The sequence below is a fragment of the Sander vitreus genome, chromosome 2, assembly GCF_031162955.1.
Source record: "Sander vitreus isolate 19-12246 chromosome 2, sanVit1, whole genome shotgun sequence".
NCBI classification, from domain to species: Eukaryota; Metazoa; Chordata; class Actinopteri; order Perciformes; family Percidae; genus Sander; species Sander vitreus.
The window spans coordinates 22847604-22919692 of NC_135856.1; the positions used below are offsets into that span (position 1 = coordinate 22847604).

Consider the following 72089-nt stretch of genomic DNA (forward strand, 5'->3'; position numbering starts at 1 on the left):
CCCGGGCTGTCAGCCGTTCTCTCGGAGTCTCCCTACAATGGGAGCAGAGCGACTCATCTGACGATAGCAATGTGCTTTCCTACGATGTGAAAAGAGCGTGTTAATTCAACATTAAGTTGTTACATTTAAGGTGTTTTATTGTGCAACCTCTCAGTTGAAGGTTAAGAGGAAGTTACAGTAAACATAGAGCTTTTATTGTGACAGGAAAAACGGAAGTGAATAAAGTGTTGTATTTTCTGACGGTTGACTGTGTTGGGGTGGAATAAAGTGAGACGTGCAGTGCCGTCTTGGTTCCCGCATTGGAAGCCTGTGTCTTTATTTTAAAGCCAAACCTGAGTCTAGACATTATAAGAAACCCTTGGTTACTCATTTAACTATTTTAAAGGCTGTGGCGTGTGACGTTGTTTACTTCATTAATGTGTTTACTGTGTTAATGGACTGAGGATGGGAGTAGGGTCCAAAAATCTGGATTCGTTGCATCCCTAATAATTAATATTAAGACCCCATTTACACCTGGCATTAACATGCAATCAGTATCTGGGTAGGTTATCTAGATAATGACTTATCTGATCGCAAGCCAGTGCATTTATGCCTAGTATTAATAAGCATTCTCGTTATCGCGATTCATCAGAGCATATCACAACTTGATATGCAAATGAACTAAGCAGAGACTTATCAACAACCATGTCCCAAGTCAAGGAACGTGATGCTGCTGCATGGCCTCTACTTTTCCTTTGCTGAGCTTGGTTGTCTGTATAATTTGCCAATGGATGTATTTTATGGATGTATTTCTTGAATACATGCTTTCCTGAGATAGCAGCAAGAGGCTGAGTTGGGTGACGCTTCACCTTGTTAGGCAGGTTGTGGCCAACTTGTACATTTTGATTTTACACTAGCTAAGATTCCATTGCATCCAACGCTCATTTAATAATAATAATAATAATAATAATAATACATTTTATTTAAAGCGCCTTTCATGAGACCCAAGATCACTTCACAAAGAATAGGTCGTCAAAATTATAGTAAATAAAAATAAAAATAAAAAATAAAAGTCAGTTAGTCAGTCCATAAGCCATCTTGACTTAAAGTCAGTAACTGATGTGGTCTGGCAGTGAATTCCACAGCTGTCTTTAAGATGCATTTCCCCTTATCCACATATGGTATTCAGATATAGATCACATGTTAACACTAGGTGTAAATTGGATAACTTATTTGTGTTAAATATTGTTTTGTTGTCTGCTGTATGAAAATATTACAATTTACATATTGTAGTTCAAAACTACAAAAACATAAATGTTTACCCTTAGAGTACAAAACCTTTTACCTACTGTTTTGTTAATTTTATACTTAGTAGTGCAGTGCCTATTCTCTTTCTTAATCTCTGAAAGTAGCGAGCGAAGGAGAGCGAGCTGTACCCAGCATGCTATTTGGCGGTGTAACAGTTAATAGGAGTCTCCTCTCAATACACTACACAGTGTGTACATTAACACACTACTAATGAATATTTCCTGAAGATTTCAAGAGCTCGCACTCAACGCTGCACTTCCTTGGATCCTTGGCAATTCACCTGCCGTAAAGTGTAAAGTTGTTTTTTGTGAAAAGACAGATAGACAGAGACACCTTCCATTTTAGTTAGCTAATAAAAACAGAAATGCTGAGACTTTCAGGTAGACCTCCCTTGGTTTTGGTCAAATTTAAGTCAGGCATAAAATGTAGAACCCCTTCTTCTCAGAAGGGGTAAATGCTGATCTGTGGAATTGTAATCCGACCTCTATTTTCCTTAGAGCAGTGGAAAGAAATTAAATAATAAACACTGTAAAAAATTGTAAAAGCAAATGTTCCACGGATTGGAATACTATTGATATGATTATAATAAAACAAGTTGTTGAAGAAATTGCTGAACCACTAACTCATATTTGTAACTTGTCTTTTCAATCTGGTAAATTTCCAAACAAAATGAAAATAGCAAAAGTAATACCAGTATATAAAACCGTTGATAGACACCTTTTCACAAATTACAGGCCTGTTTCTGATTCCGAACAGATAGATCAACAACTTTGGCACTAATGGAATTAGTTGAGGAAATCACAAATTGCTTAAACAAAAAGAAACATGTAGTGGGAATTTTTATAGATATAAAGAAAGCATTTGACACCATAAATCATGACATTTTATTACATAAATTAGAGAAATATGGTATCAGAGGGGTTGAATTGGAATGGGTGAGTAGCTACTTAAGAAAAAGGCAACAATTTGTAGAAATTGGGGAACATAAATCAACATACATGAACATAACATGTGGGGTACCACAGGGGTCGGTCTTAGGACCAAAGCTTTTCATAATTTACATCAATGATATATGCAGAGTGTCGGATATACTAAAATGTATTCTATTTGCGGATGATACAAATATTTTCTGTTCTGGTGATAATTTACAGCAGCTTTTGGAGATGATCACACCAGAAATTGTCAAATTAAAACAGTGGTTTGATGTAAATATAAGCAAAACAAAGATCATGTTATTTGGAAAACATAAAACTAACTGTCAAGTAGAATTAAAAATTGATAACATAAGTATTGAAAGAGTATATGAAAATAAATTTCTTGGTGTGATTTTAGACCACAAAATCTGCTGGAAACCTCACATAAACCATGTCAAAGCAAAACTAGCAACGACCATAGCAATAATAAATAAATCAAGACATATTTTAGACAATAAATCATTACATACACTGTATAATACACTCATATAGCCATATCTAAGTTACTGTGTGGAAATCTAGGGAAATACATACAAAACCAACCTACAGCCGTTATGCACATTACAAAAAAGAGTAATCAGAATCATAAATAATGTTGGATACAAATCATGGGCACAAATCATGTTCAAAGCAAGAAATAATTTCCTTCCAGGAAAATTACAAAAAATGTTTATGGAAAGACAGGGCGGGTATAACCTGAGAGAACAAATAAACTTTAAAAAACTTAAAATAAGAACAACTTTAAAAAGTATGTGCATCACGATTGGTGGGGTGAGTTTGTGGAATGGGCTAGACCAGGTGCTTAAACATTGTACAAACATAACAAAGTTTAAAAAGTTATATAAAAACACTTTATTAAAAGGATATGAAGAGGAAGAGAGATGATTGTGAAGGGGGGTTAGTGTACGGATTGTTAGGATGATGGATTTACGGAAATGGGTTGTTAAATTACTTAAAATGTAAATAAATAAACAAAAGGGTTTGGTACGTGAAAAATTAGAGATGTATTGTTGTGTATGTTGGTTATCCTGTTGTAAAAATATATGATATATAAAGAAATGAGTTAAAGTGAATGAGGGGTAGGAAACTTTACAAGCTTCGGCTTCATCCTGCTCCTTTTCGGACAAATTTTTTAAATCAGAAATGGTAATAGTATTTTTAATATTACTTGTAAACACTGTATGGATATTGTTCTTTTTCCTTTGGTGTGTTGCTACACACTTTTTATTTCATATATATATATATATGTGTATTTGGATATGTATGCATATGTATGTATGTATATGTATATATAGGTACATGCTGTATGTGTATATGTATAAAAGTCCACAATGGCAGATGCTGAATTTGTCTACTGCACAATAGCTATACAAAAACCAATGTGATAGAGCAAAAGAGTTTTGAACAACTATGACTGAAAGAACTCTGCGCCGCAGTAACACAAAGCATGACTCATGAAAGTATTCGTGACACAGTGTGCAGAAGTCAGGGTCTTTGATTGTGTTATTTAAAAGGGTCTGTATTCAAACAACTGACTATGTATTCTCAGGATGAGCTTTATTGTGACAGCAAGTATAGTGTGAATGGTTTCTGCCAGGTAGCATTGCATGCACTGATGTAAGATCCAGGATAACTGAGAACTTAAACAATTCATCTAAAGTATCAAACTGAGACATCTTCACTCCTAAACTGCCCAAATTTGGCATAATTTCTTGACTTTTGAGACATAAGTGCTTGACATTTCGATATGTCGAGTCTGTTTAATACATTCAGAAATGTGAAGAACTGTCTAATGGGTCTCAGTTTGCGTCAGATTTCTCAGTATACGTGGCTGGGTTAGCTCAGTTGGTAGAGCAGGTGCACATAGAGGTTTACTCCTCGACGCAGCGGGTTCGACTCCAACCTGTGGCCTTTTGCTGCATGTCATTTCCCTTTTCTCTCCCCTTTCATGTCTTCATCTGTCCTATGGAATTAAAGGCCTAAAATGCCCCAAAAAAATAATCTTCAGAAGCTGCATACACAATTTGTTCTCCTGTTTGCTTTATGGTGAGTTGTCCCAAACAAATACCAGTCTGCTACTTTGTTTTGTACTGAGTATGTACAGTATACTGTACTGTACAGTGTTTGCTTTTTCTATTGTATTTGCTTACTGTGTGTCTCCCAATGAGTGCAAACAGCTTCAAACTGCAGTAAAAGAATACATGTAGCCTTGGTCAGGAGGACACTGTCAGCTTGTATTTACGTTGAATTTTGTTACTCACAAAATAAGGTGATGTTTATAGTAAATATAATTATTAATCTTGGGTAGTAAAGTTGGGCTATGCTCTGATTGTGTTCAGGGTCTAATTTAATTGTTAATGATGACATGTTGCTTAAGCCTTTTTTGGCCACTTGAGGGCAACAGAAAACAAGTTGTGAACACATGGACATAGCAACACCTTTTTTTTCAAGTTGATATGGTGAACTTGGTAGCAAACAGTTGCTTATTTACACATCCAGCAATTACTGAGAAATATTATCATTAATTTGGAGTTGTGTTTCTGGCAACCTGGCAAATGTAAGCTAGTACCGGCCAGTCACTTAATGTGTCCATCTGCTGTTTGGTGCTGAGCAGGTAGTGTACAGTGGGTTTTCAGCGCTTGGATGTGCTATAAGCGACCCCTTCCACATTATCACATTGTTTTTACATTGTCATTTGATACATTGTTATTACAAAATATATTAGGGCTGTCAGCATTAATTGCATATGATTAAGGGCCGAGCATAACGCGTTAATTTTGAAAGCCATATGCACATTATGTAAAGCCGAATTAAAATATCACCGAAGCACGTCAAGCTTGAGCTACCTGCTACGGAGCTAAGCATAGTAAAGTTAACGTGACTCAGGTTGATGCTAGCAGGCTCAGGCAAAGCACTATTCTGGAGAGTGCTACTTGCCGACCTGTCAATGAAACCAAATCCCCAAAAAATACTACAGCTCTTGCGAAATGGGTGGCAACTAACTGCAGACCTGTCAGCATCGTAGAAGACTCGGGTCTTAAAGACGTACTACAGTTGGCATGTTTTGACCCATCTTATACATTGCCGTCGAGGGGGACAGTAGTTTCACGCATACATAGCCTGTATGACACGGAGAAAGCAGCCACACTGGAACAGCTGCAAAGTGATGCAAGGTGATCACTGGACAGTGAGTAATCAAAATTATTTAGGAGTTACTGCACACTATATTGACTCTAGATTCAAATGTGTGACTAGATTCACACATTTTTCTTTTGTTTACAGTAAATAAATAAACAAATACAAATCTTAAAGTCAAGTTCATAAAGTAACTTTATTTGCATTAATTTGATTCCCAATCAAGATACACTGGTAAGAATTGCTTTCCATTGTTAATATTTACTTAAAAACAGTTCTGAAATGCAAAATAATAAAATTTTAATCATGTGATAAAACATGCGATTAACTATAGAAATTCAGCGATTAGCCCTAAAAAATATATATCAGCTGTAGCCACTTTAAAGTTTTTATTTTGTTATTTATTTAAGAACTTTTTAAAAAAACAATTTGCACAGCCAAATATTCTTCTCAGGTGCGTTCCAAGTTGATGATATTTATTCAAGAACTAAAAGTTGCTGGCAGACACTTTCAGTATTTCACTGGTGAGATTATTGCCATGAGCACATCAAAAAGGTAGCTTGCATGTCAATAGCAAACATCCTCTACATTATATACAACATGGTGTCAAATATGGTTCTTTATCCCTTGTGTTGCTAGCCTTTCACGCTTACAACCTGAACAAATATGCAGGCTGACCAACTGTGCAAAGCAGACCATTGTAAGATGAAACTGTAAAATATCCTTGGTCAAGCTCAGAGTTGAAATCCAGGTCAGACTCTGCTCCACTTGGTTTAAAAGTTCAGAGCTTAACCTCAGTTGTCACCAGCCGTTCAAATGTCATCACCTGTTTCTGAAGGTATTTCAATGTGCATTGGACATTTCCATGAACTGTGTTTGTTATGAAAAGGCTCCTACACTAGCCAGATGGACCTGGAATAATGCTGAAAATATTCCCCTCCATGTCACCCATGTGAAGGGTGTATTCATGTGTTTCCTCAAGCCCTAATGGATAAAAACACAGACCAGGCTCACTTTTACACTCCGTGTCAGTCATTCTAGGAGGCAGGAAAGCAGAGCGAGGCATCTATAAAACAAACATGGTAGCAGCAGTGGAAGGGCAAAAGTGGCAGGATGGGAACTGCTGCCAGACACATTACAAGGCGCTCTAATGAGGGAGCCCACACTCTCACCCCCCCGCCAACACAGAGGAACGCGAGGTGGGAATTAATTGTGAGGGCGATGATGGCGAGCGAGCTGAGGAGCAGGTCATTACTGCACGCCTCCTCCTGGATCGCCGCGGGCAGAGCGTGGAACGCCACGCTACTTGCACAATTCCCATGATCCCATAGGGGGGGGGAGATAGCAGGAGGGGGAGCGAAGCGGACACAGAGAGAGAGGAATAGGAAAAGATTCTAGAAGGGAAGGCAGGCAGCTTCCTCTTTGTTGGAAACAAAACAATTAAAGAAAATATATTGATTATTTTTTCACTATATCAGATTTTCATTATTACCATTTGCTATATGCCTTATGCTGCAGACTTCATCTTCATATTCCCCTCTGCCAATAGACTTACTAATAATAAACAAGTAAAAATGTAACAATAATGACATTTTATTTGTCCCATAAGGTTCTTTTTCGTCTTTTGCATTTTGATTATTAATAACTCACCCACTGCAAGCTTGATCATTACTGGATTTAATTTGCAGTATGACATTGCAAGGTGGACAATGTAAAAAAAACACTACCGGAAAATTGCTCAATAATCAGGTGCAAGGAGCAATGTCAAAAAAATAATATGACACCTCGAAGGAGAAGTGAAAAAAACAGCTTCATATTAAGATAATAATCGGATTTTGATCATAACCTTAATATTCTGATCTGCACACGGTGTAATAACAGAGTCTTTGTCATTTCTCTTTGTGTGGTTGTCGCCCTTATGAAACCTGTGACATCAGACTGAATGCATTGGACACATTGCCCTCTAGTGGACATTTAATGTATGTACGTAATGTATGTCACAGCTTACTGCTATTATCCTGAAGCAGTTAAATTCAACGGCAGATGTTAAAGGCCTGAGATTAATATTAAATTATTTAGTGTGTCCTCTGTGGTTAGGAAGAAACACAGGAGCATATGTCTGCACAGAAATGCATTTATAGTAATAAAAAGAAAAACATGCCTAATCATTTGTCCCATATAAACTTGAGTTATCGTGGCTGTGACAAATAAATATATTCATGAATTACAATTAATAAGTGTATCCAGGTAAAAGCCATTATTTATTATACATTTCTCTCATTAAAATAGTATTGATCACAAAAGAAGAGGTTTAAATAAAGGGCAGCAGATGAGATAAAAACATTTTTTAAACTTTAATACATCCAATCTACGCAACTAGTGTTATTAGAATAGCAGAATAGCTGCTGCGTAATTAAAAATGTCTCCTTAGATATGGAAAATTCATTATGACTCAGTAATCCAATACAAAAACAGAAATACAAGCAAATGCTGACTTTTCCCCCTTTATATACCCCCCCCCCCTTTCCCATAAGCGAGGAGCTTTTTGCATTATCTTAAGTCATAACGAGAGAGCAGAGACACACCTCTTTGATGATGTATTTAATGACCCCATTCAGCGCTTTTCCGTTTTTCCTACTTTCATGACTAGAAACCCTAATGAGACCAGTGCTGTTGCCTTGGGGATGGCCAAGCCCATTGCATTAGCACATGAAATAATTTAGGCTATGTCTCCCGGAATAGAAATATCATTATGGTGAAGCTCTCTGTAACAGTGAGCTGAAAGCCAAGTGTTTTTATTTATTTGTCCTGATAAAGTATTCCAAGGGAAACACTGAGACTGGACTTAACTAAACTGTTCCCTAGCTTGCTTTGCTGTTGCATATACTGTACGACTATTAGAAAAAAACTAATTAAGCGTAGAGACTTATGTGAAGCAGAATTTAACCAAAAGTCAAAGATCTCACAGTAATGTTTTGGTACATTACTTTATCTATAGAAACAGACAGGTTTATTGGTCTCCCTGTAGAGAAAACTCGTTGTTAAGTCATGTAGGTGAGATTATATGATAATGTGCACCTTTCTGTTAAAAACAACCTTTTTATTTTTTATTTTCGCCTAATTGCCATATCTAAGTGGAAAAGCGTATAACAGAAGAATTGTAAGGCCAAAATTCATGTATGAGGCTTCATTTGAAACCTAAATTATTCTAGTTTCTGTGCCTGACTAAAACAACCTAAACTACATCAGTTCATACATGGCTCAAAAACGTTTTTTGTTGTTGTGTTATAATAAGTCATATAGACTAACTAAGATATGCTTTATGTAACACAATGCAAATCACCACAGATACCTTCTACATCTTGTCAACAACACCTGTATAAAGTTTCAGACCTCTTGGCTTACTAAATAGCCTTCATTTCCTCTGATTGGATAATTATAAAAAAAAAAGAGTTGTGTTTTAAGAAGTAAAGCTTTTTTTGTGACAGAAGTCAAGTTATTGTCTGACTTGTTGAAGAAGTCCTGCACACTGTCCATTACGCATGCAAATACTTTATTTCACCTGAGGAAGGTCTGTGTGACCGAAACGTTAACGTGAAATAAAGTATTTGCATGCGTAATGGACAGTGTGTGGGACTTCTTCAACAAGTGTTACTGGTAACCTTTACCTTTTCCAGCGCACCTCCCCCAGAAAAGAAGTGTGTAAAAGCGCTTTTGAATCAAGTTATTGTCTGACAAATGTTTCACTACTGCAATGGTATTTTTGGTATCTTATATGTCCATGTGCGCTGGATACTGGTATGTCACCCATTTTGATTTTGATTTTGTTATCACTACATTGAATGGCCGTTATCAGTGGTTATCAGCCTCATAGATATAGGTCAGAAGGGGCCTGCTACACCTGCTAGTAGGTTCAGAAGGCCGTTATCTGTTCATATGGTAACGGTCGATGTGAGCTAGGTCTGGGCCCGTAGGTGTCACTTTTTAACGCTCTGGGGGTCCCGCTGTGAATTCAGACAGAACAAACATTACTTGGTTAGATTTAGGCAACAAAAACTACTTGGTTAGGTTTAGTAAAATATTGTGGTTTGGGTTAAAATGTTTGTGTCGTAAGAATGTTAGAAAGACTTTTGTTGTGCACTTTCGAAATGTTATCAGTCCGAATGGATCAAATTCTGATTGTGAAACGAGTCATTTCGCGGACGTTGTAAAGCTAAAAAAAAATGTATCCACTGATTTACACACTTCTTTTGGTAGTTTATGGGAAAAAAGTCTTTTAAGGCCACATGGCATCAAGTGACGGAAACAGAAGTTGTAGTTCCACTGTTTGGCCTGGGCCCCAGGAAGTGTGCCAGGCTTTGAAGCAAATTGAACATAGCGGCCAAACGGTGGAATTGCAACTCCTGGGCCATCATGCAATGCCCACTGGACCAAAAATACTTTTCCCCATAGACTTACATGTCCAAAGACATGTCTGAAAATCAGACAAAAGTCCCCATTCAAGTTAGTGGAGCGCTAAACCGGAAGTAGCCGGCTCGGCCGGTGGAGGTCGCCAATGCGCCTGCTCTATGGGGCCGCAAAATGCGGAAGTAGTGCTGATCACCTGGGTATTTTTTAGGCTCCATGATGGCTTTATGCACCACTGAGCAACTCTCATAGGAATAAACGGGGCTCCGCCACGAACACTGTATCTAGTTCTTATAATACATTCATGGTTTGGCCACTAGGTCAAATTGGCTTCAAAGCCAGGCGCGCCTCCTGGGTCTCCCTGTTGCTATACCTTGTCATTTTACAGCTCCGCAAACAAGGATGGGCGATCCAGCTTACCAATAGATGATAACGGCCTACTGAGCCAACTAGGAGGTACTGTAAAATCCCACTATTGTATCTCAACCTCCCTTGAAACCAAGGGTTTGAGAACAGTCAGAATGACACTTGACTTAAATCAAATCTTGGCACCTACATCAAAGCTATTTTAATAAAAGTAGAATTTGGAGTCTTTATGAGAAATAACATGTTTCACATGAGTCAGGAATTCCCTTTTAACTGATAATCTTATACCATATTTGTTGACATTTTGTTCTCTGGTCACCAACACTTTGTATTGAAATTCCTTATTATGACACAACCCTGACCAGAATACAATTGATTGTGTTCACAGCTCAAATCCCCCGTTTGCTTGACCTCACTGGGAAGGCCGTGCTCACCCAGACTACGCTTTTATCGCAACCACATCAGAGAACTACAAAGCATCACGGCTCTACAGACATTCAGCACTCGATAATCTATGAGTCATCTTCAACCTCTGCTGCTGCAGGATTGTGACTGAAGGTAGGTCAGAGGTTGGAGCACATCACACAGATTTTAACATTCTCCCTGCGTGTTGCATCCTGCAGATTTGTCCTGACACTAGGGGTGGAACGGTACACAGAAGTCACAGTTCGGTTCATACCTTGGTTCAGACATCACGGTTCGGTTTGGTACAATGGAGGGAAAAGCAAAACAAAAATGCAGAAGGCAATTTTTTTTATTGTGCATGTCTCAGGCTGTACCTCCTAGTGTCATACAGTCTCTCCCCTGAGCTAGCTGCAACAACCTTAAGTATGTAAAGTAAGATGTAAACAGTAAACAATAAGTACCCCACATCATCTCCAGACTCCATCTGGAACTTGTAAACAAAATAAGACAATCAGCTATAAAACTGAAAATATAGCATCTCTTATTTATGAAAGTGCAAATTACATAGAATAATAACAAACAAAAGAATTCTACTTAGGTGAGATCTTCCCCCACAAAAAATAAAAGAAAGTATTCTTGCTATTAAGTGCGACAGGCATACCTTTGACCTCTCTAGTTTCCACTCTGCCACAACCTCCTGTAGCTTCTCAGCTAGGTGAGTGCTTGTGTGCTGCTCATACAGTCTGTAGAACTGACGCTTTCATTTCCCACTCAGTCAATAAAATGAGCAGTCACCGTGATATAGCTTTCCGTAGCATGAGAAGGGAGGAGAAGTAGGACAGTTTTTTTTGTCTTGTTCCAGTGATTGGCACATCTGGGTGATGGCGTCGGATATGCGTTAGCATGTTAGATGTATTTCCACTCACATACCCAACAACTACTGAACAACGCCGACACACAGTCCTCGTCTTATCCACCACTCTCTCGCCTGTACTACTGTAACTGACTGGGAAACCGAAGTTTTCCCAAACTTGTGATCTTAAGCACTTTGAATTGCCCTGTTGCTGAAATGTGCTATACAAATAAATAAAGCTGCTTTGCCTTGTCTTAAAGAGGCCGGCGGTTCTTCTAACTCTTGTGTGTCGCCACTACTCGTCGCCATACACTTCCTTAATGCTGCTGCTAATTCTATCTCTGACTCACTCACTGGACCGTCGAGCTGACAAAAAGCTGCATACATGCAGAGCTCGAGGCGGGGCTACAGATTAGGTGTCCGTAAAGAAACCGCGTATCTAACTGTAGTTCCGCATTACATACGTTTTATTTATTTTTATACCGTGTAAATTCATGTACCGAACCGAGACGCCCGTACCGTTTCGGTTCAATACAAATACATGTACCGTTCCACCCCTACCTGACACACCTGAAGGATGTATACACCTGACACAGTATCTGCTTAAGAAACAGAGAGATTTTAATAGATTTTTCACACTACCATACAAATTATTTTATTGAAAGAATGTATTAGGTGGAGGGCTGAAGGAGGGTTGGAGATAGAGGGGAAGAACCGAGGGTCAAATGGACATCATTGATCGTGATGAGGAACCTAGGGAGTGAGACTCAGTTTGGAAATGGAAAATGGAATGGAAATTTTCTCAGATTATCTGTCTAATGTGCCACTTTCTGGATATACTGACAGTTTAAGCAAATATAACAAAAAGTAATTTTTTATAAAAGTTACCTACTGAACCTTTAAGGAATCTGTTCCTAATGCTTTTCCAATGCAAGCCTCATATTCGCACCATATAAACTATACATTTTTACACCGAACGAGGACTGTAGATTTTGTCCCCCATGGCTTGCATTGGAATCATGTCAGGAAGAAATCTTTTGGCCAGCATGAACAGGAGGAATGATTACAGAATGCAAAAATTGTTTCAATCTACATATGGGCATGTGAATGTTGTTTTAAGGCAGACTTGAAAAAATGTGAACCTAACCTTTAATACCCTAAAAACTTTTAACAAGCCTGAAAAAACTGAAAACCTTTTAAAAGGCCTTTAAAAACAATTGCCTTTTTAAGAAAAAGAAGTTTATCCTATATTCTGGGCTTCAGGCTTTATATCCTCTCCTCCCTCTTGTCCTTTTTTTTGCAAAAACACAGAACTCAAACTGAAATTACCGATTCACCAGCAATACCTGCAGCAGCACAAAACATAATAATTTATGTAAGTGGTTGTTTGTGAGTGAAGGAGGTGGGTGGATGGGATATCAGGGAGCACTCGTGTTTGTGCGTAAATCATGTCTAACCATATGCTGCCTTTCTCAGCAGCGCACTAGCAGCGGAAATTGATCGTCAACTATCCCTGCTCAAAATAGCGTAGGCAGAGGGAGAGCAAGGTCACAGCCAAGGACTTGCCACAATCAGTGATGGGCTGCGGAGGGGGGCTTATGTGTCACGGCACAGCTGTTACGCTACATACTCTGAGTCACAAGCACACCTTTGCGGCTGCAGAACATCACCTTAATTACCTTAATGCCAGACTGTCTCTCCCCGTCTGGATAAATTCTGCTCTGGAAGCCTCAAGGCCGTTTCACATTGTACGCGGCATGCGCTGCGCTCGCCGCTAGGTTGTCCTATTCCCAACTATATTTGTTGTGCTTGCCGCCGGGCTCAGCGCAAATTTACGTCATACATGCGCCAATATTTGAATGCACGTCACGTCTGCGTCCGGTGTTTACATCAGACGTGCAGTACATGCGACATTGTGGATACACAGTAGTGATTTGGTGGAGACTTTGAAACAAAAGAAAGCCTTTGCACTTGCCCTGGTTGTGAGGAGAAGACGGAGGAAGGCAGCAGGAAGAAGGGTGTGGGTGCACGAGACCCTCAGGTACAGAGAGCAGTTGGGGGAATTCCGGCTGGTGAAGGAGCTCCGCATTCACTGTGACCGGTTCCAGGGGTACTTTTGGCTCAACAGGGAGCAGGTTGACAGTCTGCTGACGAGAGTCGGGCCTACGATTTCCCGGATGCGAAACAACATTCAGAAAGCCCATTTCTACAACGGAGCGTCTGGCTATTTGTCTCTCCCTGACGTGTGGCTCCAGACAAGACGGTATGGAAAAGTACTTCCGAGTCTGCCCCTGCACCACTTTTGTCACCTCTCCTTTATGTACCTGTCCGTTAGGTTCTTCCACCTTTTCTTCCACTCCTCTTCTAAATAGATGAAGACGTGTGGATTATTTTCATTTCTAAATAAAATGTTGCATTTCAACACTATTGCATGTTTATATACTTAAGTAAGAGGTCTGCAGTCATTGCAGTTGGGTATAATAAAGCTAAGATATGAGCCTACATTCATACATGCATCATTCATTCTCTGGAAAACACTGTGTTTAATGCATATGTGCAATTAATTCCTCCAAAATTGGAGCTTACACATTTGGAAATGGGTAGTTATTCTGTGTAAAGGCCATATACCTAACTATATACCTATATGTGAACTTCAATGAAAATGAACATGACTTGTGTCAATCAGTCCAAACATATTTGACATCATATAAACATACAAATACAATATTATTATTGTGTAATAACAACCGAGTGTAAATTGTAATTTCCCCATTGGGGATCAATAAAGAGTATACATTATAATTTTTTTCAACTTGGTATTTGGTTTTTGCAGCTCACAACAGTAGGCTACAGTTCTTCTCAGTTGCTTTGGTGCATTTCTCAGATCAGAGATGACAATAATGTGTAACTTTGTCACATAGGGAATAGTGCTCCCTTTCATGTGCATTGTTCATTAGACTATACTTCCAGAGTGAACTGTTAAATATGGACAACAACACAAAGCAGTTTCACTATCTTGGTATAAACAATGGCGTAAGGACTTGTCAGTTTGATTCATAAATACTTGCTTTGGACACAAACAAAAGATTTCCAGCAAGATACATGCTTTTTCAGGTCAGTCACTATGCGGTGCAGTTTACACCAATTGTTTTAAGAAATGCACTCACTGTTGTGCAAATGCAATTATGATTTGACCAATTCTTTCTTTGCTCAGCGCAGCGGCAGACCAGTTCTTGCGCGCACAAGCCATTGACAGTAATGGGTTTCATAGCGCAGAGCGCTAATGTGAATGGCCCTTCAATCTGAGCCTTATCTCCACCATCCCCACACACTGTTTTGGGAGTAAAATCCTAGCATTGCCTTTCTTATCTGTTTTTATTTCCTGTCAGGTTTAAGTGTGTTATGGTTCAGCAGTTCAGAGGAAGAGAGGTTTGTCTGGTGATAGACAACATGGCTGGGGGCAGTTGCGCTGTGTGCTCGTCATGCTGAACCGAGCCCGGAGCAGGTGAAGGGATGATTTCATGTCTTTGCTATCTGGAAGGACCGTCTCAGCTGCCAATGCAAAGATAAGCAAGGAGGATGCAGCAGAAGCCTGTTGAGCTGCCTTCAACTGGTTGTGCATCATTCTAGGCTGACAGACAACTTTAGGAACAATCTTGAGCAAGTGCATTGTTTACCATCATCTTCCCATATCTAGGGAAGCCATGTAGTCTCTGAGCTGGTGCAAAAGTTCATTATTTATTTTAAAAACAACAGTATTCCTGTGTGGGAATAACAATAAAACATCAGATTTTTACTGGTAGATGTGGGAAACATACACTATTAATAATATAAACATATAGAGGACAAATCGAAAGAAAAAAAAACATTAAGTGTCTTAGTAAAGCACTTCGAGCCGCCAGAAATTTATCATATATGAATAAATCATCTGTTTTGTATCTAAAAGCTTAATCTGATAAATGTAGTTTCCCACTGAAATATAATGAAGTGGAGATATACCGTAATGTAGTATAAAATGAAAATATGCTAGAAAATACAAGTAGAACTGGTGGTTGGTGTGACATTAAGTCACAAATGTCAAGTGCCAGCTGTCTGCATATGAAGTGGCTGCATCTCATTTTTTTACTTTGTCCCTTTGCAAAGCAATCCTCCAGTTTTCTCCCCCTTTAGTTCTATTACTTTTACATATAGGTAGACTGCAATAAATAGAATAGATAAAAAAGAAATGTTTCTAAATTAAATCAATGTGCAAAAGGGTCTATGACAGCACAAATGTTTAGGTAGGATTAGTGAAAAGCATGGATTTCTTTGTGTGTTCCAAAACTGCAATGCGGTTTTACTGTGATATGAGTGTCCAGGAAACTAACTGAAGGAAACTGCAAAGCCTGCTCATACTGCAACACACAATCTCTTTAAAAGGAGGTAGGTTTGCTACTAGATACTAATCCTGAACAGTGTGGGAATTGTTATAATTTCTATAAAAGATTGTGATAGATCATTTCTGCTTTACTTTCTGTTCATTAACAGGGCCAATTTATGACAAGTTGTTGATATAATATTAGATAAGATAAACCGTTGTTGATCCCCAGCGAGGAAATTTGGTTGTCGCAGCAGTACTAGGATATAAATAAATAAAAAAGTATAGAAAATAACAGAAATAAATAATAAGAGGTAAACAAAAATAAGAATATAATAAAAATAGGTAAGGGACCGTTCGGTATTTATGGAATGGACCACTGGAGGAAAATAGGGGAGGGTCATGTCTTTTTATTCTTTGTTGAGGGGAGGGATTTTTTAGTCTAGGGGGAGGGTCACCCAACTTTTGTATTCATGAAAACAGCAACATTTCAAGTGGCTTGTTTGGTGCATACTTTTACAGATGGGTCTGACCAAACAAAAATCACAACATGACAGCAACACGAGTTTGGAGTTGTTTTCTTTGAGAATGCAACCCTATAGCTAACTGCGCCATCTGTTGCCAAAGTGTCGTCACTGACATGAAAATGGAATATAATGAAGCTGACTAGCTGAAAGGTTTCACGTTGCCTTGAGCTGGAGCACCCACGGAAAATACTGAGCATCCACGTCTGCCAGACTGCCAGTAGGCTACATTCATTCAAAATTAAACATTGCAGTTGGGGCTAAGTGGAGCATGTGAGTGCTGATCGCGGTTACGTGTCAGTTACTTCTCATTTCCAATCCTATCTGTATTTGTGAGAAGTGGCGCTGTCCTGAGTTGAAAGATAGCCTACTTTACGGCTTTATTATTGAGTTAATAGGCGTGTGTTTGTGTCGGCCGCTGTCATTTCCTAAGGTTCTGAAATGCAAACAATTTTTGACTACTTGTTTTTTTTAAAGGGTGTGCGCCCGTGAGCACCCACGGAGGAAAACGTAAATCGGAAGTGAATTTAGTAATGAAATAGCAGACGAACGATGTATAAAGTTTGCAGTTGTAGTTCCAATGAGACAACCTGTAGGGGACTGAAGCGGGAAAAGTTCTCTAGTGTTTTAACTTAGAATTTCTGATTGGGCGGGCCAGCAGTCAATATGGGTTATTTCCCAGTGTGCTTTGTTGAATGGTCTCAATGTTTTGTTGTTTTATTTCATGTGAATACTAGTTTACTAGAGGAGTAACTTAGTATTTGAAGTAATGCAGTAATGCAGGAAGTGTACATTTAGTTTCCATGCTTATTGTGTTTCCACAACAATGTTAGTGAGTAAATCTACTGAAATGGCCACCATACTAGTGGAGTGTGGTGTATAAAATGAGAAAGCAGAGGTTAAGTCATGTATGTCATGGTTTTAAAAAAAAAAGTGGTTGTCTGTACATCTTTGCCAAGCGCAAACCAGTACAGAATGCATCAATATATTGATGGGAAGGGTCATGCCTTTTTCCCCGATCATTTTGGAGGGTCAAAATGCCCCCCCCCCCCCCCCTCCCCAACAACATAAGTGAAAGAGAAAGTTATATTTCTCAATTGCACAAATCCTTCATTAGAGCATTTGAAAAACACACTTAAGATAATCCAGTTATTTAACTATTGCAATTACAACAGGAAACACACTTTTTAAGGTGAAGAATCTCCACAATGAACACAATTCTGCACAAAATATGACAGTATAGGTTATCAGAACTTAAAATAAATATACACTATATACATAAATGTGCCAACAATATATACAATAAAAAATTTAACAAGATTAATAAATTAATAAAACGGTATACAACAAGCTCTCTCTCTCGCTCGCTCTCTCTCTCTCTCTCTCTCTCTCTCTCTCTCTCTATATATATATATATATATATATATATATTTATTTATTTATTTATTTATATTTTTATCATTTCAAGAGGTTCTGTGCTTTAATTTGAAGAGGTCTATCATGAGTTTTTGTCTGCCTAAGCAGATAGAAAAGCTACAATTCTCGTTAAGAAAGTTTGCATGATGTGCAACGTTTATATAGGCTACTAATGCAATCATACAGTAAAGCATGCCTATGTCTTTTATTGTTGTAGTGTTTTGTCCACCACTTGTTTTTGGCTCAGTTTTATCAAGGGCCAAAGTGTTTTAAGGGGAGTTGTGCTTACCGCAGGTTCTACCCTCACTCCCTCATCTCTGTCTCTCCCCTCCTGAGTCTCCTCCTCACTGTGCATGCCACTGTCACTGCCGCCGACACCACCACCACTATCATCAGCCACGGGAGCTGATGAAGGTCCTGCTACTGCCGAAAACATGTCTTTTCGCTTTTTTCTTTTATTTGAGCCGCTTGGGTAGCATTGTTTCATTTTCGCGTTTAGACCATTGCCATAAAAGAAAGGTTTAGACTCGTCTTGCTCCGTCTCTGTGTACTCCCAGTTCTCCTGTCACCGTGTGTTTATCTTTCGCCCCCGCACCGTTACGGATTAGTCCATTTCATTGTGAAAGTAGGGGGTGCAAGCAGGGCGCCTGCAGCTGCAGGGAGCGCCAATCTGCCAATTCACCACACAGTGAAATGATAGATAATAGAAAACTGCTTCGCGGAGCAGAGGATTTTTTGAGGATGCTCGTGGCGCCCCCCCATGACTCATGATAAAATGCCGCCCGGGCAGCTGCCCAGGTCGCCCGTGCCAAAAACCGCCCCTGGTAAACAGTGTACACCAGACTAATGTGATATGATTAAGTAATGGTACTCAGTGTTTGTCTGATATAATATAATTAGGGCTGTCAGCATTAACGCGTTAATCGCGATGCGATTAAGGGCCGACGCAATGCGTTTAATTTTTTTTAATCGCATTAATCGCATGCCGGCATTTATTAATTTATGTTACACTTCACTCGGCTTTGCATCGTGCCTAACTATTTTGACCCTTTGCAGCACCATTACTTATCATCAAGCTGCCACTTCCTCGTAACACATCCTGCTGCTGCAGGCTGCAGGCATGATGGAGAAAGACAGCAGCAATGAAATCCAGAATGGTGCTTTTTATTTTCCAAAACTCCCAGACGGCTCGTAGACAAGTCGAAAGCCATATGCACGTTGTGTAAAGCCGAATTAAAATATCACCGAAGCACGTCAAGCTTGAGCTACCACCTACGGAGCTAAGCATAGTAGTACGGTTAACGTGATGCTACCCGCTAACATGCTACCCACTCAGGCAAAGCACTATTTTGGAGAGTGCTACTTGCCGACCTGTCGATGAAACCAAATCCCAAAAAATTACTACAGCTCTTGCGAAACGGGTGGCAACTAACTGCAGACCTGTCAGCATCGTAGAGGACTCGGGTCTTAAAGACGTACTACGGTTGGTATGTTCTGACCTGTCTTGTTGCCGTCGAGGGGGACAGTAGTTTTCACGGATACACAGCCTGTACGACACGGAGAAAGCAGCCACACTGGAACAGCTGCAAAGTGCAAACGCTGTCTCATTAACCGGTGATCACTGGACGTCAGTGAGTAATCATCATTATTCAGGAGTTACTAAACACTATATTGACTCTAGTAAGGATAGGGATTTTTAGTTTTTTAGTTAGGTACTTGGAGGAATTGTGCAATAATGACAGATTCACACATTTTTCTTTTGTTTACAGTAAATAAATAATTACAAATGTTAAAATCAAGTTCATAAAGTAACTTTCTTTGCATTCATTTGATTCCCAATCAAGATACACTGGTAAAAATTGCTTTCGATTGTTAATATATACTTAAAAATTGTTCTGAAATGCAAAATAATAGAATTTTAATCATGTGATAAAATATGCGATTAATCGCAATTAACTATAGAAATTCAGGGATTAATCGCGATTAAAAAAAAATTATCGTTTGACAGCCCTAAATATAATACACAAGTTAATGTAATATATTAACATAATATAGTATAATATGGGACATTATGATATAGTATGGGATATGAGACATAATATAAGGTTTAATAATATAGTATAGTATAACATAAGATATAGTATAGTGCAGCAGTATAACATAAATAAATGTGTACGGTTTTCATTCCACATGTCCATTTAGAAAGGGAAATCTTTGTTCAACCACAGACTTTGACTGTTTTTTCTCTTTTGGTTTAAGGTTTTAGCTTCAATCTGCACCAAAGACGGAAACCCGTCTGACAGCAGTAACCCAAATGAGTGGGGGCCAGGCGATGATTCCCCTCTGGAGAAGTGGGTAAGAGGCGTATATCCCACAGCTGGTAAAAAGGGCTTCCCGGCCGTGCCTACAGAGGCTTCAGGGTGTGTAAGGGGAGGATGGAAGCACCTGCAGCCTGAATGCGGGAACAGCAGCAGGCCATGATTGGCCTTGTCCAACCCTGCTGTGCCCGGGGAGGAACTCTGTGAATCGTTAGATGGCATACACACCGCAGACAGAGAGGCATTGTGAAGCAGGACAAAAGTCTTGCAATTACAAATATGTGCAGGAAATGTGAAATAGTGTGAAACAGCACAAACATTTTCAAATGGGGTACCTTTTGGAGCTCAATAATATCAAATAACCATTTTCCAGTTACTCTCCCTCTCTTTAAACCCCCTCCCCCACCACCCTGCCCCAGACCCCCTGCTGCGGCTTAAACAATTAGGCTATGTGAGACCCACACTAACGACTCTCTCTTGTCTTTTAAAATAACTATAGGAGGAGGGGCAGCAGTGAGTGACATATTGTTGGGGGGGTTTGTAATCCTGTGGTCATCTGCTTGTGTATTAGCCCAGGCAGAGGATACCTAGTTATTACCCTACATAAAGAGTTTGTATGTTTAGATTGCCCCAGGTGAGATGTGTGCTAATACCACTGGCGCTTGTGAGAAGTGCTGGTTTTCTCAGCTTTTCGACGAGCACCAGTAGCTCTGTCACACCTCAGATGTCACCCTTTTGTCCCACCTTCAGACTGGTGTAAAGAAAGCTGTAAATCAATGCTTTAATTCCAAATCAGCCTGTGCTTATATGAGTCTCCACCTTATTTAGGACCAAATGATTCTCACCAAATATAAAGACTTTTCCAGGAAGCAAAGTGAGGTCATGTCCACAGTAATATGGGTAAATTCAAAAGCAGTGTTTACATACAGAGTGTTTTCAATCCACATAGGAATGTTAAGGTTATTTTTATTTTTATTTTTTTAAGTCTCTTCATTTGGACATGTGGAAGCCACTTGACTGTTTAGGGTGGTTTCAAGCACTGGTATGGTGTGGATGGAAGACTAAAAATGAAAATTAAGAGGCATTTTCAAATGTAAATGTTAGTGTGAAAATAAACTGTCTCCATTTAAATTTGAGATGAAAAGGCAGGTGTTCCTTAAATACAGATTGTAGTATTGTGCTTAAGTATTCTAAAAATGTTTTTCACATTTCAGGTTTGCAGGACAGTTACTTGTGTTTTTTTAACAGAAGCTCAGCTCTCTAATCTCTTCTACATCAGTGTGCAGCCTTGTGCACCTATAATATTCTGGGAAATGTAGGAATTGAACATCAAACTGTAAGTTGGCTGTTCATTCAGTAGACGTTATGACTTTTGTCAGTTAAATTTTTTCACATGGCAAGTAAAACGTTGAAAAGCATGACTCATTTCACTCTGTTGTTTTACCACACAGCTTGATAATGTGAACTCATGCTTTACCACAGTTTTTCATGAGCCAACATTGCCTGTTCAGGGAGGAGGACTATAAACCACCACATGGCTTATAGTGACACACAAATCTTAGAGAGACCAGAGGCCCAGATCTTTGACCTGAGGAGCCAGTTCCTGTCTCTTTTTTTTTTTTACATAAATCAACAAGAACACTTGGCCCACAAGAAAAACAGTCTCTAATGCTCATTGTCATCCATAGGTGTGAAATCAGTCAAGTGGCAAGTGTGCCTAAATTCTGATGACCCTGGGTCAGCAAGAGGCCACAACTCTGTTTACAGATGAGGTGACGGCACACGCCTCCAGTCCTTTGAAATGTGACAAGGTGAGAGGAATGACGAGATAATCTCTGAATTTACGAGTTACAGTAGCTGTCAGGGGAAGCAGCCTGGCAAAGAGCTCTACTGGCTGACCACTGGCAATACACACACCCAGAGTCAATGTGGCCGTTTTAAGTTGCGTGCAAGATAAGCAATAATAAATCACTAACTGCACTTTTGGAGTGCAGTGGCTGCAAACAAGCCCTGTGAATTTAAATAGTAACAAATGAATACATTTTGAACAAAACAATTTCACAACATTGCCTGAGAATATCCAAACGCACCCATATTTTGAGCCTTAATGCAGCTAACGGAACATAAAGTAATCTAATATGGTTCTAATAACAGTTAGAAGAACTTGTGTGTATTTTAAAAATGTCGTCTAACCAGAAAAGTTGACAAAGTTCATTTTCTTGTTTACAGTAGCAGCCTGGGGGGGGGGGGGCAGGGCCAGGGAGAGGGAATGAAGCTGACCAGTCTAAACAACCACTGACAGCCCTGCAGTCTTGATCACTGGGACACGTCATTGGTGCACTGGTAAGTATACTGCTTCTCTCAGGGGCGCTTTGATGTCAATTGATGAGAGGGGAAAATATGGGCTTTTCATTCATTTACTACGATCTTCACAACTCATCTGGGGATTTACATTTCGTGGTCTCAAGCTCTCTACGAGCCAATGTGAACTGCAGCTAATGGTTAACCATTGGCTGCAGTTCACATTACCTTAGTCTATGCAAACAAGGATTAACAACAGACAAGCATAAACACGCCACTGTCAGCAGTCCCCAGCAGTCTTATCCCCCAGAAGTAGAGCTGTTTCTAAATCTGCTCAGTGGCTTTAAGAGCTGTTTTACAGTCGCTGCAGCCAAACTGGCGCGCACCATCGTGACATCAAAATGACGTAGATCTTGCCGGTGCGCCCGGCTTTATAGCGCGTGAGCAGAGGTCGCGCACCACTCTTTTTTTTTCAGCGGCGTGCGACAAAGCGTAAACAAGAAGCATGAACAAGCTCCTGGGCAACCGGATGCCAGGACTCTCAGAGTGACTGCAAGTCTCTCTTGTAAACTTACTGGGTTAAGATGAGTTCTTTTATGGCGAATGAAAGGCTTGATCCGACGAAGTAGGTCATCGAATCAAATCAAAGCATTGACAACAATGCTGCTGCCAGTTCTGCTGTTGTTTATCGTCTTCTTCTTCTTCTTCTTCTAGTCCGTAGAAAGAGCAAAGTTGCTAGCCTTTCCTCATTAGCGCCACCTCTGTTCAGGAGAAGACTGCAACTAGTGTCGCGACCACCAGCGCGGGTATAAATAATTACGCCGATTCCATGACGTCACATTTGCGCATGCCAGCTGGGCTGCGGCTACTGTAAAACAGCTTTAAGACTATACTAACTGTAATTTCTTGATTAAAATAATACTTTAATAATATGTTTTGCCTGACACAACAGTAGGATGCTTAATAAATGATGTATACTGTAGTGCTTGCACACTCAATATATCGGGAGCGTCTTTCTGATGTTTATGTGAGGTTTGTTTTTACAATAAACATCTTAAAGCTTAATTTAAAAAACAAAACCAATCTATATATCCTCATTTGTGATCATATTAAAAGAGGATACCAATGAGGACCTTTCCCTGTAGCTAGAATGACTCAATTTGACTTAATTGCAAGTGTAATAATGTGGTTTAAAGACATTTACAATTGTGCAGTTCAACATCCACCTGAGTAACAACTGAGTTATGCAAAGAAAGAAGACAGACCTGATGTAAAAGGCTCTGTTTTGTCTTTACAGGGTCTGAGTTGCAGCTAGTGACTCCTCCTTCCTCTCTTTGCCTTTTCCCCTCCCCCATTCTCTGTAAAAATCTCCTTTTCTGCTCTGAGCCTCAAACTATTGAGTCAACAAATGTCACTGCGGCTAGGCAGGGGCTACTGGGAAAGAGGTGGGGTGTCCCTTTAAGCCTGAACTGCAGCTAAAGGCAGATTTGTTCCCATACCCACCTGTTAGTAAAGTAAAAGAGGAATTAAATAGTAAAGTGAATGGGGGTGCATGGCGATTAAAGCTGTGACCATATGTTAAGAAATGACACCATTGTTTTCAACATATTACTGCTAAAGAATACAAACATACTTTTTTTTCTTCTAAAAACTTACATTCCCTAAATTGCATTGCTGACATCAATCGAACTGTTTGTGAGATTATGTTTATGACATTTAAAATCTAAGATGCAAAAATATTCTTGCAAACTAAACCTCAGCTCTGCAGCAAACCCCTGCAGCAGGCATAACACACTTCCCCCCATTTAAAATGAAGGGAAAGACCTGCGTTTTTGAATTTTTCTTTTAAATCACTCTTTTAAAAGCCCCTTTCTCTCACACTGCTCTCTCTATCTCTTTCAAGCCCACGTGGCTAGTGTCAACAGGAGGTGGGTCTTGGCAGACACATGAAGCTAAGTATGCAGCCTGTATCCAGGCTGGAGAGTACACTCGAAAAATGAGCCAGCCAGCCAGCTGAGGTGTGCCAAAATTAGACACAGCCGTTGGAAATGAGTGCATTGCTCAACTGGTTGGACTGCGAACTGGCCACCTCTGAATGTTGCTGTAATGCTCTCAAAAACAAGGGCTATTACGCAACAGGGGAACTTCTGTAACCAATGACGGAGAAAGAAAGAAAATGAAAGAAGGAAGTCAAGATAGACATCGTGAAAAGGGAGGGAAAAAACCCTGAGTCACTTGACTTCCTGTCTGAGGAAAGGAAGGGGGTGGAGGCATCTGCCACAGTCAGACAGTTGAGGCCAGTGCAATATTCAACATAAAGTGCACTGGGGGTAGAGTCCTGTCCTGCTCACTGAATCCACTCCAGTGCTTCTGGGCAACCATCATAGTTCACTATTGTGTGCGGCTGAGGGAAGAAGAAAAAAAGAGGAGGGAGCAGAGGAGGGAAAGAAAACCTGTCTCTTTGTGTAGGAAGGACTCAGCAGGAAAGTCATTTTGTAATTATTTGAGTTTGCCGGCAAAACAAGGTTCTCTCCCCCCTGACCTGCAACGACATTTTGTCTACTGTGCGCCTCTGCTGCCTTACACCAGAGCCACATATAAGTGTGCTTCTCAGGCCTGCAAAACAGCGACACCCGGGCTTCTCCTGATGATGAGAGCCGACGTCAGACTGGTTTCCATGAATATTGATGTGGAGGATAGTCTGTTTCATAGAAGAACAGAAGGAGGCAAGATGGCTGCCCTTTAGGATTTGTTAAAGAGGAGATCCAGACGGTTTGTTGGAATTTCTACAAAGTGGAGGGACATAAAAAGGTGAGAAACTGCTTAGTGTGTTTATACCATGCTTACTCTTTTACCCTTTACCCGCTGGATGTATTTTTGGTGGGTTTTTTTATCAGGCGAGGTATAGCAATTGTCCCCCACCGTAAAAGCAAGAGCCAACATAATAAGGAGGGGATATTAGATAAAGCTACTCCAACATGGCTGACGATTTTCTATCTTTTTTTTTTGGCCAGCTGAATCTGAAAAGACCCCTTCTGTGTTTTCCTGAGTGTTCTGTGTTCACTCCACATTCTTGCTGCCTTTGAATGCATCATATAAAATGGTGTACTTAGGCTGCTTGTTCAGGAGTTTTTCTTTAAGCATAATTTAATTGCTTGTATAATGCTCTCTTTCTTTCTTCAACATTTCAGCCCTGCTTTTTATTAGGCGCATGTTTTTAAAGGTGTGTTATATATATGTTTTTGTATAAGTGTATTAGTTTTAAGAGGGGAAACACATTTTTTCAAATTTATGTGTAATTATTAGCTATTACAAAATGATGAAATGCTTCATTACATGTTTAGATGCAGGCAGTGTTACTGTGTATGTGTTTGTTTGTGCTGTTCAGTAGGGAGACTGTATGTAGGTCCAACCTGGACTTATCCAGCACTAAGTGCATAGTGTATGCACAGCAGTAGAGCTGGAATAGCTTCTGGCTTTGTGAACCTCTATTAATCACCTTTCATTGCTTTAAACACTGAAGGACAAGCAGACACAAAGGCAAATCCCAAGAAGAAGCAAAAGAGAAGAGAAATGTGGTGGCTGAATTTAGTGAAGGCAGACAAGGTCAGAAAGCTCTGAAGGAAATGAAACTCAATCCTACTGCACCATTAACTGGGGGAACAAAAATGGTAATTCTGGAGCAGGTTTTTCTTTTCTTTTTTAAATAGAGACTAAACAAGGGATTGTTGCCAGAGAGCTGCAACAAACAACCTATTTCTCAAAAAAGTTGACTAAACATCTTTGAGAAACTGAACCCAACCAAGAGTTGTCAGGACTGTATATTTTTATTCCGGCACAAGCAGTTAAAGGTCACAACAATCGGATTGTTCTGTTATTTCGGAAACAGAGCTATTGACAGATAGATAATTGACAATACAAAGAAGAATGTGTGTCTATGTTTTTCTATGTGTGACTGTGTGATGTCTATAATCATTTAAAAAAGGAACTTGTGTAGAACCTGATATTTGCACAAATTAAACTACAATAATGGAGTGATAACAGTGAGGTACCCTGACAGTTTGGGGTTCTGTGTTAATATGCAATTTTTTTTAGAAATACACCAGTTAAATACATGATAACATGTAAATTCAGAAGTGTATCAGTACATCAGGTCTTATCTCAATTATCAACTAGCTAATTGGTTGTTAGTTGTTTTCTTTCCTGAATTCACTAAGTGCTATTAACATCTGAATGGCCCATTAGATTATCTCCCTCCGGTATGTGTATTGGCCTGTGTATTCTACTGACTACAGTCCTAATGTAACCACAGTATGGCCTCAGGTAAAGAGCAAAGTAAAGGCATGCCTGTAAGGTGGAGAATAATGATTGACCTCAAATCAGGCATTGTAACTTAACAAGCTGTTTGCAGAAGCAATGCAGGAATTCAGATCGCTAAAGTTTTCAGTTTCCTGAACTTAAAGCTTCAAATAAAGACTGTTAACGGTGACATTTTGTGAAATACATGGATAAAAGGGGCTATAGAGAAGGTGAAGAGGCAGTGAAGTCCAAATAAAGTCAGTTGCTAGTCAAATGACTAGAAGATGATCACCAAGCTTTCGTGTGAACAGCTGATGATGGGGAACATTATGCTATCACAGCCAAAGTTTCCTTTCCCCTTCTGAATTAAACATTTGTTTTAAAATGTTTGTGTTTATATGCTGCATTTCTGTGGTTGAGTATTCAGCCCCCACACTCACAGTACACACTCTCTTACTCTCTACTGAAAATGATCTTCTGCGGAAGAGAATCCCATCTTTAGTTCTACCTTGCTGTCAGGAAACTTTGGAGCCATCAATAGTGCTGTACCCCTCTGACGTAATGGCATGGCTGTGTTTTGATATGGCAAGCATGGTCATTGACTGTGTAGTGTCAACACGAGTGCTTAAGCAGGGGTGTTCTCCATAGTACTCATAACATTTTTTGTGACTATGAGATCAGATGATCTATGCTTTTGTGTGTGTGTGTGTGTGTGTGTGTGTGTGTGTGTGTGTGTGTGTGTGTGTGTGTGTGTGTGTGTGTGTGTGTGAGAGTGCGTGTGCATGTGTGTGACTTCATTGCCCAATTCATGATGTGAAGACATTGTGGATAATGTCTCATGTGAAAGACCAGATTAGGTAATACCATTAGGATTTTTCTGTTTTTATTATCTAACCAGAGGAAGAAGAAAAATGAACAGCTAAAACTAGCCAACAACTAGGCAGTTATGGATCTTTTCGTCTATGTTTGATTTCTTGATTTCTTTAACTGTTTCCTAAGCACATTAAATATCACATCCCACACTGCATAGTTTGGATGGATTGCATCCAACCCAGTTAGTCTCTTGCTACAGAAAGCACATTATCAATGGTTGTCACGGTGAGGTTGTACAATTTATGTTCCCCTTTGTGTTCAGTTGCACTGTACACAGGATTTACAAATGCTAATCTTGACCTGCATGATAAAGCCACATTCTAAAATTAAGAAATAAAAGCCCACAATATCACTGAAGGGGTTTTCATGAGCCTCTGCATGGCTGCTGTTACATCAGCAGCTGAAAAGGCACCAGAGCATTACTGGGCCTATATGGGGCTGAGTGGGGGAAGGGCCAGATAGATCAATCACATGCACATAGCTTCTCTCATCTATCCACACCTACAGATAAAGCTGTGCGGTTGGATTGCTCCTTCGTCATGGCCCTAAGTCCCCTTTATGTCACTCACAGGGCAAAGACAATATCACCTTTGGGAAGAATGTCCAGTTGCCATAGCGTTCCACAACAATGCTGTCCACTTACAATACCCAAGCCTTTACCCAAGCCCTCACCTCTGACCCTGCTCTGTCCAGCCCACGCATCATATTTCCATCCAGGGGCTGTTGCACAAATGACACAGAAAAGCAGACCCAGTGGCAGGTTAGACATTTTATATTACACTACCTGCTGGCTGGTCATAGCTTGGACTGCTTTCCTGAGACAAAATGGCGAGATACTGAGTGTTGTATTGAGTTCTGCAATATTGATTTCTCTCTTGTCTGCTGTTGGGGGTTGTTTTTCTATTGAGAGCAAGAGAGAAGCAGCAAACCACAACCAAGTGTTTCTGAAATAGAATCTGTGTGCCATAATGTAGTGGCTAATGTACACATATTTTAACACCAATAGTGCTGTGAGAATTTTCTTGTTGATAAAAGCAACGCTGGGCTTGCAGGATAAGCTCAGACATCCCTGTGGACTTTTTTTTAGCATGATATTTGTGTTGGTTTACCATTTACTGAATGTTTTACACCATGCTCTACTACTGACTTGTTCTCTATGTTTGGACTAACGGCAAAACACTGTGGGATTGAGAGAGCTATGTGCTTATCTTCTCTGAAAATGAAAAAAAAAAGAATTAACTAAAGCCAAATCATAAAAAGATATGCCAGTTAACAATAACTGTCCACTCCAGATCTACCCCAACAAGAAGCCTTCCGTCCCATGAGTGTCCTACCTTGTTAAAGAGACATGATGTGATAATGGCCTGTGAGTGGTTTATTGGTCATCACTGGAATTGTGTCATAGTAATAATGTTTTTATGAGTCTGAGATACAAAAATGTTAACCGTAATTGCCACACCACCATTATGAATCCCGAATATGACTCACGGCCTTCTTTTTCCACGAGGTTGGGCGTTGTTACGCTGAGGTGTAATTATGGAGTGAGAGTGATAACGCTCTGTTGGCGTGGCAAGGGGCCGGAGGGAGTGTTGCTGGCCCTGTGAGCTTGTATCGATGTCAGGTTTACCTCAGGGGTGAGACAGCGAGGGCAGTGACTCAAAAACTTCCTCCACGTGAGCACACGCACATGGCCGGAGTGTTTACAAACACTATCCTGGCATTCCGCACAGAGAGAGGCAAGTGAGATGTTACGTAACCTCCCCAAAGCGAATAGCATCCCTTCCCGCCTCTCGTCGGGCCGCCTCTCCTACGCTTGGACAATTTTCTTGAATGCTGCTTTCGCCAGTTCCACTACAGGAAGTTAAGAATAAAAAAAGGAAATTAAGAGCTACAGTCACAGTCAACAGCGCCTTTGCTAGAGAACGTTGCGAGACTGAGAGCAGGCCTTTTTTATGGTGATGCTGCTCTGACAGCACATAGCTCCGGCGCAGGAGTGTATGCCTTAATAGTGCCAGGTCAGGAGATTAAACTGGCTGTAAACTTTTCTGTGGAGCCAGATGATCTTACAAACTCTCTTTATGGTTGCAGCATTGGGTCATGAAAACAAATTTGCAAGGTTTTATATTTAAAAAACCATTACATGTACAAAGACACTGGTAAATGCACATTTGAGTCCACAGTGGTGCTTTTCCACTTGTTCACTGTTTTATATAAATGATTTATTATTTGAGAAAACTTGGTTTGACTGATTTTTGAAGTAAAAATCATCTTTTGTGAATATATAGATTAAGTTAAGCTAAAGCTAGAACTATTAAAAGTGAGGGTAAAAAAAGTTAGTTATTGTTATTTATCAGTCAACATGAAAATATGCAGACAAAAATGTTGGTGTTTCCAAGTTGGAGAGTGATGCCTCCTTACCAGCCAAGCGGTCACTTTTCAAACATAGGCGTGAAAATGTGTGGACATTGCACACAGACTGTCAATATGCCTTACAGATTTTGAAAAGTGACCCAACATCATGTTAGGATCCTTACCCTTAATAAGACTGATGTCAAAATGTATAGAGGTCAGTCCGTTCCAGTTAAATCAAATCTTTGACAAGGAGGAGGCTTTGTCACAGGTCTAATTCTGAAAGGTTCATTGGAAAAAAGGACCAAAAAAATATATAAAAAAACTATATATAGCTTGTCAGAATGCATTTTCTGTTCAAATTGGCTTAATTGGAACAATATATGAAAAGGCATTTCCATAGCTAATGCCCCTGTGTCATGATCAACAAAGCTCCGTCATGATAGTGCATGATCAATGGGATCCACAGTGATCTAAACACTGCTTCGGATGGCTGTTAACCCTCTTCTAAAATGGCTGTCAGATATGGATGGTTTTGCTGCTTGGAGCTGTCATTGAAAAGGTTAGGCCCCATGGCCCCCTGTTGTCTGCACAAGGAGTGCAAAGACAGACAGCTGGCCCTGAATGTCATTAAGAAGCATAACCTACCAAAGGCTCTGAATGACATCACTAACTACTTCTGAGTGCTTCAAGTGGCTCACGCTCAATATTAGGTTTCCTCAGTGGAATGTACGAGTACAACAGCTGGTGTCTTTCCAAGCCATATAGTGCTCAATGACAATCAGACAAGTTTGCTTCCATATATGTATTTATATTGGGAAAGTTTTAAAGACTGATTTTAGGGCACCTGGGTAGCTCACCTAGTAGAGCGTGCGCCCATATACAGAGGCTTAGTCCTCGACGCAGCGCCTGCGGGTTTGGTTCCGACCTACGGCCCTTTGCTGCATGTCATTCCCCCTCTCTCTCCACTTTCATGTCCAAGCTGTCCTGTCAAAAATAAAGGCCTAAAAATGCCACAAAAAAAGCTTTTTTTTAGCTCTGGGTCTGAATGGTTAAAAACTCCCTACCAAAATAAGAGTCTTACAGATGTGGTAGGTACAAATAAAGTTTCTGTGCAGTAAAACACTACACTTCATGGCAGAACAAGATTGATGATTTCTGAAGCTCATACATTTTTGTCTTTACAGTGGACCTATTATATAGCATTTTCAGGATCATACTTGTATTTTTTGATTCTACTAGAACATGTTTATTTTTTTCATACTGCCCATGGCTGCTGTATCCTTATTCACCCCTTTGTATGAGACGCTGATCTGTTGGAGCGCCTGTCTCTTTAAGCCCCCCCCTTTTGAAAAAGCCCAGTCTGCTCTGATTGGCCAGTGGGTTTCCTGGACGCTCCGTTCCGCGCCGATTTTGTTTAAATAGTTACAGCTGGAGCTACTGCAACGGCGTATATAGTGGGACTTTGTACCGTGAAAAATCACAAATAAAGGCTTCAAAACCAAATACTACACGACCGAACATTGGGGGAAATGACCAATGACCAACATTGGCCGCCAAGATTACAGCTATCTGGCGTTAGCATGCAGCTACTTAATATTTAGCAGTAGTCTAACGTTAGATTGTAGTGGAACAAAGCAGCACTTTCTACCGTCAGAAATCGCAGATAACGGCTTCTGAACCAAATACTACCCAATCGGACATGTTTCAGCAGTAATGTGACCCAAAATTGGGGAGAAATTACCAACATTGGCTGCCAAGATAACAGCTATCTGGCATTAACACCACAGTAGCTTAGTCCTGCCTGGCTGGAGCAGATGACCAATCATTGAAGACCGGCTTAGAGTTGCGTAACACTTAGTAGAAAAAACTGTTGAAACCAGAGCATTTACAACAGTTGGAAATCTGAACATTTTAGCTCATGGGGATATCTCTAAATTACGTTTCCTCATTATTTTAATTATTTGGCCACGTTTAACATGAAAATCCAACATTATGACATTATAGATATGACAGGAAATACGAAAAAAACATAATAGTTCCACTTTCCACAAGTAAACAGTAAAACAATACACAGACCATGTTTAAGAACTCTCTCTCTCTCTCTCTCTCTCTCTCTCTGTACTTCCTTATGAATCACTGAGGTTTCAGAAATGCAGTGAAGACTAAGAATTCTTAGACTGAAGACCTGAATCACAGAAAATATCCCTCTCTCAGGAGGATTTGTGATTTCTATTCAATGAGAGTCACGTGCCTCACCCTCAGTGGAGGGAAAGAGGGAGCTTAGCAACAGTAGTTTAGGTCAGGCTGCTCAGAAACCAATGAGGGAAAGAATATAACTACATTTGCTTTCCATATGACAAAAGCGACAGAGCAAATATATTCAAAGTTACTCTGGGCACCACTACAATATATATTTGGCTTCACGTTTGATGAATAGAAGAAGAAAGAAAGTAGAGATTGCCAAACTTGCTTTGCTTTTTGTTCACAATAAACCATTATCTGAAGCTCAGTCCTCCATAAATCTGACTTCAGCCCTGGTATTGAGTCCATTTAGAATTCCTCCACTGCCATGTTGTGTGCCATGTTTTAATTTCCCTCTTACAATAATGTTTCCCTTTGCTCTGTTTACTCTTCACCTCCGCTTCCTGTTTATTTGGAAGCCGGTTTGGATTTGGATCATGCAAACAGAAAGAAAATATCTGCTAAATAAATGTGCCCTGTGAACTAATCACATGCCAAGACTAACAGGCTCGAGGGTTAACTGAAGAAACATGGGAATCAGCGTTTGTTCATCACTTGGCTTTGTGGCTTTGTGTATGAGTCTTCCATTTCATGGCATATTGTAGCAGATGGGAGAATGAATGAGGAGGAAAAGGTCAATATAAAGTATTCCTTGTCCTACCATATCAACTAAGAGCAACTACAGCATCTTTCTAGACAAGGCTCTAAAAATAAATGCTGTAGCTCAAGATAAGACAGAGTGGAATAGCTTAGATTTTAAATAGTGCAACCCTAATTCAGTAAGAAATGTGAGATAGATATGTTTCAGGTTCTAAAGCTCTAAAACATTTCTAAAATGCAATTGTAAAGGTGTTGCTCCACACAAGTGCAAATGTAAGCTTGTGACTATGTGGCACTATTGATTTACTGGCAGGATCAATGCATAAAGCACATGTGCACACCACGGCAAAGCAGCCTATTCTGCAGTCAGCCGTACTGGGGTAATGTTTAGACCAGATGGGCTTTGGAGCGCTCATAAGATGGTAACCATGGCTACCATGCACTCTGAGAGAAATTAACTTTGCTCTGTGCACAGTTCATCAAGTTAGTCCGATATATTGACCGCTGCATACAAAGGGTTAGAGGGGCAAAAGAGATAGGCTGGTTGGAAGGAGCAGCATTGTGAGGGGTTGGGGGACAGGTTAGTGGGGTTGTACGCGCAGAAGCCCATTTCTTAATTAGAGTCTCTATCTGATGCAGCTTGACGGAACAAAAAAAAAGGTTTAGACTGTGTGTGTTAACTACTTAGGCAGGCTTACTTTTCAGATTGTGCAAGAAAAATGAGGACTAACAGGTTTATAAAGGCATATATGGGCTAATGTTTAACTGCTGTTCACTATCAGGATTTACCTCTTCTGTCACACTGTCTACATTACACTACACTACACTTGCACAACGTGCGTGTGAATGGCTCTGAGCAGCGATACTGTTTCACTGAAAAGGTTTTGGAGGGAAGGCTGATGGTTTATAGATTTGATCTATGACACTGTGGCCTGTTATCAGCAGTTTCAGTATTAGCCAAATTATAACATTCTTGTTTTATAATTTAAAAATACTATAATTTAAATAATATGTTATTATCAAGCAACCGTAAGCAGGATTTTCAGAAAAATGCTAAATTTCTGAACAGTTCAGACTTATTTAAGTAGATAAAGTGTAAGATTAGCATATACCAGCATGATGTTTTGCATGTGAGTGCATTTTCCCCAGAATACCTGCTAAACAAGTTGTATCAGAAACGTACAGAGGCGGGGTTTATCTCCAACACCAAAGGCTGTTGAGTTATTCATACCAATGTCATCCTCAAGAACTTTTCTGTCACCTTTACCATTAACCTGAGGCTTAAACCTCCTTCATATTCACAGACTCATCAGGTATTGCTCAGACATTAAACACTACAAACATTACAGCATTGCAATATCCTCAAATTCAATCATATTTACGACATACTAAAATCTATGTATCAATTTGTTTCAACAACTTGAACTGTCTTATCCATTTAAAAAAAAAAATCTCAAGAGAAAGATTCAGAAGGATTTGTCCCTTAGCGTAAGGGCTTTGGATCCACAACATGAACTGTGTGAAGTTTAAACAGTTCAACCAGTGCAGCCTTGCCCCTGAAAAGTCTACTCGACAAAACCGGTCATGTCCTCGGGTCCCTAATAGGTTTCCACAAATCACTGACTCCTATATTCCTCAGACCTTGTGTGTCTTTACGAGTAAATATATTATGTATCTTGTCCACTGCTTCCTGAGCCCACTGAACCCTGTACAACACTATCAAACAATCTTGGATTAGTGTTGACATTCATCTTAATTATGGCTATGAGCACTATTTTTAGTTTATTATAATGGTGCCAGTTAATCTTTCCCCTCTGTCAATTTATCTTTTTACCTTGAGGGAGCTGGACCAGTTAACCAAATAGGAACTGCACTTATTATTATTGTCCTGATACACAATGCATTATTCCAGTTTTGTCTTTCAGCTTCACTCTCCAGCTGCATCATTGTAGGTTGTTTTCAGCTAAACTCTGTCCAGGTTGAGTATTGAAAGTATAGTCTTTACAGAAAAAGGTGCACAGCCCACCTGAAACCCTCAGGTCCAGCACTCCGCTATCCATGAATTAGCAATCACCAATTTATCTTCTCATAATCAAAAGTAAGTATTCTCGAAACAGATTGTATGTAGATTCGGCTGCCCTTAGCGGAAAGATGAATCTAAAAATGTATCTATATTCCCTTTAAGATTGTGTGTAGGCTCACATAACATGATGGAAATTGTACTCTAGAATTGAGGCTTTAGATTTCCTCAACAGCCTGATTACACTGAGTACACTTTATAACCATAGAAATGATTATATATATTATAATTTCACGAGTAACATATTTAATCCGGATTCCCAAAACATTTAAACTGATACTTGTAAATTTCTACTTTCTTGGGTCCTTTACTGCTGTTGAAATTAATAAAATAAAAATGAATTCAATAACATAATAAGTAGTGCCAATTAACTTAATTAAATAATGCTGTAGTTAGATCAAATATGGCACAATACAGTAAGAGAAGGCAATGAGACAAAAAGCTATGGAAGCACAGAGACTGCAGTGGGACTCTCCACAAGTCGGCCACATCTGTCTTGCATTAGACATAAAGAACAATGTAGTTTGTACAGATCCCTTCTTTAGGAGGGGGAGGAGGCTCTCTAGGGAAGAAATTACAAACAGAAGTGTATGTCCTCAGTTCTTCTGCTGTAATCCATTAATCTTGTCTCCAGATTCAAAGAAGATACTGAATAGCATGCTCTTGCATTTGCCAACATACATACATCACTAAAAATCAAACACTTTGGAAAAGGTGGACTAGATAATGTTAATGTAACTGCTACATTGCAACCCACTGACATGTAAGGAGATTTTCATATATTTAATTGAAAGAGTGAGTTATTTGTTCATCTGCATTCAATTTCTGATTGTACCTGCAGAGCTGCACTGTTTTTGGTCAGCCATGAAGGGAGAGGAAAGCATGGAGGAAAGAAAAAATAGATCTGTTGCTCTAGGCTGTCATGTGATGCAACCATATTTACGTCACAATGTAGTGATTAGGCCACAGTGAACATCAACAGGAAACAGCACTGCTCTACCTGACAGAAAAACTAGACCTGAGGTTGTACAATGCCAAGTCAGTTTCCCTCCTCATGCAGCGGCCTTTGTTGTTATTAATGGAAGCAGCATGAGGCACATCAGAACCTCAAGCCTTTGCATTTCTGCATAACCTTCACATGTATCTGCGTCCCTTCAGTGACCAATACAAAAGATCGCCACATCTTAATTTAAAACAGAAGCTGTCGATTCCCCAAATATGAGACAGATGTATCAACCTTTAGGGAAAGCTTTATATCAATAAAAGTTGGTGCACAACCATGATCTAAAACAATGCTACACTTTAATGTTTCAGGTTATCTTGCAGTCTTAAAGGAATAGTTAGACATTCTGGGAAATATGCCTATTCGATTAGTTGTTGAGATTTAGATGAGAAGAATGATACCACTCTTATGTCTGTACGGTAAATATGAAGCTATAACCAGCCGTCTGTTAGCTTAGCATAAAGAGTAGAAACAACTAGCCCGGCTCTGCCCAAAGGTATGTGTGTGATCTTTTATCTAGGTTTTGGTGCGGGATTTCACTTTCATGTTGAATTTGTTAAGACATTTTCTTTCTTCTCTCTCTGTGCAGGTCAGAGTGTAGATCTCACATGTTGCTAAGGTTGATCATGTGAAAGAAAAGCAACAAGATCTAACTTCGCGGAAGCTAGCTATCCAAACAGATAGATAGATACTTTATTGTACCCATGGGGCAATCTGAATTGGACTCTACAAAGCCAGACCCTTCAACATACAGTATATGGGCACCCAACACAACAAACAGAAGACAGATTCAAGAGTACACAAAAATATAGAAATAAAAATACACACAGAGAGACATCAATCAATTTGTGGAAAATTAAATGGTACAATGATCTGGTTAGCATGTACATTTGGAGGATTATAAAAATGACTGCAGACACACACAGGGGTCTTTTGTTTCTTAGCCAGGGTGGAGATGTGTGATGAAATGTTAAGACTGAAGTATTGACGGCACGAGCAACCATGTGAGGTGCATTGTAAGCACTGTATGAGCGTGACATGTGACCTAAATCCCAAGAGGTGCCTGACTGAGAGACTCAGTGAGATGCATGAATTAACATATTTCCTATTAGTAACAGCAGTCAGGAATAACACATACTACTCGCACTTCACTTTGTGCTTTATGACTTGGTGTGTTCTGACCTTTAAGACTTTCCAGTCCACCCCCTTCACTTTTCCCCCATACTGCCAGTCACTACACTCAGTTCATGTGCTTGCCATATGTCATGAACTGTCATTATTCAAAATGTCTACCCGGATGTCTAAAGGAATAATTAAACACTGCCTTAAATGAGGCAAATTTGTGTGCATGAAGAGTCGTCTTGTTGTTGTCGACAGAGCTGTTGCAGGCTGTCCATTGATATGCAATCAGAAACCGGACCCTTAGCTTGAAGGTGCAGGATGTATGATTAAGTGCCAAGACTCCAAAGACCATAGTAGCAATTGAGTCTTAGATTTAATAATGATCTTTAGGAGATTCTGAACTGTTTTTTGAGCCTACATCTTTGTTGTTTACGTAGCCAGCTGGAATGCAGAGTTGTGAAAATGTTGTCAGAGGTCATGAGGTGTGCGGAGCAGCGGGTCCGGCTCTATATTTACGGAAGGGATTTAAAACACTAGAATGCAAGTCATTTGACCTAATTACACTGGTAGGGGTTGCTAAGGATGAGGTTTCACTCGCTGCTTTACTGGGTGCAGTCTGAACCGTCTAACTCCAGTCTGTCAGCATATACAGGCATTACAGTATTTCTACATTTTTACATTGAATATCCATTACCAAAAACTATGTTATAAACAAAGACTTAGTTTTATCACTATTTCCCTTTTCCATATCATGATTTGTCTTTATGTTTGGTTGAGTGAGAGGTCAGTTCATCTCCTCTAACATTTCAATAAGGGACCTTACTGGATTTCATGGTGGCTCCAATGAGGCTCATACATTTCAACAACATACTCAGCACAAATGTAAGATGTCTGGTTAAGGTCCACATATCACTAGTATTCATTGCAATCCACTTTCAGTTATATGTACTTACACCATGTTTAAAGTGTTATTATTACGTATTACCTCCGCCAAGGAGGTTATGTTTTCGTTTCAGTTTGTCCATGTTTGTTTGTTTGTCTGTGAGCAGGATTACGGAAAAACTTCTGACCCGATTTCCATTAAACTTGTTGGAAGGGTGTATCATGGGCCAAGGAAGAACCCATTCAATTTTGGAGCAGTTCCAAATGACAGGGCAGATACACAAACTATTTGTTACTTTCGTTAACATTGTGAGATAGGGCATTTGTGCTACATTCATGCGGTGTAGGAAAAGTCGACTAGGAAGTCCTGACTAGGAAAAAGTACACTACATTAACATTGTGAGATAGGGGATGCCTTGGTGGAGGTCTAAGAAATTTCAAAAATATTACACAGATTCTTGGAATTCTTCCCAGTTAATGGCTTTTGATAATGTTTTGTTACTTTCGTATGCAATTAAATTAAAGTCATATGAAACAAATATCAAGACTCAATAATCAAAACTACCAGTTGTGTTTTGACATATGGTTAATAAAAGAGGTAGCAATGCTGTGGGTAGGGTGTCTAAATGACATGCAAAGTTGGTAAGAATAGCACGTGATAGTTCATATTGAGTATTGATATTGGACAAATTGATAGTAAAGTGTTAACACTGTTAACAAACAACTGACAAAGCCAGTTGGTTCAGTGTTGTTGTTGTTATAGCATTAGCATTGTGTTATAATAGTGAAGTTACTAGTTACAATTATAATATGTAGTCAGGTGACATTATGAATATTAGTAATAATAATATTAGTAACTAGTTATATATATATATATATATACACATACACTTTGATATAACTCAGTTCATGAGGCATGCAGGTTTTACCTTTTCAAAAGTACTCTGAATAATTTATAGTCTCTGGACTGGTTGCATGCTCCATGTTCTTATCTATCAAACAGGAAAATGCGAATGGGCCCAAATCAGCAAAGAAAAGGAAATATACACTTGAGATAATGGCTTATTCTTGGGAATATTCTGTAAAACAATGCTGTGGCTTGGCAAGTGTGTCTTTGATTTACTGTGCTGCTGCATGTCCCATTCAGCAGGACTCTTTTGCCTAGCTGACTTAGAGATCTCAACCTGCAAAGACCCGAGTTTCCCAGCAGCTGTCGTTAGTGGTGAATGTCACATACGGCTGCCAAGTCACGCCAAATAGATGCCATCTACTATGGCAGCTCTCATATTTCACTGACTCTCTCTGAGAATAACAAAAACACAGTGTAAGTCCGGTGAATTAAAGTTTGTTACATTAGTGACAAAGCAACAGGAAATAGGACTAAATATCCACAATACCTATGATCTGTAGCTTAATTTTTATATTCTAGTTTGCAGATATTTTTAGTAATTCGATGGACAAACAGAAACGAAAAAGTTGCATTAGGTAAAACAAAGCTATATTAAAAACAAGGCACTTAATTGTTAAAATAAGGCTCTACTGTCATGTGCATTAACTGCCGCCCTTAAATGACTCTTGTGCAAACTGTGTCCATTGTTTTAAAACACTGGTCACACTGTGTCCAAGAGTCCACTCTTAGCCCCAGGCTTCAAAGTACTAAAGCAACTGACCATCTATTATTGCCAGCATATACATAGCTACAGAGGCAATAGTCTCACTTTGCCAGACCATCCTCCACACGCTGCAGAGGAGGGTCTGGCTATTCCACATAGAATTCTGGGATGGGAGAAAAACTTGCTCAGGTTTATTGGCATTTCTTTAAACCAATCACAATCGTCATTGGCGACGCTAAGCGCCAGACGGAGCCGCTGCAAAATAGCCTCAGGAAGGAACTTGTTTTAGTGGAACACGTATATGTTCAAAAGTTGTTTTAGTCGTGCGAGAGAGAACTCAGATTGGACAGATAGTCTAGCTAGCTGTCTCAATTTACCCTGCAGAGATCTGAGGAGCAGGTAACCATAGTCCTCATAAATCCAACGGAGTTTAAAATTTCAACATAAAGAAAGCAGAAGGAAATGGATATTGGCGAAAAGACATGCATCTGGCTGAATTTCCTGCAGCACTGGAGCAATTCCGGAAGTGGAACGTCGTGGATATAGACTACAGAGGCAATAACTATGGGCAGTGACTACAACAGCACCTACTGGCCAAGTTCATGACTGCACAGGCTAGATGATAGACTGAACGGAGGGAAGTAGATGATATCAGATAGAAGTACAGAGGGACCAGTAAGTGTAATTACAGGGCAGAGGACTGGAGGTGAGGCTGTGGGAGAGGGAGGAAAGCCAAACAACAGTGTATACAGACAAAGAAATTGACTTCTGGAGGGAAAGAAAGCTTTGTTTGGAATGCAGTTCAAGCCAAGCAAGTTCAGTCACAGCATAAACTGAAACTGTGTTCTCATTTCCCTGGTGGACATTAGCTACTAGAAAGAAAAACTAAAATAGATCAAAGCATTATAACTTCCAACAGGCATCCACACCAAAGCCACTACAAGGCTGTGCCTCTGGTTTGGTTTAGCACTCTACTTCCGGAGCAAAAATAGATCTCCCTGTGAATCACGTCCGAGAGGATGCAGCCAAAACTCCAAATGTCTTAAAGCAAGCACTGTCAAAGTTGGACTTACATTGTGTAATTGGTGTGTGTGTTTATATGTTTGTACACGAACAGGCACACACACACTCAGCTGGGATCTCTGGCTTTGTTCTGGGCTTGCAAAGATTTTTTTTTTTTGTTGTCAGTGTGGGTGTATCCAACTGTGACAAGCTGCTTGGCTCCGTTCGATCCTTTGTAAACCCCGGTGTGTCCCGCAGGAATGGAGCTGCACTGAAAGCAGCTTATCGCCAGTTTTCACCTCTTGACTTAGTTACTGATTTGCAGATTGCACTAAGGGCCAGACAAAACAAAGGAATAGTCACATGGTGTAGGGAAATGGTATTCACCCACTGACCTCATTGTTACGTTTGCAGGGATCCAATGCTTCTTATGTGAAAGAGTTCAGAGAGGTGGGAGCATTAGGTTACTTCTTTAAGCTCCTTTTTCCCAGACCAAACTGACCTAAATTGATGTTCCTTTAATGAGTGTAGAGTGTACTGCAAAAAGAAAGAGGTTTTCATTTCCTAATTTGTGTATTAAACTATTTTCTGTATACATTAATGATAGATGGTACAGAACTCCGTGTAGATGTATTTTAATAAATATTTAAGCCTAAATTACAAACCCAGGGGGAAATAATCATTAAGTAAATTGTTGGCATGGAGACAGTGTTAATCATTGTCAGTCATTTTTATAGGTGAAGACTGATACATTACCTTGTAAAGTCTGCACTACTCTGCACATAATTCAGTCTATGACCAGTCATAATCACCTTGTGTCATTTCATCCTCTTCATTTCATGCTAAGAAGCAACACAGAAACCAAAGATGATCCAAACAGCATGTCATAAAATCAGCAGATCTGCCACAGACCAGAACATCTAAATGTTTGAATAAAGATGCCTCCGGGACGCAAAGACCATTTGCCATTCATCAAACGGAGCCGAGCACGTTTCACAACTCCCACAGGGTTTTCTCGCACTCATTTATCAAAATAACACATTTCAATTTTAATAACTTTGACATAATCATAAAGAGGCTCAGTGTCGCTTTTGATTACAATGCTGGTGATGGTGTCCCGCTGTGGCACTTTACATCTGTCTGTCTGACAGCAGCAAACGGGAGATTAGTTCTGCAACTTGTTGCCCGAGACTCTTCATCTTCAGGTTCCAGTGCTGTCTAAATATAACTAATGAGTTACCCACACAATTTGTGTATCCTTGCTTTTAATGGAATTAGTGTTACATTGTCTTGCGCTATTTTACATTTGAATTACATTGGCCCAGTTCTTAGACGACAGTCTGTAGTCTGACAACAAGAAAAGAAATCATTCCCTTAAAGCCATTAAAGAAGGGAACATTGTGAGCATTTTCAAATCTGACATTACTATATCATTCTATGTAATCCTTCTAACCATTCATCTGAACTAGATCTATTCAAGTGATATTGTGTGTAAAAAGCTAGTTTTTTCTTTGTTTTGTTTAAATGAGGGGTTGCATGCTCTTCTTGAGTTTTCTGAACTTCTCTATGTAATGTCAAACATATATTTTCATCAAACTCACAACAAGGCAGGACAGTTTTTAAGTTAACATTTGGGATGCAAGCTCTTCACTCGCTCTTTTCCTCAGCCATTGACCTGAGAGCTGTCTTTGTTTTCGGTGTGCTGCTTCCCTCTTCCACCTGCTAACAGGCAGCTGGCTTCTCTGTTGTGACAACGGTGGGAGCTTCCAGACACCCTTGTAACCGCTTGGCTCGTTAGTGGGAGATTTAGGATGCTAACTTTGGGGGTCTGCAGGGCTGCTAATGTCCTGGAGGGGTGATTGACAGAGTAGGTCATTATGTCGACCAGCTCGCCTGCCTGGGCAGAGCTTGGCCTGACAGTTTCCGGTTTAGGTTGTCTTGGTCCAGACGGTCGACTGGGCCACAATTGCAACAGAGTGACTTTTTTTTTGCCTCAATCATGGTCCACTCGACCAGTTTGGACATTGTGCTTAAGGAAATAGAGGAACCTGATTATAAATACTGTCTCTGTAAGTGCACAGTACCTTAGTATCCAAGTCTTGAATAACTTTATGAAATGGGCAACTTTTTGAAAAGCAATTGAAATAAGTTTTTGGTTGAAAGACCCAATCTGAAATAAAATACTACTCATATGTGTAGCTGAATATATTATCATAACACCCATCTGTACAGTAAAATCTAATTCACTTTCATTTTAGACCTTTCCATGAATTGCAAAGCGTCACTGAACCTGACATTTGTTTATAGTCATTCACTGACAATGTGAAACAATGTACATGATTAATAGATGGCTTTTCTTTAAAGGGCCATGCATGTTGTGGCTGAAATTAATACTATACATATAAAAACATTTTTCAAAAAAGGTTATCAGGCTTTGGATAAAACATGTCGTGTGAAGGCTGCCAGAATTATAAGCAGCAGTAACTACTTCCAGATGTGATAATCAGGCCCAATGATGGAGCATGATCATGCCAAATGAAACATGCCATAGTACCTCAAATATTTAGCTATTTCTTCTCCCTCCCCCCCTCCTCCCCAACATCATATGGTGCCTATAGTGAGTCTATAGTAGGGTTTTGTGGGAATCTAAAGCTGGATCCAATTATGTTTTCAAAGGTTGAAAAGCATATTTCTCTGAACTTTACCATAGCAGCCGGCAGTTGTGACCCTAGCTTCAATCAGAGCTCCAAGGACATTATTTACTTATTTTGTAGTACATATGGAGTGTTTCGCTGACCTAAGAGTCAGAGAACATAAAGCAGGAAGTCTTTTTAACTTACACAAATCTAAATTGTCTTGATGAACACATTTTACACTAGACACCATGCTGTGCCAAACCGTTCACAAAAACATATATTTTAAGCTGTCAATACATTTTTGAACAATAGTCATGTAGTGTGAAAATGATCTGAGTTACAACAGAATGCTTCTTTACATGTCTGTTGTATTTAAAAAATCTTCCAAATTTCTGTGAGTGTTCATGGCTATAGGATGCTTGTGCGCAGGCAGACAAAACCTCAGGATACCTATTAAAGTCAGGAAAATGCATCTTTTCTCGCCTTCGACCTATGTAGGAATATAATGTTCAGGGACAAGCATGGCTTGTTTAAACAGGTGGCTGCATATATTGTGGTAATGTGGTACATTGATTACCACAGGCTAAACAGAAACAAAAAAATAAGTGAAAGTGTGTCTCTCTTTTTTAAGCCAGTGAAAAGAGTCAAAATCAGGTAAATACAATGTATGCAAGATACATGTAACTATACTTTCTTTGATGCAAATGTAAAAGTGACATTGAGGACAAACTTAGGTTTTGTAATATACTGTATAAGGACATCTGAACTCCCTTCACCCCCTGCCAACCATGAATCTAATCAGTACAATCGGTTTCTCTCCAGCTTTAATGCTCAACACTCTTTAACACTGAATCTGGGCCCCTCTTGGTGCTCATCAGCTATCCATTCCTTTAGCATCTGCAGGAGAGTTGCTTATAATTATGATGGATTAGACTACGGCTCTTTGTGCCTGCGCACTGCAATTGTTTTGCAGATTCGGCGGATGTGACATGCATTAATAATTGAGGGAGGCAGACACAAAGCAATGTTCTACTGGAATCACTGGTATCTATATGCTTTAGGCAGAGAGAGAGTGTGCAGGGAAAGCAGCAATGAAACCATAAGCTCAGTTTGCTGCTTAACCTTCTGTAGAGATCTTATTTTCCATACATTACTTTTATTACTTTATTAATTGTTACTAGACCTACAGTGAACATCACAAGCTATACAAATTAAAAGCTAGCTCCTCTGCAACTGGCCAAAATACTAAATTTAATGATCAGCTCAAACCAGACAAAACATATTTAGATTACCACGTGAAATATTCACCAATATGTTGCTACCAAACTCTTATTTTGAGGTTTTTACATTTATCCTTGTAGCTCCAACAACAAATAACATTTACTTAAATCAGAGAGTTGAAAAACATTAAAGAACTTTATCAGGATGATTAATTTAGTGTGGGAAACATTTGTGGGGGTGAGTTTATAGTCTGTACTCATTATAGCTTCATGGCACAAAGCTCACTATGCTAGAGTTTAGCCCTGATAACAAAAGGCCTCAAACTTGAGAACTGAGTTGTATTTGCATATTTGACATTACAATGTGTTCAGGGTGAGGAATACAGCGACTGAACAGCTGATGAGCAGCCAACTCCTCCTCCCATCTACCATCTGGGACATTAATCTTGCATCCTACTACCTTTAATCAGTAGACTTATGTTTGGTTTAATATATTCTGTCCTTTGATATTATAACCAATAGACCCAATTCATAGGAAACAGTCCTACGAGTTTACCCTATATTGCAAGTTACTTAACAGAACACTTATGTTTGTGGCAGAGAACTGGAATAAGGTCAGGATCTAGACGCATGCTATTGTCTGATGCATTTGTCTGTATGTCTGAAAAGAAGCAAGAAGCTGCTGGTTGGCATGTTGACTACAGTTATATTTATTTTTTATTTTTCCTCTGTTAATTTAAAGCATGTTCCTAGTGTTTCTTCTTTCCACCCTATGTTTGTCAAAGAAATATTCCATTATGGAAGCAAACTGAACTCAAACAGGTTGATTGGCATTTTTGCAACCTAAAGGTTTGTTTCAAAACAATGTAGTCATCGCACTTTCCTAATATCGCCCCCTTTTTTTTTTAACCTGCAGAACAGTTGTATGGGTGACAATCATTTGGCCTATTGTGGGATTTTAAATTTACTATTCACATGTACAAGAAGTCACAGCTTTCAGTGTGAGATAAGGGTCTTCACGCGGCCTACATATGATCATTGTACCTTCTGAAATTGTGTTTAATGATATAATGACGACGTGTGAAATAAACGAACGAACGTGATAATTCAGAAGGAAACACTTAATGCCATGCACTCCTGATACTGGGCAAGGAAAATGTGACCAGAAAACATGGTGTACCTTCAGGATAACTTTTGTTAAGCTGTGTATGTTAAATTGAGGAATGAGGTCAGGGTGGATCTAATACCATGACAGAAATGTGTTGCCAGCTGACACACATCCGATGCCAAGTGCAAACACATTACACTGCTGACCTTCCCTTCACTAAGGCCATATTCAGACCTAATCCTCTAGTTCCCTGGTCTTTAACGTTTTTTTTTTAGGCCAAGGACCCCTTAGCTGAAAGAGAGACCGAGTAGGGACCCCCTGCTGCATATACTGTATAAAATTGAGTATAAGTATTAAACTGGGCCGAATGGATGAAAATAAATGATCATGTTTTAACATTAAACACACATGTGGAAGGCACAGTGAATCTTTAAGCTTAACTGTAAGGCTACCATAGTGGCTAGCTTATCTATAGTAAGCTTGTCTTCAATATGTAAATATATATTGTTTTCACAAATAGGCCAATTTATCTTTGCTATTGACATATTGGATTCATATTAATGTATATTTTCAGACATTTAAATAAAAAATAAAAAAAAATAAAAAAAAATAAAAAAAGATGTTTTAAATAATTTGGCGGCCCCCCTGCACTTACTCTGAGGACCCCCTAGGGGTCACGGACCCTCGTTGAAGATCTCTGCTCTAGTTGAAGAGTGCTGAAGTTAGATGTTTGTCAGCAGATCATAATTTGACCATGTTAAGTTCCTGTACACATCTGGGTTAAAATAAAATCCTGTGGGAAATGCCGGGTCCTGTATAATCTTTTGTTTCTTTTATATAGTACATATTATTGTATTTGAACACATACCTCTGCTTGAATAATGATATGACCAAATATTTCTCTCTCTTTCTGCCCTGCAGGACGGACAGAGGGCAGCCCTGTGGATGGACTCTGAGCAGGCCAGATGGAAACAGAACAGACCAGACATGAGACGGAAGAAAGTCTGATATTAGCACAATTTGGCACATCTCGCAACATCTCTCACAAACTCCAAAATGGAGGCCAGTCTTCAGAGGGAGATTCGCTGCAGATCACTGGGGATACAAACTGGAACCATTATAAGCCCAGTGCAGTTGTCAACTCCATGAAGAGGCACAGGGAGAACAGCAACAGTCCTGCTTCAGTACATGGGCTGTTTGATCAAGGATCCTACGTGATGAATGGAGAATTGATGAATGGAGAGTTGAAGCATGCACTCGTTGAGCAATCCTTACTGGTCCAACAGCCCAAGAAATTTAAAGTAGATTCTGAGATTAAAAGAAATGATGACATGAGTTCCAGTTTGGTGGATAGCTTTCCTGAGATGACAAAGGCAACAGAGTTTGAATGCAATACCCCACAGACAGAGATTAAGTTAGACAAGAGGAACTGTAATTATTCTAATGGAGATATTTTCTGTCTACCAAGAAATAAACAAGTTTTGATTCCAAACGGTGCTGTATCACCCCCCTCCACGATAGAAAGCACTCCAGGTGATCTTTTAGAGAAAACCTTGTCTCAGTATTATCCTGAGCAAGTGTTAATCACACCACAAACATCTGGGCCACAGCTAGATGCTGTTAATGGTTCACTGGCAGATAAGCTGTCCAGTGAAGGTGCTCAATCCCCCTCTTTAACCTCAGGATTGCCCAATTCAGCTCAGATGCCCGACTCACAGCAACAGCAGCCTGGGGCATTGGGCAATGTTGAAGGAGGCAACAATTATAACTCCGTCAACTATGTAGTGAATGGATACTCAAACAATTTTAAAGCAGACCACCAGCAGCAACAGCATCAGCAGCGGCCACCATCTTACTCTGGTCAGGAGCTGACTCTAGGTCAGCTGCCTGGCATGATCGCACCTACAAATACTGCCAATAGCTCACAACAACATCAAAATGGGCCACGGTGCTATCCAGAGGACAAAAATCCTCAAGATATATATGCGAAGGCCAACCAAGAGTTTAACCAGAACTCTTTTCTGGAGCGCAATGCTCCTCTACAGGCAGCAAAGACAGGTGGATATGGACCCTTTCCCAACTCTGGGATACAAAGTGAAGAAACCAGGTCTGGTCAGCATCAGCGCCATGGCACTGACAGGGGCCACCAGTATGGTCTTCAACCCCAGACCTTTAAACAAAATGCTGGGAACTCACATGGAGCTGACAGTACGAGACCCACGGGGCCCAGTCTCCAGCAGCCACGTCATGCGTTAGAAAACGGGATGGAGAACACATCTCAACAGAGAGCCAACTTGCCAGGTTCGACTTCCCACCAGAGAGGCTGGGTAGAGCTGAATTCTTCACATTCCCAGCAACAAACAGCGAGTGGCCCGTCATCCCAGGCACAAGAGCAGGACATGTGGAGGGGCTTCCCTGCTAAGCCGCAGTCAGAGCAGCAGGCAGCTAACTCCCAGGTTCACTGCCAGATGTTGGAGCCAAATCCAGCGCAAAGATTCCAGACACAGGCAGGTTTCACAGATAGCAGCCAGGGGTCTAACAGCTTCCAGCAGCAACAGCAGGACTGTCTCCCAGCCCAAACACACTGTGCTCCAGCCCAGCACAACACTGCCCCTGAGTGGCAATCAAATTTGAAAGCACCTCAAATGCGGCAGCCTCTACCCCAGAAAATGCCTGAGCAACGTAATTTCTGCCAAGATCAGCAGGCAGACATCCGCTACCACACCCACATGCAGTCAGAGCACTTATGTGAAGACCCTGACCTGCAGGATATACTGTCTCCTGGGTTTTTACCATCACAGCAACAGCAGCAACAAGAGCACTGTCATCTTCAACGTCCACTGTCCCACCCACCGCAATTTGAGGGGCAGCAACTCAAGTCTCCTGATTACAGACCTCGCAGTCAGCCAAGTCAGCAACAGCTTCAACCTAATCAGACTCTTACAAACAATTCTGCTCAGTCCAACAACCAACACACCCAGCACAGCGACCATGCAACATTCAGTTACAATAACAAAACAGAGATGCAACAGCTACAACAACTTCAAAGGCAGTTTCCACCAAACTCAGGCAGCAGTAACCTCAAGCAATTTCAACCACAGCGGCCTAACGACCACAGTCACCAGCCCAACCATGCAGACTTCTCCCAGACCTCTACGCACTCACAACCTCACTTACCACGAGGCGCGTTAAACCAACAGGTATCAACACAGATGTATCATGAGGCTGAACAGCAGCTGAAGATACCATGCACTCAGTTCCAAAGAGGACCTCGACTACCTCCGGCACCTGTGGGTCCCCATGCAGCCCTGCGTATGCACCTGTTACAAAGGAAGGAGCGCCAGGGCCCCCCTCATCCCCTTCAGAGCACTAGTGACCCCAAACATGGCCTGAGAGCTGTGAAAATGGAAAATGGACCCAGATTTGAGCTGCCTTGTTCACAGCAGCAGCAGGAGCAGCAGTTACAGATGCAAGAAGGAGGCATAGGTGGAGTGCAAGTCAAGCAGGAGAATCAACCATCCCTGTGCGAGCGAAGGCAGGGGCAGGGAAACATCTTGGCTTCCATGGAACAAAGCCTGAGGCAGTACCAGCTTTCACCTGTGTTTGAGAAGAAATCCCTTGTCGTCAATTCTTTAAATAAAGTCAAGGTGGAATCTTCTGGGCCTGTCACAATTCTGTCAACCAACACTGACCTATCCGGAGTGGAATCATCAGCAGCTGCCCCAGCCGCTGTAGCTAAAAAAAACCCACCTGATTCCACCCCTAAGAAGGAACACCTCCTACAAAACTTTATGGACTCTCCTATGAAGCTATTGGATACCCCTATAAAGAACCTACTAGACACACCCATGAAAACACAATATGACATTGCATCCTGCCACTGTGTTGGTGAGTCTCAAGTTGTTGGTTCTGAAACATGGTTGATCAGTTGGTGTGTAAATATTAATGTGTGTTCCTTTATGATATTTAGAACAAATCAGTGAGAAGGATGAAGGCCCATACTACACCCACTTGGGGTCAGCGCCGAGTGTTGCAGGTATACGGGAGAGGATGGAGAAAAGGTAACCACAAATTTGACCTTTTGAAAAATGACTGTAAACATACACTGTGTTTTAAATAACCACTGTGTACTATTTTACTTACTTTAATGCCTCTACTCTGCATTGAAGGTCTGGTCTGATTGGTCGCGCCATCAGGATTGAGAAAGTAATATACACCGGCAAAGAAGGAAAAAGTACACAAGGGTGCCCCATAGCTAAATGGGTAAGAACCATTTTTGTATATTTCATTTGAGAAGCAAGCAAATCAGCTGGCCTGGTATATGCCTCAAATATCTGCATGTCCACAAATTTGTATACCTGTCACTTTTAAGGTGATTCGTCGATCCAGTGTGGAAGAAAAGCTACTGGTGTTGGTGCGAGAACGCACTGGTCACAAATGTGAGACCGCCTGCATCATTGTAGTAATCCTGGTCTGGGAGGGCATCCTGCCCAGCTTGGCTGACCAACTCTACAGTGAGCTACGTGAAACTCTAACAAAGCATGGAGCCCTCACCCAGAGACGATGTGCTATCAATGAGGAGTAAGTGACAGCACTACAGAACTTAAGTCTGGCCCAGTGGGCTACAGTAGTTTTTTTTAACCAAACACACAAGAGGAATGTTTGGTTCTTGGTTAAAATATTTTTGGGAGGGAAAATGTAGTAAAAGCTTCTGTTGAGTTTTTTCTTTTCTTTTTTCTCTCTTTCAGTTCCCAATTTGATCCTCAGTTATCAATTTGGTCTTATACTGAATTGACCTGTATTAATTAATACTGAATCCTAGTTTATTTGTCCTCCTCCCTCTTTAGGAGGACCTGTGCATGCCAAGGGTTAAATCCTGACAACTGTGGAGCCTCTTTCTCCTTTGGCTGCTCCTGGAGCATGTACTACAATGGCTGCAAGTTTGCCCGGAGCAAAATCCCAAGAAAATTCAGACTACTAGGAGATGATATGAAAGAGGTATACATGCACCATGGTAACATTATTATAATATGCTAAGTAAGGTACTAAATATTTTCTGCTATTTTCTGTCTTTCAGGAAGAGAAACTGGAGCACAACTTTCAAAATCTAGCAACCTTATTGGGTCCCTTGTATAAAACAATGGCACCTGACGCTTATGGAAACCAGGTGTGTATATTTAGATACTTAATAAATTTAATAAAATTTAAATAAATAATCAAAAATGTATAATACAGATAAATAAATAAAAAAGTCCAGTTTCTCAAAGGTATAATTGATTTTCAGATCAAATCTAAGCCTAGCATGGTTTTAAGTCACATGTATACATGTGAGTGATGCAACTTGCACACATTAACAAAAATAGTACACTGTGCATGGGTTTTTCTCAAAATATCTACATGATAATATACCTCCTGCTGTTCCTGGACACAGGTGGAACATGAACACAGAGCAACAGATTGTCGCCTGGGGCTCAAGGAGGGGCGTCCCTTCTCTGGGGTCACTGCCTGTCTGGACTTCTGTGCCCACGCTCACAGAGACCTCCACAACATGCAGGGAGGCAGCACTGTGGTAAGCAAAAACTGGGAAACGTTTATCTTTCCAAGTATGTTGTATTTGTTTGAGAATGAAATAGATATAGAGACACTGCACATCGAGCTACGTCCCATCGAAGTGCGGCTTTAAAACAGATATGGGAATAACAAAAGTAGATTTCTTGTTTAATGTGACATCCCCAACAAAAAGTATTGAACTCACCCTGTTTTTCAGGTGTGTACATTAACAAGTGAGGATAACCGAGATATTGCAAAGATACCAGAGGATGAGCAGCTCCATGTACTGCCTCTTTATAAGGCTTCCGACACTGATGAATTTGGCAGTGAGGAGGGTCAGCAGGAGAAAATCAAGACAGGCGCCATTCAAGTCCTCAGTGCCTTCCGTCGTCAGGTGCGCATGCTTGCAGAGCCCGCCAAGTCTTGCCGGCAAAAAAAGCTAGATGCTAAGAAGGCAGCTGCCAACAAAAATGCCATGCTGGACAATGAAAGGGCAGAGAAGGCCCTCCTGGCCAAGTCAAAAGCTGGCACTTATGAGAATACCGCTCCGAGCACTCCTATGGCAGGTAGGGTAACATTTATTCTGACACATTTAATAAATTGTATCTTATAGTGAGTTTCCACCTGGTTTTAAAATCTGTCCTGGGTTATCTGATCACAAATGGACAGCTCTAAATACGTGTGTTCACACCTGGCAGCTACATGTGTATCCAAATGCATCTTGAGTGAAACGCACACATCATTTCTGTTTGCATATAGGCTGGTTGTGTTTGTGTTGATAAATTTCAGTTGGTACTGTCACATAAATCATACATTAGAAACTTGTGATGACTAATTAAAAAGTGCTGCCTATAGTCTGTCTGTGTTCTGAAATAGGTTATCTACTGACCATCGCCGGGACCTGTGCAGAAAAGAAAGATCTTTTTAAAAGTCTGTGTCCAGCTCTCAGTAGGCTTGCAGCTTTTATTGTGAAGAATTTGTAGGAATTTCACCGTTTTACATCCCCTGCTTTGACAACTCAGGCTCACCGGCTTCTAAATAGCAACAGCAGACATTGCGAAGTTAGAGCAGGAATGTGTGTAATAATATCCTACATATTAGTGAATTCGGGGACGTTTTATAAAACTAAAAATAAGGTAATTGTCTACAGGCGGCTGCCTGTTCCAGGCAACCAAGGGGCACAGAGCTTCAGACAGCCGGGGATATATAAGAGCAGGCTGCACCAGAACAGTATAATAATAACATCCAAAACACACGATTTATTCTCAGTGGTTTCTTTGACATGAGAAATACTTTCTAGTAGTAGTTCTGCTCACAGTTGAGTCGGGGGCGGTCCTTAATGTGGCCCAGGACCCATATGTGTACACACTGCTAAAAGAATGTGGTTAGATGTGACCCAGTCCCCCTGCGAATGTGGTCTGAGTGATTGGATCTCAATGTGTCCTCAATGCATCCTGGATGGATTCACACTTGTACTTAGAGCTATCCACTTGTGATCGGATCACTCAGGACGGATTTTAATACTAGTTGGAAATGGGGTTAAATATTTTATCTCTCCTTGTAAGGCTGTTTTGTCAACATACAAAGAGATTAGTGTAATTGTTTTGCTGCTGCTTAGGCCTTTATTCTTTGGGGGTTTTGTTTTCTAGGACCTATTCCAGGTGCTGTGGGAGCAATCCTACAGTCAGGTCAGCCAACACACCCCCTTGGGGCCCATCATCAGCAACTACAGCAACAACAGCACCAGAGCATTCTTTCTCCTTATCCTGGCTCAACTAATTTAGCCAGCTACCCCAGGTTCCCCAACCACCCTGGGTCTTTTCCAAGCACTTCCAAGCCAAGCACCATGTATCCCCCTCAGCCACTAACAACAGCCAGCCCTTACCCCTCTCCACTCCATGTACCGAACTCTTACATTAATGGATCAAATCGTCCATACCCAGGTTATCAATGTAACGGAGGAATGCCCCTTGACAGTTACCATGCATACTGTGCTTCAAACCAAAAGCACCTGGACATGTATCGACAACAGCGGCCTGCACTTTACTCAGAGCAGCAGTACGGTGTACATCAACGTTATGAGGTCAATTATCCGCCAAGGTATGGTGAGCCAGGTTTACAGGTCAATGGTTACAATGCCTGCAGCATGAGGCCAGTTCACCCCATGAGACCTTACTCCCCTTATAGTCCTAATGGAGCATCAGACCCCCGGTTTATGGACCCCCTCTCAAGAGCACCTTCAGCTCATGGAGGTCTAGACTATACAACTGCTGTGAGCAAAGGCAATCAGTTTGGAGGATACCCAAATCCATACCTATCTCGGAGCCCTCAAATCTTAGCCTCAGGCGAAGATCCTTTCCATATGCAAATCAAGACAGAGATGGCCATGCCCCGCCCACAGATGATTTCTGCTCAGTTAAGTGGCGGGTGTTTAAACCCTGAAACACAGTCAATGTTAGGTATGCCTAATGGGAGCCTCATGGGCTCTGGTATTAAGCAGGAGCCTGGAACACCACAGACACCCACAACCCCACAAAAGCCTGAGGTGTGGTCAGACAATGAGCACAACTTCTTGGACCCCGACATCGGTGGTGTGGCAGTGGCACCAAGCCACGGCTCAGTCCTTATTGAGTGTGCAAAACGGGAGCTCCATGCCACAACCCCCGTTAAAAACCCAGACCGCAACCATCCAACACGCATCTCCTTGGTCTTCTACCAGCACAAAAATATGAATGAGGCCAAGCATGGTTTGGCACTGTGGGAAGCCAAAATGGCAGAGAAGGCTCGAGAGAAGGAGGAAGATGCAGAGAGGAATGGTGGTGAGGGGACACCTAGCAAGGGCAAGAAAGGGACAAAGCGTGAGCATCCAGAGTCTTCAGAAACCACCGGGGAGCCTCCTTACAAGCGTTTTATCCAGGCACTAATGGAGGGGTCCTTGTCGTGCACAACAAACACCTATGTCAATACATCTCCATACGCCTTCACCAAGGTCACAGGGCCTTACAGTCAGTTTGTGTAACACTCATGAAGAAGAAAATTCAAGGTGCTTTATTTATGACAAACAAAGACACATTGTCTAAACAGTCCTTCCTGTCCGTAAGGTTAGCAACAGTTTAGCGTTGAAAAAGGAACCTGTGATCAGATGAGCTACAAATCACCTTTCACGTCAGGTCTTTCACCTCTTTAACAATCAATCTTTACTTCTTGACCCTCCTAAGGATGTATTTATTTTTGTTTGGCAACTTTTGCAAGATACACTGTCAAAATCTCTGGTGCTTTCAGTCTGATACACAAGGACCTATTTTTAATGGAAACAGTTACATTTTTTTTTTTTTTTTTTTACTAAATTGTACTCTTGGCATAAAACACTGACTTTGTAAATGACAACATTCACGGTGCTAAAGTGTGTGCTTATTACCATTTATTTGAATTAAAATGCCTTCACACTATGACCATAACTCACTCTATGAATGACACTGAATGATGTGTGTATGTCAACAGGACACAGAAAATATCATTGCACGATCAAATTATCAGCATAATGGTTTTAGGCAAGTCAGTGTTTTAGAGCACTTTTTGATGAAGAGAATCTTTTGGTAATACCTTTAAATCAGAAGAAAATGGTTATACTCTATTGATACATTGACAGTAATTCATTTCTAAGCATCACTAAAATTTAATTGATGAATTTAGAATCGAGGATTTGAGCAAATCCATGAAACTGTTTTGAGTTCATGCAAAAAGATTTTTTTAGACTATCATTGTGTTGGTGCTTCTTTCACTTTTCTATGTAATTTATACTGTAAATGGAGCCATTCTTATGGTGCATTTTTAACATTGACGAAAAAGTCTATGTTTATGTTATTTTGTTATGTTGTTTTTTCCAGGTTTACTTTGTTGTCAGCAACTGTTTTTAATGTTCCTTACTTTAGGTTCATTGATCAAACCTGGACTGTGAATATTACATGTAGTTGTATGTTTGTGGTGCTTAGGAAATGTGCTTTTTATACACTGAGGAACATGAAACAGGGTAGGCTCAGTGTCAGTTTCAGAGGGCAGCTGGCTTGCTGATAAACAGGTGAGATTTGTACAGTAAATTAATTTCACTTTTTCGAATTACTGTTATAGATTGTGTTGTAAAGAATGCTTATGCTATTTCATTGCATTTCTTTGGGTTTCAACTGATTTTATGTCATAAGGTGCTATCCAACCTACTAGAAACATACAATGTGAGACTCGTTGGGCAGTGAGAAGGCTTTTAAATAATGTACAGTACAAACCTGTCATATACCTCAAAACTAGTTTGGCAATAGGAACATATTTTCCTTTCTAGCTTTGTATATTACTTGCAAAATGTTAACAGGTCAACTCCAGGCCAACAAAAGGAACAAGAGTTCATTACTTACTTTCTTATCAATCTGCGAGAAAGTATTACTTGAACTTTAATCTTTGATGTTACAGTAAAATCAGGGACATTTTCAACTAATTCTGTGTTCATTGCCTGTATTCATCTGGTCTTTTTCTTATTCAGGTACTTGCCATTGCATCCTGAATCTGATTCTTGTCTACTCTACTTCACAAAGAGAAAAATATTTTGTCAGGAAAAAAATTATTTCCTGTAGTTTTTAACTCATATTTTAGCTAGTGGGATGGTGGTAATCTTTTAAAAGTAATTTGAACATATATGCACTGAGTTGACTAAAGGGAAAGTATGATGTTGACGAAGTAAAAAGTAATGCTTTTGCTTTTGCTATGAGGCAAGACCAGGGCAATGATCAATGTAGTTGCACATCTTTGTGCCTGTGTATAGTTAAATTTATTTATAACCACTAAGCAATTGTATGATTTTTATTCCCTATTTGATTTAATTAATGCGATATATAGTGGAATGACTGTCATGTTATAGTAACAACTTACCCCACTCTTCAACATACTTATTTTCTGAAAGCACTTCATTTCTTTTTCAGGAAAAAAATATGGAATAAAAGAATTACAAAACATTTTATTTAAACAGATTGTAAATGTGTTAAAAAAAAATTGTCAATTTGTACATACCAAGAACTTGTATTGCAGGAATACAACTCATTCTTTGATGTTGATGTAGGTTCTTCTTTTTCTGTTAAACTGACCCACAGCTCCTCTATCAGCAATCCTCATCATATCTTTAAATATTCTTTAGGTTCTTTCAGGTCAAAAGAATGATCATGGTTAGATTATCCAGGAAGTCTGTAAATGTATGCTCACTGTTTACAGTTATAGTATCCTGTTCGCTCAGACATTAGAAGTTCTAGTTTTTTTAACGGTTCCAATTTTGTAAAGAGAATCTACATAAAATGTTGAATTTCATTGTACAGAACCCAGCTACAGTAGCAGGTTGTTGTTGAGAAAGCCAAGGTGTCTAAGATAATATAGCGGGTTAAAAGCATAGCCATACTTGAAAATGCTTCAGAGTGTTTGAGTGAGTCAACATAACTTGAATAACTTTCTGGGCTTAACTAGTGTGCTATATGTGCTCAACTCGAAGGTGAAGCTAGCACTTGGTCTTTTTTGCAGTTAGACACTAAGGGTATAAAAAAGTGCAACTTTTTGCCTGTCATTTTATTTTTTAAGGCTTCCCTTGTTCTCCTGAAGTTTGGTATGCTACAAAAAAAAGGAAATTAAGGATGGGTATTAATAATGTAAGTATTGTAATGTAATGAATGCAGTTTATTTGAAAGCTGTGTATAATATCATTCCTGATATTGCTGAGATGTGGGTGTTTTTTTAATAAAATGTATATTTATTTAAATCAATTTGATTTGTTTCTCCAAGTTAATACTAATATCTAAATTCTTGTGCATCGTTGTCCACATGTTGAAGTTTTGAAATGTGTAATTACAGATGAAACTCGAAAGAGATGATGCCATGTTCACGCCTTAGTTCTTTTATTTATCCAAACAGCAAGAAATTATTTAGTTGTTACATACAAAACCCTCTAAATTATAATTATAATAAATCAATATGGTGTCCAACATGAAACCAAAAAACACATCTCGCACAGATCTTCACTGGCTCATATTTTCAAGGTACTGCATATTACCAGTTTTTTTTTTTTTTTTTTTTTAACAAATTATTGGATGATAAACTTAGATTCCCCTTTATACAGCTGAGGAGTCCTTACCAGAAGAAATCAAAAGATGCAGCTGCTTCAAACGGTTTTGTTGGGTTCCATATTGTCTTTAGGGCTTTAAACAAAATGCCACTTATCCACTGTGCAAGAAAAGATTTAAAAACTCATATAAATATGTTGAAACATGTAATACCTTAAACAAACCAAATTTAATGCAGGTTAGTTATTCACTTACCATTTGGAGACACAGCGTGCGCGGTGACGAATGCAGGGGCCTTGGGTGTCAAATGTTATACAGGACAATTACCACACCTAACTCTGATACAGTTTTATAAGCTATTATTGCGTTTGCTATCGTCATTGTGAAACAACTACATATGAAAGTTCTCACCGATTCCACCACATCTCTGGCCTCATCTGCACTGCATTTGAAAGGGCTCTCGCAGCAGGAGATGTTTTTGCTGATCAAAAAAGTAAATAGTGTTCATTACACTTACATATGCCTATTGTACTGTATTTGTACATCACACACATACACACTGCAGGGTTTTTTAACTCTACCAACTTACCATTCGATCCCTCCGCTATTTGTCTGCTTCTGCACTAGTGCCCTCCAGTGCTCATGGGTGGACTTTATGATCTTAACTGCAAAGTCCTATAAAAATCAAAGAATCGTCAAGAGATAAACACATCCTTTGATTTTTTAGGGAGCAATCCATTTTTGCACGTTCAGTTTTAGCTGCTGAGACCACAATAGATCCCAACCCCTAGTACACAAACTGGCATGTCTTATCTACGTACTGTGTTTGGTGTTCCAAAGCTCTCAGTACCTTGTCTTTGAATTGTCCATTGAATCCAAATTGGTTCTCAGGCTTTCCATCAGGCACCTTATATTTCCTAAACCAGTCAACAGTTGCCTCTAAATGACCAGGCCGGCTCTTGCGCACGTCCTCTATGCCTGAGGAAAACACAAACGCGTTCAGCAGAATAAGAACAGAGGACAAATTTGCACCTTATTCATCTTGGTATGAATTAGATATGACTCTGTACTCCATTTACACTTGGTATAAGGAATAAATCTTCATGCAAAAACAAGAGTATGTTGAATATATACATCCTTCGGAAGGGTAGTAAGTGTTAAATATTTAGAGATCACAAACACATAAATGTAAAAGTAAAGATGTAATACATTTTTTAATGGCTCATAAAAAGTAGCCAGGCCCCATTAACACATTAGTAGAAGGTTGCAGCTGTATTGGAAAAAAAGGCTTAAAATATTCAGAAACAGGCATTGCAAATAAAAAATGTTTTTTTAGGCCTTCAGGATACATACAATGTTTGTTGAATGTAAGCAAAGTCATGTTGACAATAAAAACTCCACAGGGTATGTTCTAGAGATGTGTTTAACTACAGTCTGAAGTTACTGTCTAAGCTGCCAACAGGGTTTATATGTTGTATTTGCAAATATCTCTTTCCAAATTAAATCACTTGAATCTGAACTGGGCAGTGCAGGTACATCAGTACCGTATTTATAGTATGTGGTCAAGTGCAGATCTGACAAGCTCTGGAGTGTGGGCAACTTCTTCAAAATTCTAATTTCCCTGACTTATGTTCATGCCAGGTTTCCTCAGGACGGAGAATGGATCCGTGTAAGGCAGCTTTTAGATGGTGACTGTTGATACGATCTGTGAAAAAACACCCACTATTCAGGTTTTTGGCATCTGGGTCCTTAGCATTGATAGCGATGACCTTCCAGTCCATTTCTCCCTCATCGATCATGGCCAAGATGCCAAGGACTTTCACTTGAATCACTTGGCCTGGAAAGCACACCTAAAGAACAGACCAACAAATTACAAATAAACAGTAAAATCAATCAATTAAACAATTACAAGTCTATCTTTCTATAAATCCGGATCTCTCTGTGCGTGTGTCCCCACGCATGCGCAGTACAGCAGCGTGGGCGGGGAATTGCTAAATCCCTACAAGGCTCATTGATTGTGGTTCACTGGCTATAGGTGTCTTGCCAAAAACTGATCATCTGCCAAAATCTCACTGGTGTCTACCCTACATGCAAATGATGAAAAAGGCGACGCTAAATCTCTAGACGAGCCGCGACTGCAACATGTGTTTACAGGTTGGGGCTCTCCAGCACATTGTTTTGTTACGCACATTTCTCCGGCCGTTCTGCGCGCTGCTCAGCCGGGTTCCCTGCTTCTACCGCCTGGGCCACATCGCTTAAAACTACCACAACGTGCGACTACTACACGAAAAAAGCGGACACGTTGAATCTCTACATGAGCCGAACCGCGACTGATTAAACCTGCAACATGTGTTACAGGTTGAGTTTTATAAATAACAAATTACAAAAAAACACACATCAGGAGGCTCTTTACTTATGCCATATACATGCAACATCGCCTGTGACCACACAGTGCAAGTTCTGCTTTCAAATGTACAATGTTCTTCAAGGTGGAGATTTTCAACTCTAATATAATGCTGGATAGTTTAATGCATCATATTTTAATTGTGGTATTTTGTGAATAGAATCTGAATTTGCAGCGTTCTCTGTCAGATAAATGTAAATAGGTACAGGATAAGTCAGTAGCATATGCCTACAGTTGGGTTTTAAGTGCTCTGGGGGCCTTCTGTAAGTTATTTCGGAGTACAATGGTTCTGGAGAAAGCTGCAAGCAGCAATACAGGAGGTCAAGCAATTGGCCCATCCAAACTGCACTAGTACTGTATAAAGTGAGTAAAAAACTATGATATAATTTATATACAACTAAAGCAGTCTTACCTGGGTGCCGATCTCACAAACGTCAATGGGATCATTATCACCACAACAATGTGTCTCTTTGTCTGTGTGGTTTGGGTCCTCCCATGTCTTTTCCAAGAAACAGTTAAAAAACATGTACAAAATCAAACATCTCTAGCAAACATTTCAACTAACTACCTGACTAAATAAATAAATAGATATAACAACAAATGAATCACTAAGCTTTTCAATTGCAGTGTTGTTATTTGTCTGTCATTGGCTACGATCAAAATGAATACAGCATGCAGATGATGGACGAGCACAATGAAATTCACAAAAAGTCTTAATGGCTTAATTCGTATTGCGCATTTTCCTCACCTGTGGGAGCGCCCCATAATTCCAAATGTAACCTTTATGGGGAAATATGTTGGCAACATACCGGAGCTTTCCTTTCTTTACATCTTGTTTGATCGGGTTCAGCGGTTCCTTAGTTGCAATCTGGAAATTATAGAAATTATTGAAGGTGCATGTTGAAGTGTGAGTGTGTGCTTTCGCCAGTGTTAAAGCATACTTAATTGTAATTTATCTTGTGTCACCAACACTCAAAACCTCAGCTTCACGCTACCGCGATGCTAACTCCGGGAAAGGCTAGTAATCGGAACCTCAGTTTAGACTTCTTAGTAGGCCTGTCGCAATATGCAATAAATCAATTAATCGCATCATAAATAAAAATGAGCTCGATAATTTTTAAATGGAAATTATCGCAGCTAGAGACATTTCCATTTTATTTATTGTTTTTGATTGCGTTTGGTTTTTATTCCAGTGCATTTTTTGTTAACAGAGACTGATAGACCATTTTATTTATTGTTTTTGGTTGTTTTGTTCATTTATTGTGGATATTTAAAATGTCTTCCAATTCCAGTGTTAAATATTCTTTAGAAATGTTTCTGTAATGTACCTGCATTATTATGCCATTGTCATTATTTTAGATGAAAAAGGTCTCAGAACGACAATATCATTGTTTATAGCAATCATTTCTAGGACAATTTATCGTCCAGCAAAATTTGTTATCGTGACAGGCCTACTTCTTAGTCAAGCAATTTCTTGGTGACGTACACGAGTTTGGTATTGTCAATTTAGAGAATTCTAGAAAAATGTATAATGGATTATCATTGAATGAAAGTTGACATACTAGTTATTACTCAAATATTCCAACCACAGCCTTTACTAAAACAGTAGTAGCTGTAGTAGTAGAAGTGGAATAATCAAATTATATTTAAAAAAAAAGTGAGGTACAGTATCTATATCCTTCTTACCTCCATTTTAGCATTTGACCATCGAGGTACTTCCACTACCATGTTGAAGAGCATCTGGAAGTACAGAAGAAAGCTACAGTACGTGCAGTGTATGCTGGGGTGAATGTTTTCAGCTGGTAAAACAGACATTAAATATTTGAATTTGACAGTACCTCACTCTCATTCTTCTTGGGCTTTTTAGCTGGCAGGTCATTGTCCTGTTAAAAGAAAAACAAATCAGTGGTTTTAATATTATGTGTATACAGTTCAATAGCTAAACAGAGTCATGAACTCTCTGCAGTATTTATCCAACAGAAACTAAAGCGTTACCTGTTCTGTATCCGCTTTAAGTGAGATGTCATGGAATGGTGAAATGTATTTTCCGTCAGAGTTTTCTAAGAAAACAAACAAACAAAAAAGTTCAAAAATAAAACTTATCTTAACCTTGGAAAAAGGGCTTCTTCCTCTGCAGACAGACTTTGCTCAATTGTCACTGGGACAGCTAAAACTGAAATAGATATTGAGCTATCTCCATGACACCTGAGCAAATGATATCCACTAGTAAGGCTGTGGTTGAAAAGCTCCTGAAAAAAAGCTGCTGAGTGGACCTTGATTTAAGATTTAATTCATGGTGAGTACACATAATTTACATTTACAACTCGTATCCACAATTTCGAGGATCATAACATTATAAATAAACTTACTGTTGATTTATTGTTATACTGGACATTATTTACACTAGCCTTCTATGAATGTGTGATACTAATGCTTTCTCAAAATCTGTAAACACCGGCAGTCACGACACAGTAACATTACCCATATTGGAAACAGAATAATGATGTGTTATGAGGTTAATATCGTGCTGCTAGTTGAGTAAGACTATATTGAACAGTGAGTGAATAAATGTCTCAACATCTGCATCACAATTTCATGAGTTTAACTTGAATTAATTGTACTGTGTTGATGAATACTAGTTCATCTCTTTCAGCGTTATTTTGGTGTAGCTATCCACGAGACCGCCCAAACAGGAAGTAAAATCACGTGAGGATATGCCGTAAGTGAAACATCCTCCTTGCTTTCCGGTCTAATTATACATCCATGTTGCTTTCTGCCGACGAACCATTTCAGCCTACAGAAAACTGGGGACTAACACTGGTGGCTGGTGGTTTTTTTCACTCTAAAACCTTTGTGGTAGGAGTGCCACATGGCAAGAAAACCATGCGCATGCAACTCAAAGGTCAAACGTTTACATTGACCTGGAGGTCGACCTGTGGTTACCTGTCACCCACTCTTTATAGGATACAGTCACACACGGGACACTGGTGCTGCTAAACCGTAACACTATGAAAAGCAGGGGACACGCATGGTTTCTCCCACAGTGGCGATGATTAACTTACTAAAATAAATCCGGTAGTCAGGCGAATGGGGCTGTCCTCTCTCCTCTGTTTGATAGTGCATCGTTTTTCTGAAATAAAGCAAATGAGCACCGACTGCTGTTTGTGTGACGAGTTTGGTTCGAGAGGCGGAAAATGAGCCGAAAGCTGTCGCCAAGCAGCCGACCGAAGGGAGCATCAGCAGCGGTCTCATTATAGACACTTCTCCCCTCGGTTCCTGCTTCCCGTTTTCCGATTAATGTCAAGTCCGGCAGAGTGAAACAGGAGCTTCCGGTTTTTCAAAACAAAACCACTCACAGTGCAGTCAAGTCTGTTCACAATTTATTTAAAGCAATAAAATACTAACCAAGACCCAATGACGGAAAATTATGGAATTTGAATTGAATTAGTTATTCGAATTTGCGTCAAATGAAATGATGGTGCTGCATTAGAAATGCCATCGGGGAAAGAAACAAAGGCAAAAAACAATGTGTCCCCTTGGGAACATGATGTGCTTAGAACATTACGGCAAGGCAAGGCTGCTTTATTTGTATAGCACATTTCAGCAACAGGGCAAAATGCTTTACATAAAACATTAGAGCAGTTGAAAACAATAACAACACAAGCAATATGCCAGTATCTTATGTGCAAAATTGACACTATGGTGGCTATAAGAAAACCACTGGGGGTATCCAAAATGTTGAGAGTAAAAAAAATAAAAATAAAAATCTTTTTTTCATGTTGGATCTTTGGCTTAATGCTTGGCGCCCAGAGGATCTTTACCTACGCCAAGATCTGGTCAGTCACCAAAACATAGCCCATATAGCATGTTTTAATCCCTATATTTATCATCTATCATTTATCATATTTGAATATTGTAGTAGTAACAGATTGTGGTATGTACCACTCACTACATTTAAACAGACCATATAGCTTCTTGCTAGTTACTATTACACTTTTGTTTTTGATAATAAAATCGTTGCAACCGGAAGTCAATTCTTTTTTCATTATCCAACTTCACAATTCTTCAATTGCATGCTTATGGTCCGTGTGTAGCTTTATTTTACTGCCATCTAGCCAATCTGCCCTCCCACACTACACCACACAAACACACACGCACATTTGCTAGATAGGTCACATTGTTAATGTCTTGGCAAACTAATAGACTATATTTCTCCAACGAATGGAACATAGATGCCTTTGCCTTATTTATTTATTTAAGAAAAAAAATGGCATGTAATTGCTAATCCATGTATAAATCCATGGCTAAAATGGAGAGAGAGAGAGAGAGAGAGAGAGAGAGAGAGAGAGAGAGAGAGAGAGAGAGAGGGACATTGAGGGTGACTCTTTCTTTTCTAATTTTTTTGTCTTTTTAATTGTTGCTGTTTCCATCATACACCCAACAGACAAGAAACATGTCCTATAGTAATGATGGTAGCCCACTAGTCACTACCTTATATACAGTATATGGTTACTACCAGTAGAAGAAGGGCCAGTACAAAAAGTTTGTACTTATCTCCTCCTTTTTGGGCACTTTGGCCTCGACTTTGAAAACAACCATGAAAGTCACTGTCGCTTTTGCTTTAATGTCTCCCTTTGGTCTCCCTGCTTCTGTTTTTATGATGTGAAGTAAATGGATTTGATGGTGGTAATCTCCACAATACATCATGAGATCAAAGACCATATGTATCCATTGTCTTAAACAAACACCCACCCCAGCGACCTTGATGTGTCTCTTTTACTATTGAATAGGTTGGTCTTTGTTCAGTCTTTGTACATATCGGCAGCCATAAAAAGTTGCTTTATAAAAATCTTAAAGTGGATGCTTGCCTTTGATACTGTTGCTAAACAGCTATGATTTTGCCGAGCACAAAAACCTTTTCATTCAATGTGTTTCAGTAAATATGACAGTTTTGACCAATCTCACTGTAGTTGAACAGAAAATATTCCATGACACCACATTAGTGGTCAAAGTACTATGACTTGACATGATGATAAAGTAAGGGGATTATGGAAGCTTCACAGAAGTCTGTAAATGTCTGTATTTAATCAGTTTTAATCTCCGTACGGTTTTTAAAAATCTGGATGGAGAGCCAAATGAGAAGAGTGTTCCTTCTTTCAATTTCTGTGCCCATAAGCAAAGCACTCAACAATGACTCTTCCAGTGATGGTGCCCAAGTGGCCAGCAGTAAATGTCTGTGGCTGTAAAAGATAGTGTGTTTTTATTTGTCTCACCAAAAAATCTTTGAAAAATAAGTCCTGTTAGCATTTGTTTTAGCACAAGAAAATACTTTGTTTGTTGACTGAAAGGCTAAACTGCAGATAGTCATAATTATTCTCGAACAGCAGCTTATAATAATGACAATTTATTTCTGTTTGACTATTATATTTCATACTAAGTGCTTATGTGGACTCTGTTGTAAAGTACAGTGGAAACAATCAATCAATTAGTTGATCAACATTAAATGAATTGGCAATAATTTGATTAATGATTTAAGTCAATTATCAAGAATGTCAACATTTCTCTGGTTGCAACCTCTCCGATGGGAGGATTTGCTGCTCTGGGAAATGTTGATGGATATTTTTGATCACTTTCTGACATTTTAAAGACCAAACAATGAATTGAGAAAACAATCATCGAGTCCTTAGATGAAGAATTTTATTCTGTGAGCAGTATACGTTTAATGACTGTATTTTACTTCCTGACATTTGTACAAATATACACTTCAAATGTACAATATACACTTCTCTCTTTGAGCAGGTCAAGAAAAGCCACACCCTGAGTGACACAATGTCACATGAGCTGCTTCAGGGCAAAGCAATGAATATTGCCAAGCTGACATCAGCACACAGGAGATAACATTGTTTATTCACTTTCAGGTTTGTATAGAGCATGTGATTGTTCAGCATGGTTTACTAAGTCCACTTGGTTACATAATACTGCTAACATTGAATAGATTTAATGACATTGAATTAACTTTAAATAGTTGAATTATTTAGTAATAGCTTTTCTTAAATAGACAGAGAGATGATGATGATAATGATGATGATGATGATGATGCTGTTGCTGATGATAATGATGCAATGCAAGAAACTAAAAATATACAGTCCTATGTGGATGACTGGCTGACATATAGTTGAGAGCCATATGTGTGCATCTAGTCTAATGGAAGTTAAACAGGTGTGCTATGAGCACACCGTAGAGTGATCTGAAAACACAATGGGAGCGCTCATTACCTGCGGTTCAATGGGGAGGAAACATAATATCTGGTTGCTATGACCAGTTATCATTGTGGCAGTATGTGTGTTGACAAATTACCCGTTGAACCAGATCTGACATTCTGAGTGTCAATTTATAGCTCAAAGAATAAATTTTTTGTATAAGGACACCAAAACGTAAAGGAAAGAAAATGTCTTGCGTGTAATTAATAATGTGAACATTTAATTTTCACTGTTTGACAAACACAGCCCCTGTTGTTTCAAAACCACTATAAACCACTAACCTGACACAGCAATTAGTCAACACATATGAGTGCAGCTTCACGTCATCAATCATGGCCTGGAACTTGAAGTACAATTGTTACATGGCACTTTTAGAATATTAGTGCTGTATAATGCAGCTGCTGTGTGAGTTGATTTTTTTATTCATTTCATCTGCTTTCTTCCTACAGTTAAAGAGTACAGCGTAGACATAACATTTTCAACTTATTTGATTTAGAATTCACTTATTCATTGGGTAAATATAACATAATATCTGTATCGGAAGTGTGATTTACAGTACCTGGGCCATTTGCATAAATACTTCCTTGTCAACAGTTTGTCAAACCTCGGTGAGGTCTCACATGCATTTTATTTCGAAGACATTTAAGTAAAAGCAAAAACACGACTGTATACTGGTTATACTGATTGCCCTGTCCTCAAACCTTCTTCCTGGATGAATATACTGTAATGTTCTGAGGGAAGAAGCAAAGCACAGCAGGAGAAGAGAGGAGTGGTCACATAGCTCTCATGACAGGTAGACATAGGGAGGAGCTAGATTACCTGTGCAGAGCTGACAGTCAGTGTACAGTGAACACTACACCTGTTGCACTTCCCAGGCTCTCTCTGTTTCTCTCTCCCTCTTCCTGTCCCTCTCTCTTCCCCTTCTTTTCTCCTTGACTGCTCCGAAAGGGAGCTTACGGCCTCACTATGGATCCCAATGAGGCTGGCAGGGGTGAGAAGGAGAAGGAAAAAGAGAAGGACAAAGTGATAAAGAGGAGGAACCGGCCTGTGTTCCTGCGTTACCTGGAGAGGAGAAAGACGGACACTATTGTGGCTGAGGACTCGGCCAAAGGTGACATCAACCTGGGGACGCTGGTGAGGAGGTGTCAGTCTGACAAGACGGAGTACAGCGCCAAACTTAAAGGTACAACAGCTAATGACATCCCCAGGGGTCAAAACTATGGTAACATCTATACACACGTGAGCCAACAGTCTCTCAACTCTTTACATTGCAAGCTTGTAGATAACACACAGGCTAGGATAACTTTTAGACAAATATATCCACCACTGAATCTTGATTATACATCCTGTCCTCTGCACATTCTATAAATCCTGAACTTTTGCACATCCCTTGACATTTACACATTGCTGCATTCCATAATCCATACACCCTATTTTTTTTTAACGTTAAATAGTTATATGCATGTGTTATTTGTTTCTGTATTTCATACTAATGTTTAATATATATATATACATATATATATGTATGCATCAACAGCCATCAAATTCCTTGTAAGTGCTACTTACTTGGCAATAAATCCTTCTGATTCTGATTCTATAGATGGACTGTAAGAGCAGCTTTTTAGGCTTATGGGCAAAAATTCAACGCACACACACACACACACACACACACACACGCACACACTACGCACTGCTCTATAGTTATGGATAGTGGGCACCTGTTGTGTTTAGCAGGAGATACTCCCACAGGGATGAAGCCACATATGCAAACTGTGCTGCAAACTCAGGCACAGAGGAGTGGCTTTGAAAGTGTTCCAGACCAGCTCGTAAACAAGACCTAGACGCTAGTGACGTGTGAAGAAGGATATATAGATTATTTTTCCTCTCACAAAGTTAAGCGAGTGTTTCAGGAGATGTCACACAATTGGTGTTAGAGTTTGTTTTACATTGAATATAACATAACAAAACAATTTGCACTGTTTGACTCTGAAAATAAGTTGGAAAAGAGAATGAGTTGTGATAAAAAAAAAAATTAAAAAAAAGTTTAATCCTTCAGCTGTATGTTGCCTCATCACAACTGCTGACCTAGTCTTTTTACTTACACACGTCCACATTTCAGAAAAACTGGCTTCACCTGTCCCTACAGTGCAGTCAGTGACTGGGAATGCTGCACTTCAGGCAAAATGACTGACATCACTGTGTCAGCAGGGGTTACTATTAAAGATTAGCCAAAGTATGTTGGCTTTCCTGTGCCACTTGTTCCTGGGTTTTCTTTCCTGCGAACAGTAGACATCACATGCCAACATGAAAAGGGGCACCTTGTTTAAAATAGCTACGTATAACCCACTTCTCACTTGGTGCTGTACTGATAAGATAGCTTTCACACACACACACACACACGCACGCACGCACGCACGCACGCACACACACACACACACACACACACACACACACACACACACACACACACACACACACACACACACTGTTTACTTGAAAAAGAGACACTCTCTACTTCTTTGCACTTTCTGTTTTCTTGACCAACCTGCATAATGAGAGTTGTCAAAAACACTGGGGTGTTTTCAGTAAACTAATCACCCAACCTCTTTGACTTTAGCCTCACAGCTGACAAGCAGCATTACATATTTACAGTGGTATTACCATTGCAAATATTGACAGAATGATGACTTCACTGAAAGAGGAAACATGTGAGTTGCTGCTCGACAGCAAGTTCTCATCTGCTTGTCAGACAAGTTGGTCAAGCCACAGAACCATGGCAACGTGACATCAATATGTCTAATTATTTACAGTAACTAAATATAATAGTTCCGGCAATGAGTTACCAGCACAGAACTCACGTAAAGGGACAGTAATAAACTAAACATACATATGTATTCATCTGCAAATCATGCATGGAGCAGGTTACTTTGATGTAGGTTTATATATTTATATTTATATTTATATTTGTTTGAGTGTGTGTCACCTTAAGACTTTTTGGCATTATATGGCTTTTTTATTTATTTGACAAGATGAATGGTAACATACTCAACAAGATAAACTTTCCCCGTAGTGAATATTGTTTTTATAGACATTTTCAGGCTTTCTCCAATTTCAGCATACTTTATCCAAAATATATTCCAGTATTCTCTGTGATAAAATCCCATTGTGCACTTTGCTGTGTGGCAAAGTTAAACGTGTCATTTTACTTGCTGGCGATACGTGATACACCATGCCTTGTATTCTGTTCAGGGGCCGTCTGTTGGATCCTTTTCAATGGGCTGAACAGTAAAAAGCCCTGTATCCACTTTCATGGGAAATGTGCTGGCAACCATACCTCACCAAACATAATGCTAGCAAAAGAAAAAGTCAGCACAGTTTAAAATCTTCTGCTGAGTCTTGATAGGCCATAAGACATTTTAGTTTTTGGTATCATTGTGAATGTGTAGGTGGGGAGGAATGTTTTCAAGGCCAGTTTTGAAAGAAACAACATTTACAGGTCAGAGTCAGGGTTAGATGATCTTTATGTCACTTCTCTTATTTAGACTTTGTACAGTGGCAAAACAACATTGGAGTAATAGGTGATGATGTATTACTGTAAATAGCTGAAACCAGATTAAACATAAAATACGCCTCTGTCCATGTAGACATGTGACACTTCATGATACTGTTAAAACATGAATGTGATACTTTCTTTTACATAACACTCCCACAAATAAAACAGTTTTTCCTATTATAATTAAAATGTTTAATCCACAGTAAAACATTATTAAACAGGGATTTATTCCAAAGCTTTATTAGACTCATACAGCAGATGACCTTGACTATTTCTTGAAGTGTTATCATCAGGCAGTGACAAGTTAATTAATAACTACGGAATGAAAAGGTTTATTACTGCACAGTTGGGTTTAATTGTATGCAGTAGTATTTTTATGTAATAGCAAAAGAAGCTGAATTCAGAAGAAAGCTGTGATTCTTTGTTAATTTCATATGTTACATTGTCTGCAAGCAATAAGAGGAGGTGAAAAGTGGGGAGTAGGGTATAGCAGCTTTAACTGATACACAGACTGTACACCACATTTAAATCAGGTATTAAAAGGTGATCTGTTTCAAGATACAAGTAGAGGACACAAAAACATATTCCTTTAAATCAATATTACCTTTGTGAAGTTCCTATGTATGGTTTTTGTTGAGGTTTTCAGAGAGGTGATGATTCACCTCTAAAAGTGCTCATTTCAATTTCTATATATCAGGGGGGAAATAAGGTGTCAGTGTATGCAGTGTTGCAAGCAGAATGTGATCAGATCTTTGCTGGAGTCAGTCACGTGTGAATACTATCTGTACAGTGTTGGCATTCATGAGAAAGTACTGCCCACTGGCTAGAGACAAATAACCCATTCTACTCAGCTTCAGCCACTAGTTACTTTACCTTTCCCCCATGGCAACACTGTAGTTTCTGCAACTTATCACTCCTGTTGCCTCCAACCAAATAAATAAAAGAAGTTTGACAATTAAACAATAAGGAAATACAGGGAAAAAGGAGGAATGTCCCTTCTTGTTTTCTCTGACAGTACAACATCCTCACTTTCTTGCCTGCTTTGCTTATTGTGTGCAAAAAAATGAGATCTGGTCAAAACACGTAGCCTACTAGATGTGAACACAAAGGTTGTGACTGGACTCATCATTACCTGGATAGCTAATGTGTATAGCAGGGGTCTTCAACGTTTTTTAAGCCAAGGACCCCTTAACTGAGAGAAAGATAGAGCAAGGACCCCCTGCTACATATATTGTATAAAATTAAGTTGCATAATAAACTGGGCATACAGTAACATGTAGGGCGGCCTAAAGCCTTTATACATACCTTTTTTTGCATATAATACTAAGCTATTAAAATAGACTAACACGTGTTGGCATGATTTTATAAATCATGTTTTAATGTTAAACATACATGTGGCACATTGAATCCTTAGGATGAACTGTATCTGTGGATGGCCTTAGTGACTATACCTATAGGCCAGTAAGCCTATAATCAGAGGGGAGTTATATTTGCTAATAATATGTTAACAATACAACACATCACAACACAACAATTAACAAAATTTGGAGGCCCCCCTGCATTGACTCTGAGGACCCCCTGGGGGTCCAGGACCCCCTGTTGAAGATAGTATAGTATTGCAAATGGTGCCTTAATATAGCTACTGTAAAGAAGGACTTGTTAATATTTTGTACACTAAGTAGAACTTCTTCGAACAAATCTTATGCATGTTAACTGTGTGCATATGTGTGTGTAAAATGAGTACGCTGAGGTGGGTACAGTATATTTGTTTGTATCAGCATGCATGACTGTGTGTTCCTGTGTTAATCAGTGTCAGTGTGTGTCCTTGCATATGTAGGTGTATGTTTATCATTGTGTGCCACTCCCCCCACATACACACTCCCAGTCTGAGCAGATGGAATGCCTGAGCACGATGGAGCATTACATCAGCGGCACGATTAGTTCCGTAACCTGACACACACCTCGCAGCCCTCTCTCTCTCTCTCTCTCTCTCTCTCTCTCTCTCTCTCTCTCTCTCTCTCTCTCTTCATTGCTCTTTTCCCCCCTGGGAAGGAAGTGGTGTGTGGCGTCTATTAGGCAGCAAGGAAGCATCTCTCTTCCCTGAACAGACACTGCTGCATGCCATGCAAAGCACAGGGCATTCACAGACTGATTAGGTAGCAGAGCAATAAAAAAAGAGAAGTAAGCCTGACTGGCATGCTAAGTGAGGCCTTTTGGCGCTCAAGTCAAAATAATTTTATCGCCGTGAAATACTGATGGCTGCTCAGGCGTCAAGCGAAAGCGTTAGAAAAGATGTAGGTTTTTCAAGCATGCACAGCCCACAGGCGCAGGGGGTTTACCAGCATTTTAGAAAATGCACACAGATGGCTTGAAATGTCGGCAAACACCTACAGTTTTGGGGAAATTGCAGCAAAATAGGTTCACTCACAACATCATCAGTTTGTATGTCCTTGTATGACCTGTATGACTTAAAGATGCTGTCATTGCTGCAGTACATGAGAATGTGACTGGCCACGTAAGATTAGATTGACTAATAATGACACCTGTTTATTTTATACTAATTTATAATGTCATCTTTTCTCAGAGAAAATGACACCACACGACCTGTCCACACCCCCCTCTCCAGCACTGGACCCAGAGGAAGTCCGTTTAAGGAAGATGAACCGCAGGGCAAAGGTCATTCAGGAGCTTGTGCAGACTGAAAAGGATTACCTCACAGACCTGGAGCTGTGCATCAGAGAGGTGGTCCAGCCTCTACGAAATTTGCAGGTAGATGCTTTTTAGGATCCCCAATTAAACCTCTTGTGGGCTAAATGTGGTATTAACCCCACAGACGTCTACACACACACAACAGCAAAG

At 39.8% G+C, this 72089-nt stretch overlaps 3 protein-coding genes across 4 annotated transcripts in view; 2 read left to right on the forward strand and 1 right to left on the reverse strand.

Moving 5' to 3' along the window:
• The first annotated feature begins 24515 nt into the window (after positions 1-24515).
• On the forward strand, positions 24516-53943 carry tet2 (tet methylcytosine dioxygenase 2). 2 transcript variants are annotated; one of them, XM_078261528.1, is made up of 11 exons: positions 24516-25154; positions 25867-26014; positions 46296-49262; positions 49345-49435; positions 49544-49637; positions 49747-49955; positions 50222-50372; positions 50452-50541; positions 50806-50943; positions 51142-51490; positions 52574-53943. In XM_078261528.1, exons 3-11 carry the CDS (start codon positions 46340-46342, stop codon positions 53941-53943), a joined length of 5415 nt encoding a protein of 1804 aa, XP_078117654.1. In that variant the 5' UTR covers positions 24516-25154; positions 25867-26014; positions 46296-46339. The 2 variants fall into 2 exon arrangements, with proteins under 2 accessions (XP_078117654.1, XP_078117653.1); XM_078261527.1 differs by lacking the exon at positions 25867-26014.
• Positions 53944-56826: 2883 nt separating this feature from the next.
• ppa2 (inorganic pyrophosphatase 2) lies at positions 56827-62726 on the reverse strand. The gene is made up of 12 exons (XM_078261554.1): positions 62480-62726; positions 61413-61477; positions 61256-61300; positions 61104-61157; positions 60166-60285; positions 59830-59916; positions 58737-58863; positions 57864-57991; positions 57603-57688; positions 57425-57494; positions 57269-57308; positions 56827-57173 (listed from the first exon to the last, which is right to left on the reverse strand). The coding sequence occupies exons 1-12, from the start codon at positions 62667-62669 to the stop codon at positions 57151-57153; spliced, it is 1035 nt and encodes a 344-aa protein (XP_078117680.1). The 5' UTR covers positions 62670-62726; the 3' UTR covers positions 56827-57150.
• Positions 62727-66494: 3768 nt separating this feature from the next.
• Positions 66495-72089, forward strand: part of arhgef38 (Rho guanine nucleotide exchange factor (GEF) 38) — a 15134-nt gene continuing 9539 nt past the window's right edge. Inside the window, exons 1-2 of the mRNA XM_078261541.1 lie at positions 66495-66860; positions 71815-71999. Of these exons, the coding sequence (XP_078117667.1) occupies positions 66644-66860; positions 71815-71999 (402 nt within the window). The 5' untranslated portion in view covers positions 66495-66643. The remainder of the gene's footprint in view (positions 66861-71814; positions 72000-72089) is intronic.

Excerpts from the sequence above, each read along its gene's own strand:
- ppa2 (XM_078261554.1), bottom strand. The coding sequence starts at position 62,669 with ATGAGACCGCTGCTGATGCTCCCTTCGGTCGGCTGCTTGGCGACAGCT. Across the intron at positions 57,992-58,736 it reads AGATGCCAAAAACCTGAATA|GCATAGAGGACGTGCGCAAG; the intron begins GTGGGTGTTTTT and ends TGTTTTCCTCAG. Across the intron at positions 57,495-57,602 it reads AATAGCGGAGGGATCGAATG|CAAAAACATCTCCTGCTGCG; the intron begins GTAAGTTGGTAG and ends TTTTTTGATCAG.
- tet2 (XM_078261528.1), top strand. The coding sequence starts at position 46,340 with ATGGAAACAGAACAGACCAGACATGAGACGGAAGAAAGTCTGATATTA. Across the intron at positions 49,436-49,543 it reads CGGGAGAGGATGGAGAAAAG|GTCTGGTCTGATTGGTCGCG; the intron begins GTAACCACAAAT and ends TCTGCATTGAAG. Across the intron at positions 51,491-52,573 it reads TCCGAGCACTCCTATGGCAG|GACCTATTCCAGGTGCTGTG; the intron begins GTAGGGTAACAT and ends TTTGTTTTCTAG.